Genomic DNA, 60,948 nt, shown 5'->3' on the forward strand with positions numbered 1-60,948 from the left:
CACCATCACTGTAATAGGCCATGAAAACTGAACAACATTGGAGGAATCCAGGATTTTTGTACAGCCATGACTAGACAGCATCATATTCTCCCAATTAAAAGCAGATGCCCCAAAAGTTATTCAAGTATCCTCTCTTGCTTTTAGTTAGCTCCATTTCACACAAATTCACTTTTAAGGAAAATGGGGACCTTTCAACAGTTTTACTGTCCTCTTTCTATTCTTTTTCCTGCTGTATAATACCCTTTCTGAAACTGAGCATGGCTCATGAGTTTCAACATTCAGGCATGTAGTAGATTTGGATCACTTCTTTCATCACTGGAGCAAGAGATTCCCAACCAGAATACTGTGTCCCAGAATCACTGAAAACAGGTTTTTCTCTGCCAGTATTAAATCGAATCAGTCCAAAGGTAGGCAACAATAATAGGTTGTCAAGGACAACAAAGGAGTTGTGAAAATTCCAAATGGTGTCAAGAGACTTGTCTAAATACTGTTTTGACTCTTTTATGTCTTGGGTGTGTGGATTTTCCATTGCTCTGTTTAATTATTAGAGATAATCCAAAAATATGTCCATGAAAGATTGGATAAAAATAGATATTCAGCTGAGGGGAAACAAAGGTTTGTGTGCACAGGAAACCACAAGAAACATCACAGACTTATCCAAAGATTTCCTCCCCGATATTTTTTCCATCAGAGAAGACATTTTCCCCCATACGGTGGACTTGCTGATGATGACATGCAAAAGCCCACATGTGCAAGGCACAACATACATTGAAATATTGTTGCCAAGACATTAGTCCTGTGATTAGGCAGAGAAAACCATTATCTAAGAGACTGGACAAAAATGAAAATGTAGCAATTATTCATTAATTGATCTTTTATTTTCATACTTTTGTTGTCAAGCAAAGGAGATTTTGGGAGCTTCTATCTCACATATGTTTGTGAGTAGAGAGGTAACACTGCTAACTGGATTTGGTGTGAGTAAGAAGTACCTCTTGGTTAGAAAAGGATCTTGGCCTAGCCTTGAGAGTAGGGAAGCACTGATAGAAAATGAGGATAAAAGAAGAAATAGAAATTCACAGATAACTTAGCATCAGCATGAGTCCATTTATTAAATAATGAGTTTTCATGTAAAACAAGGTGGTTGTTACTAATGAAAGATTTTCCAAAACCAATTCTCTGTAATGTTTGCTTTTCATGATCTTCTTCCCATGGCAGAACATGTCGTATTTCAAGGACAAATGTAATGGTGGTTTATATTTTCAATTTAGTAGGTTTAGGTTTAGGTTTTATTTAATTTATATACCGCCCTTCTCCCTGGGGACTCAGGGCGGTTCACAGGGCATATATAATTACGATACAAAAGTTAAAATAAGATTAAACCAATGCCCAAATAAAAACAATAATACAATAATAAAAACAACTATTTTAAAAACCCATATTCCCCCATCAGGCCAGACCAGCTAATTCGAATAAATGGGTCTTCAGGCCGCGACGGAAGGTTCGGAGGTCTGATGTCATCCGGAGCTCCACCGGCAGTTGATTCCAAAGTGCCGGAGCGCCCACAGAGAAGGCCCTCCCCCTGGGGGCCACCAGCCAGCATTCTCTGACCGGAGACACCCTGAGGAGGCCCTCTCTGTGGGAACGCACAGGGCGGAGGGGAGTTGACGCCGGCAGCAGGTGGTCCCTGAGGTAACCCGGCCCCATGCCATGTAAGGACTTGAAGATCATAACCAAGACCTTGAACCTCACCCGGAAGACAACTGGTAGCCATCTAGTAAAAGTTAACATGATGTAAAATTGAAGTGATGCTATTCTCCAAAGCACCTGAAAGCAGGACAAGAAGCAACGTATGGAAACTAGTCAAGGAGAGAAGCAACCTAGAACTAAGGAGAAATTTCCTGACAGTTAGAACAACTAACCAGTGGAACAACCTGCCTCCAGAAGTGGTGAATGCTCCAACACTGGAAGTTTTTAAGAAGAGACTGGACAGCCATTTGTCTGAAATGGTATAGGGTTTCCTGCCTGAACAGATTGGACTAGATGACCTCCAAGGTCCCTTCCAAATTATTATTATTATTATTATTATTATTATTATTATTATTATTATTATTATTATTATTATTATTAATCTAGGATTAGAAAGACTTGAATAAAGATCCAGCTCAGCCTTTAAACTCTTGGTGGCTTTTAGTGAATTGTCAGCTCTTCTAGGAGGAAAGATTGAACAAATGAATTTGTATAAATACATTTTAAAAATTAAGACAGCAATGAGAAAATTGTTAAAATATTTTGAATTTATTAGAAAAGATGCTATTGAATGAAAACAGTCATTTAAAAACAGTATATTTTTAAAAAGATATTATTTTTAATACAAACTCATATACAAAGCAGTGAATGAAAGGCACTATCCTTAAAGAACATGGCACTTTATAAAGTTGCACATTATTTTAGAAGATAAATATTCCACTCAGGTTTTGAATTTCAATATGGAAGTGGAGAAAAGTTTTTTGAATCCCAAATACACCTATTAGTTTTGAGAGGTTATGTCTATGAATATGTTGACATTTGAAGGAAATAAGTTCAGGAAGACAAATTTTAAAATTTGCACAGTTGGAAAAGTAAACATTTTTATGACTCAAACTATTTAAATGCAGCTGTTAGAGCTTATTGATATTCTAAGAATATTCTAAGAATGATGGAGAAAATTCCAGCTCATCTAAAAAGAATACTTTTTTCTTCTTGAGGATGTTGAATAAAATAATCATTTACATATGCAGAATCAGTTACATCTCATACAGTTGATTTCAAATTTATTTACAGTAATAATCAATCCACTAAAAGAAATATGAGTTAGTCACTGCTAACTTAAATCTCATTGATTTCAGTAGGCTGATGCTAAGCTTGCCTGAATCAAGATATTCAACCTAAGAGTTGTCATATCTAAAACATATCCAGAAATCAATATCTGCAGTACTAATCTTAAGTTGTTGCTTTCTGTTACAACAGCTTCTTTGATATATCAGCATATTTCAACCTTATGAACTTTATGATGTGTGGATTTTAACTCCCAGCATTCCCCAGCCAATTCCAACATGCTGGCTTGGGAATTCTGGGAGTTGAAGTCCACACACCTTAACATTCACAAGGCTTATACACAACGATATATATTAACAGCAAAGTAATTTTCCAGTTGCAGACTTTTCAAAAAGCCAAAATAACACTACTCATACTGTACATAAGCAGGTGGCGTAATGTTTTGAGAAGTCCCAAGACTCACAGAAATGCAAACAATCTGAGAGGCAAAAGCTAAGAAAGTGGAAATCACCAAAACAGCCTCATGAAGATACAAGCAGCCTGCATGAGCATGGAATACTAAGTGACTTTTAGGGAAGGAAATTGAAAATTAGGATAGGTGGAACTAATGGGACATGGAATAATGCAGGGGTGTCAAACTCAATTTCATTGAGGGCCACATCAGCATTTCGGTTGCCCTCAAGGGGCCGGATGGGTATGGCCAGGGTGGGCGTGGCCTACTGGGTGGGCGTGGCTAAAGTGCGTATGGCCTACGCATCAAGGGTGCCTATGAGGGCCTGGGCAGGAGTGGGACAGATCTGAGGGTCTCTGGCAGGAGGAGGGTCACTGGAGAAGGGCCAAGGCAGTGGGGGCCGTTCCCTCACTGTTTCCAGGATGGCTTCGCGGGCCACATGAAACCACTTCACGGGCCGGATCTGGCCCCCGGGCCTTGTGTTTGACATGTCTGGAATAATGGAAAAACTGGCTGAAATTCTAAGCAGGCAGCTCCTGCAGCACATACTGCAACACTTTGTTTTAGGACCATTGTGTAATTCCATAAGCCTAGGAGTTGGATGAGCATCTTCTGAAGCCAAATGTACTGTATATTAGGAAAACAAGGACTGTGTCTACAAATGCAAAGGTATGGTGGTGAATCATCTCATTTGTTCATAAACCTTCTAGACACATAGCTTTCAGCTTTGTACTGTATTTGAAGTTCACAGTGTTTGCTAGATTTGTAGAATATAATTAATTTACAGCTCAGCTAACTTGTTTGGAGGTTCAGACAACACATTGAATCATAAAAGTAACTTTATAACATACTAAGGTTTAAAATTAAGTTTTCTGTAAATATTGCTGTTAGGTCTTAGCTAATATTATTAAACACATATGAACCCCTTGTATATGTGATTGAACCCCTCATTTGATCTAAATATTCTATTGTTTATTTTGTGAACATAATATTTATATTGAAGAGCATCACATTGTCAGAGAAAGTGTTATTTTAGGATAGGTGAGGTCTTTAAAAATCTCCAATCAGGGAGATAACAACAGAGACTAAGGAGTAATCCTCATGACCAGAAGACCCATATCAGACTATCATTTCAACTGCACGTTGTAATTCAAATATTGCTTTTCACCTGTTGTAGCCAGAACAGCCAACAATCACAGAAAAAAGAATTCTTGAACAACAGCATCTAGGAAACTCTAGGAAATACTACTTATAAAAACATCCCAATTCTAATAGGACCCAATCATCAGCTGGAATAACAGCAGTAGAATGGTATACCACGTCCATCAAAGCTTCAAAAAGGAAAAAAAAATCTTAGCTGTATTTTCCCAATCTGACACCTTTCAGGTGAAATGGGACTAGGTGTCCTACAGCTATCATGCTGGTTAAATGATTGGGCATTGCAGCTTTAAGACATGGGGAGCTCCAGATGGTAAGCAGATATAATCAGCTAGCTGACAAAACTGGATGTGTTGCTTTTGGGTGCTGACTTTTCCAGTAGATGGCATCTTCTAGTAGATAGATCTTCTTGTTGTTGCTGAGACTGAGGACTATGAGTGCCAGCTTGAATTCCCCAAGGAGAGAGGCAGGTTGATTATCTGCATATCAGTCAGAGTTGGTCCATCCATATAGAAGTAATGTAACAGCTTTTTGACTCATATGATTTGGTCATGTCCATTCATGACTCCCTTTTGGTTTTAAGTTACAATGTAAGCTAACATGGTTGGAGGGAGGGGAAATACAGCAGTAAAGGTGCAAATGTCATTTTGAACTATATTCCTAAACTATAGAATTTTACATTTCATGATGGAATTTGTTTTTACGAAGCCCAGGCATCCACAAAGATACTGTTTTATTATTTATTTCTCAGATTTATATCCTGCAATGATCCTAATAGATTCTCAACAGTTTTTAATAACTACAAAACATACCATAGTAATTCTGAAGAATCCATAAAATAAATGCTTTTAAAAAAAAAGCATAACACTATCAGACACAATGCCACAAAAATACTTCTGGAAAAGCACTGTTTTCAGCTTTTTCAAGAAGGCAGATATTGTTGGAGACAAATAAATATTCAGTGGAAGCCAATTCCAGAGATCCAGCCCAAAATGCTCTCAAAAAATGTGGCATAAAGAAATTGATACTCCTGAAATTAAGTAATAATTAGAACATATGTATTTTTTATTTCAAATTAATGTTTGAAAAATCTTTATTTTAAAAATAAAAAATGGAGCAATATGTTTCTGTGCAGTCCAGATTTAACAGTAAGTTTTAAACATTGAATTAATTTTATGATGATATATATATTCTTCCTATTTTCATTTTTTTCTCCTTTTATGTTTACCTTAACCACTGTAAGTAAGTAAGTGGATGCTGTTAATAAAACCTGGTCTTAAAAAACAGAATTGGCCCCATACTGTGAAAGTTGTGTATATTTTAGTATCCCGGAATAAGATGGATGGTACAGCATGAATATTTTAGAAGTATTAAGCTGATCAAACATCTAGAAAAAAAATTAACATGTTTCTATTCCATAAAAATTTATATATTTTTAAATATCTAGTTATTTCCGTGTGAGGATTGGTATTTTGCTGTTTCCTATTAGAAATTATATGTTAAGGCAATATATACTGTATATATTATGGCCAGTGGTTTGTGTGTAGTTACAAAGTCCAAAAGCTATTCTTCTCCCAAAATGATTTTTAAAAACCAAAAGAATATGTGGAAGGAAAAAAATGAAGCTATTGCATAAGGTAAGTCAGTCTTTGCTCTGTTTATAGTGATCCAGGCATGGATTATATATACACTTGCTATGATTTCTCTTGTTCTCTCTGACCTTTTCTATATCCTTAAACATTTGGTCTTATTCAAAGTTCTTAACAAAACAGAAAAGCTGACATATTTTGCATCTGTAAGTTGGCTTAATTAAAGCATTGCCTTCATATAAATTTTGAATTATTAAATTTATGCTTTGCTTTAAATATATATATATATATATATATATATATATATATATATATATATATATATATATATATACATATATATATATATAAAAGGTAAAGGTTCCCCCGCACATGCGTGCTAGTCGTTTCCGACTCTAGGGGCCGGTGCTCATCTCCGTTTCATAGCCGAAGAGCCAGCGCTTGTCCGAGGACGTCTCCGTGGTCATGTGGCCGGCATGACTAGACGCCAAAGGCGCACGGAACGCTGTTACCTTCCCACCGTAGTGGTCCCTATTTTTCTACTTGCATTTTTACGTGCTTTCGAACTGCTAGGTGGGCAGAAGCTGGGACGAGTAACAGGCGCTCACTCTGCTACACGGCACTCGGGATTCGACCTGCCAAACTGCCGACCTTCCGATCGACAAGTTCAGCGTCCTAACCCACTGAGCCACCGCGTCCCATATATATATATATATATATATATATATATATATATATATATATATATATATATATATATATATATATATATATGGATCCTTGGTTTTTCGGGTTTTTCCCCGCGTAGAACTAAAGGTGTAGGCGCAACGTTTCGACGAAATCCCATCCGTCATTATATTATTTATATTTTTGTGTCCTGAAGATAAGGACCAGGTAGATGTAATCTTCCAGCTCTCCAGGTGGGATGTATCCCTACTTCTGTACCTTTATTCATTTTCTCCAAAAGCGGAAGAAGAGCAGCCCTACTGTGTAAGATAAGTTGGGTTGAGTGAAACTGACTAGCCCCAAAACACCTGTGAATCACATAGCTAAAAGTAAACTTTCACCTTGAGCCCTTCTGGTCCTAATTCAACACCTTCCTTCATCACTATAGACACCAGTTTAACTTGACTACTGATCCAACCCATTTTCTGGTTGTGTTTAATGCTGTATATCAAACTGTCCATAACTGCTCTAACAGGCTGAATCTGAACCAAAAAGTAAAGCACACAGAGATTTAAAAAGAAAGAAAAAGTGAAACATACATCTAACACAAACCAAGCTTAGTGTGTTGCACAAATAAAATAAAATAAAATAAAATAAAATAAAATAAAATAAAATAAATAAAATAAAATAAAATAAAATAATAAAATAAAATAAAATAAAATAAAATAAAATAAAATAAAATAAAATAAAATAAAATAAAATAAAATAAAATAAAATAAAATAATAAAATAAAATAAAATAAAATAATAAAATAAAATAAAATAATAAAATAAAATAAAATATTTAGATTTTTAACTGATCTAACTTGAAAGGACAAAGACTAGTTTATTTTTGATCTAGAGTACAGAACTGCATAGAGCAAAACAGAATATTAAAGTGACATCCTTGAAAGGTAAACAGTTCAGTGGAAAGAAATGCATACAAGAATGAACTTCCTCACTAAAGAATTGCTTCTACATGGAGAGACTGAACAGCTTTTATGGTGGAACTGCTCTAACTTTGGATTTCATTCACCAAGCAGAGAATAGTTTGTCCAACATGGATCCACTTCAAATTAGAATTATAAACAACTACTGAGTTGAAGAAATCCCAGTACTATGCTTTTCTCATATTATAAATTATACAGCTTGGTCGCTTTTTCATTCATTTGCAAAAACATGCAAGTGAAAGTTCTTCTGACCAAACCAGATGCATCTGACAAGCAGAGTTGAAGATCCAATCTTCCTCTTCTACTTAATCCTAGTATGTTGATCTGGGAGATAAGATAGTGGAAACCTATCATTGTGGAGACTTTTATCATTATTACTTCTTAATTTGTCTTGTCAAAAACCACAGCTATGCAAGACACCTAATAGACAGGGAGACACAAAAGCTGTAAAGTAATGGTGTCTCCATGCCAGTGTAGAAAATCCATGTGCATTAAAACAGGGATTGAAATCTAATGTGTCCAAATCCACATTTCTGAATAAGCTATGAGCACACTGATGTTAAAAGAGAGAAAGGTCAGCAAGACTCACTGAGTCGGCTTCCCCATTTACCAAACATATTGAAGCATTACATATCATCATCATGTTCAATAGAACAGACATATCTATGCAAAATTCTTCTGTGTATGAAGGATTGTGAAACGTATTGACAAAATAAGCACAAATAAATTCTGTATTATGTCATTTTCCCCACATTTATTATCTATTGTATCTTTTCCATTGCCCTACTGGCTATTTTCACAGAAGCCTAGTAAGCTGTATTAGGCTGACAAATGGTGAGTACAGGAAAAAGCATAGGAGAAGGGATCTGGATCAGACAACATCCCACAAGCTGGAGGTTATTGGTTTAGCAAGCACGTGAAGCAGTTGTTTGCTTAAATCTTATCCAACACGTCTTGCCTCCAGATGTGTTGAACTTCAACTCCCGAAAGGCCAAGCAAGCTGGGAGTTCTGGGAGTTGAAATCCAACACTTCTGGAGGGCACCGATTTGCAGAAGGCTGATCTGATGTTAACCAAGCTGAACCAACTGCAAGTAACCACTAAAAATTAAAAGCACCAGTCAGCCCATTTTGCCCCAGGGCTCAGTGGTTGGAGAAAGTGGGGTGATGGAATGTGATACAAAACTGCCAAAGGAAAGGGAGAATGAGAGATGACAACTCAATCCGTACATTCAGTGGTGGGATTCAAATATGTGTACAACTGGTTCTCTGTGTGCATGCCACTTCTGGAAGTCCATTCTTGGGCAACAAAAAATTAGCTCCCGGTTCTGTTAAAGTGCTGCGAACTGGCTGAATCCTGCCACTGAGTACATTCCTTCATAAGTAAAAAAGTTGAGAAGTTCCTGGAAGTTAAGTGAAACAATTTGCACTGTAATACAGCCCAGTGAAGGAAGAGGGGGCTATTGAAGAAAGGCACTTGGTTCAGCTTCTCAAAGTGCAAAACAGATCTGTTTCTTCCCAGTGACATCAATCAGCTTCACATAAGAAATCAATCGGAGATGGAAGAATCATTCCTGCATTCAGTCTCCCGCTGCTCCCATCACAACTTCCTTGGACAAGGGTCTGGGTACCATCCAGGCAATGGACACCAGCTGTTTCTCACCTCCTGAAGTGGCACAAGGCCAGACAAAGCCACCAGCATCCCTCTTCTTCAACTTGCAGATGCCCCCTTGCTGTGATTCCAGTGATGCCATTGTACAACCCTAGATGCTTTTTGGGGTAAGGGCTTTCTGATACGGGGTTGGACAGACCCAGAAAGCCCAGACCGCAAAAAGATCCAGAGAAGACGTGTCATTGCTTCTTCTTGCCTGAGTAGTGGGGGAAAGCTGCAGCTTCAGTTACATGCCACCCCAGGAAATATGGCACTTGGGATTTTTAGAACCCCACTCTCCCTTTGCTATTTGTTGATTGCACTTAGAAGCAGCCATGTTTCACCTCCGTCAGATAACAATTCCTATCACTTCCAGCCAGTGAGGCTTCATCAACTGAAGGCAATGGGTGTTGGGTAGGTGCAAAGTTATGGGGAGGCTGCATTAGGACTAAGAGTTTTCTAGTGGGGTCATCTGCACACCATCACACTCTGCATCCCACTTGTAGTCCTCATTTTCCAGTCTCAGCTTTGGTTGAGGGCATCAGGGTTATTTTCCTGCAGGTTTCTTATGCTCTCCTCAGTGGCTGGAAGTTTCATCACCCCAGAAAGCGATATTTTCCATTTTTTTCTTTCTGAGATATGCCCCTTCTATCCTTCTGGGAAGCTCCCTATTTCCAGCACCCATACATTCAGCCACCATCTATCTGTAGCCAGGGGAATCTCTCATCACCAAACAACACTCTCTCTCTCTCTCTCTCTCTCTCTCTCTCTCTCTCTCTCTCTCTCTCTCTCTCTCTCTCTCTCTCTCTCTCTCTCTCCCTCACTCCCTCTCCCCTCCCCCCTCCCCCCTCTCTCTCCTCTACCTCAGAAAAATACTCCCCAGCCCTTTTCTTTCCAACTGCACCACACACATAAACACAAACATATAGACAGACCATCACCACTGCTACAATACTAAAAACCTCCACAGAACTTCAGAACCAAGGCCTTTCCAAAAGGTCCAGGTTAACTCCTTCCCAATTGTCTGAAATTTTAAGACTCCCTCCTCCTAGCTCCAGGAAAAGGATGCTTGGCTCAATGATCACTCCTCACATCCTAGTCACTGTTTAGTGACATCTTATGATATAAAAGGGATCTTAGGCAGGTCAGCTAAAGGCCTAATAATAACAGTCATACAACATCCTGAGCTTGATGAATATTAAACTCAGGGTTTATATATGTTTGCTATTAGCATGTTTTGTCAAACCAGCCCATAGGATCTGATATTATATGAATATTATGGATTCAGTATGTTATCTGAATTCAGATACAGGTTAATTCATTATCCATGTTAAGTGTATAGTATGAACACAGCTAGTACTTGTTGGTAGGGAGTGTGCTAAACAGACTACAGGATCTTCTGTGTTCCATAGATATGCCTATGTTATGCCTTTGGTTATACTTTACAGACTAATAAATCTCTCTGCTGAATGGTAGCAGATGTGTATGTATGTATGTTTTAAACATGCACAGAAAGAAACCACATACCCAGAAATGAATGCACAATGTTTATATTTTGCATGGTTAGGCACTCACAAATTTGTGTGTGTGTGTGTGTGTGTGTGTGTGACAGTGAGTGAGTGAGTTTGTGTTAAATCCGCCCAATGTCTTTATCTTAGATGTATATCCTAATTTAAATCTACACTGTCTGTACATACTATCCTCATCCTCCATAAACCCAAATACACCTTTTTTCATGTACATGCCAGCTAAAGCACATATCTAGATTGGCGCACAAACTATAGACATACATAACTAACCCTCCTTCAGGAACATGGAACCACAAACAATTTCAGTGGCTCACAAGTCTTTCTAAGAGCTTCATGCCTACATGTTTTTGCAAAACAGGCTGCACACAAGTAGTATCATGTGTAAGATCTGCACACATATCTATTGCCACATACATGTAGTGGGAAACCATGACCAATAGTGTCTTTTCAGTTTGCATGCCCATAGCCCATAAAAATAACTGCAGTGAAGCCCTAACAAGAGTCATGATTAGACACAATGATCTATGGTTTGCTTTATTTCTTAACATATTCTACAAAACAGAAATCTTTCCTGTCTGAAACTGACCTGCAGAGAATGTTATAGCCCAGGCATGGTGCAATCTGTTCTGCACAAGCACAAGTCAATTATAAAAAAACCACTCTGTTATGCTTACACAGATCAAAAGCCACATATAATTCTTCACACCCCTGCCCTTCCCTCACCACCAGCATACAACCCCAAATGCAGGGGAATTATGTACACTAGTTCAATAAGGGATCAAGCCCTTTACTCCACAATAATCAGATGGAAATAACAGCAACATATACATTCCTGAAACTAAGGTCTGAAAAGGCACAAATGAGTAACTGTGGAGTAGGGCTTAATAACCATATTTAGAGAGAAATAACTGCACAGAAATAACTAACATCAGTCACATTATACCCACCCCTTCCAGAACAAGCCAGCACTTCTGTCTCTCCATATCAAACCAAAACACAACCACACACTTGATTGTCTCTGACACATAGTTTTATTTTTTTCCCCTTCTCAACTCCCTTTTTCTGAGTGGGTCATATGCACATGGAAACACACACACATGCACACACATACACACAAACACATGCAGAGAGAAATGTTTCAAGTCTTAGCCCCAGTTAGATCTATTCATGGAACTCTAATTGTCCATGTCACATCTTTATTGCCCAGTCCACTTAGAGTCTCCTCTGGGCATTTCCAGAATACCATTCTATTCCCATACCCCAGTTCTTATTCTTCCTCCTCCATTAGGACCCCTTTCTCTGATAACTTTGCCTAGAGACCTTTAGAAGGGTATTAAAGAGATCTTTGAAAGCTGCCTTTCCATTTCTTTCTTCCTATTTGTACCCGTTGGACAGAAGCTCACCTTCTCCAAAAGGGCACCTCAGTAGGTTAGGAGCACAGGAACTGTCAATTTTGGGGGGAGGGCGAGAGAAAAGGAGGGGATCCGTCCAGGCACGGAGCTGCAGAGATTGCCGAGTCCCGCCCGAGACTCCGGCAGGCGAGTCACGAATCGGGGAAGGGAACTCCGGGCCCAAGCGTGACGCATCTGCCAGGCAGTCACGAAGCACCGCTGATTGGGGAGGGAAGAGGGAGCGGGCAGGGGGGGGGGGAGACGCAAGACGCAGACAGGCGGTAGAGAAGGAAAGGCGGGCAGGTTGTGCTAAGAGAACTGTGTCTTAGGTAGCATCGATACCATGGACAACTCCCTTGTACAAAGCTACTTCAGCACTCAGGACAGCTACTTAGGTAACAAAATGCTGGACAAAATCAAGGGATCAACCCAATTAGTTTCCTTCAATTATTTCCTTCAATTGGAGGAAATTGCAGCGGGGGGGGGGGGGAGGTGAAAGCATCAAAAGGAGCTTAGAAAAATAATTAAATGGTTTGCATGACATTAGAATAACGTATATATCAATTGACAATTGATGGATATATGACCATCCTATCAGTTTTCTAAAAATGTTTCCTGTAAATTAGATACTATCATAGAAGGGAGGAAGAGAGGGAAGAAGGCTGTTTCAGAAAGAAAGAAAGAAAGAAAGAAAGAAAGAAAGAAAGAAAGAAAGAAAGAAAGAAAGAAAGATTGATTTCCACTTTCTCCTGGATTTATTTTAAATCCTGTTTTCAATTATCCAAATTCACACAACACAATAAACTCTAAACAAAGAATAACAAAACACACTCAGTGTGTCCAAATATGCTCAAGCAAGTAAACAACATAATGTCTTAACTTGATGCCTCTTTCAGGCAAACGGACCACCAGCTGTCCATCCCACTTTTTGCCTAAACTAGCTGTCTTTGCAAACCCAGTTTGTTGTCAGTGATTACAACTGAAAACATTCTTTTATTTCTAAAAACAAGACAAATACCTCAGGCTAGCAAGGGTGCAGCCCCATATATACTTTGATGTTGTTCAGTCATTTCTTGGGAAATACATTGTATCCATAGACTTACATTTCAAAAAATATGCTAACTCTAATTGAGCAAACCTGGACATGTTACTCAAAAATAGGTGGCAGAGTTCAACTGAAATTAATCCCATGTAATAAGAAATGAGGTATAAGAAGCTAAAATCTAAGTTATTCAAATATTGGTTTTTAGAAAAATATGAGAGATATTTTGGCATGTCTGCTTGGCCTTTCCCATTGATTGCAGAATTTATAACAAGATGCGAGGAATTCATTCATGAGGTGTCAGTGATATTTTTATCAATAACTAAAAGCAATCAAAACTCAGGGTATTAATGAGAAATTTGGAGAACTGTTTCTATTCAAAAACAGAAGTACTTGACAGTGCTGCTTTTGTTCTTAATGCAATCGTTGTAATAGTAATAATTCATCAGTTTTAACAAGTGTATCATGTCTTGATCTTATTCCATATGTATTTTCAGTCAAAGAAATGTGAAGAAACATTCCCATAGATAAGGAGAATGAGAAAGTCTGTCTAGACATATTAACACTATTCCAGAAGACAAGGGAAGAAACAAAAGGTTTAAAACAGAAGAAAGCAAGTTTTGGTTGACAACTGATCCTAAAGGTCAGAGCTGTTCAACAACTGATTTGCCTCAGGAGGTGATGGGTTCTCCATTGCTGGGAAGTGTTTAATGAATTGTTGTCAGGCTTCACCTCTATTCAGCACTATTGAGAAAGTTCATTAAAAAGAAACACCCAAGGACTTCAGAATAGAAAAAGTGCTCACTGAGGAAAGTGTTAAGTCACAACCAAGACCTTTAGCATATTTGGCTTTCCTTCTATCCACCCTTAGCTGCAGAATATTTGTCCTATTATTTTCAGCAGGTGGGCTCCTCTCCATCTGTGCCTTTGTTATCATCAAATTTTCTGTCATGTTGTTTCCCATTTACAGTGGGATAACTCACTTTCACACTGACCATATGTTGGGAAGGCTGTAACAGTGGAGGCTGGACTAGATAATCTCCAAGGTTCCTTCCAATGCTTCCATTTTATAACTCTATAAATAAAAGAGGGGGGGAATTGATTTTGTAGATCCTCTATTGCTAAGAAAGCACATTTGTGACAATTAGATGGCACAATGAGAGTCAGAAAGCTCTCTTATAGTGAACTATGCTATTAATTCACTGACTCCCAGGATGCACAAATTGATGCATGCAGATGCCAGTGTGCTATGGTGCTTGCCAGGACTCCTGCTCCACTGTATTTTTGATATTTTTAAAATATTGTTTTATTTTAAAAGCAAGTTGGCATGCTGCAAATCAAAGGACATATCCAGGTCATTTATTTCACAGAATGTTTTGGATTCTCCCAAGACGATGTTAAAAATTAAAAACAGTGAGAGATTGCAGCCCTGTGTTTACACAAATGTGTCTATGTAAATTTTATAAAAAAGTAAAAGGTAAACTGAGATTGATAATCGGTATTTGGAGAACTAGAGGTAAAGTAGTCTTTCCAATCCCGGTTCAAATTAATTGCTGGATTATTTTTTTGTTAGCCACACTATCATATGCACTATCTTGTGGCAATCCTGTGGCAGCCATTTTCTTTGAGTGGCCACGGCAGGCTCTTAAAATATCAAATGGGGCCACTGGTCCAGGAAGAGTGGAAATTCTTAAACCAGGATGTCCGATTCAGTGGTTCTCCAAGATTTCACATCAAAGTCTTTTTCTGCCCTGTCAGGTAATGCCAGGTAACTGGCATCTTTTAAAAGACATGCTCTAGCAGCAATCTAGAACTCCCACGGAGCATACAGAGATGCTACCTTCACCAACTTATTAACTGGCATACAATATATTTATTGGAAACAGCAATAGAAAACTCTGCTTCTGCCCCCCTCCCCTTTGGAAGTAAACTTTCATTCTAGCAACAGATGGGAGTTAAGTCAGTGGTAAAAGGTAAAGATTTCCCTGTGCTGTTGTCTCTGACTCTAGGATGTGCTGCTCATCTCCATTTCTTGGCCCAGATAGCCAGCATTCTCTGAAGACATTTTCCATGGTCACATGGCCAACATGGTTATATGCCAAAGGCATACAGAACATGGTTACCTTCCCACCAAAGTGGTACCTATTAATCTACTCACATTTCCATGCTTTCAAACTGTTAGATGGCCAGGAGCTGGAACATTGCCCAGTGCTTAGATCCCTAACCTGGACTGCCAGCTTTCCAGTTGACAAGCTCAGCCTCTTTAACTGCAGAGCCATCACACCCCCTAAGTCAGTGGTAGATAGTTAAAGCCACATCCTCTTTTTGTTACTATCTTTCCCAACAGTTCTTTTGTTATTCCCTTTTTATACTTTTCTCCACATCCAAAAATCTGCCAGGGAAGAGGCAAATGGCCCTTACAAGAGTACTGAACTGATTGTTTGCAACAAAAAAACACCTTGTGAAATTAAGCTAAATGCTGCATGGGACATCTGATTATCCATCCTTTTACAAATAGTTTTTTTTAAATTGTATCCAGTTCTTTCTCCAAATAAATCAGGATAGATATATGGGTCTTTTCACATTTTCTTCTTACAGCTCTGAAAATAGAGTAGGTTAAAGAGCAAGAAATTCAGCCAAAATCACTTAATAAGAAAATGGGCTGAACAAGAACATTTATTTCCATATTTTAACTGAACTTCCTGTCTACTACAGCATATGTAAATGTCATGGGCTGTTTACTGAGAAGTTTCAGGCAATATTTATGAATAAAATGCTAGAAACTTGTGACTATTTTCTATATTATTTCCTCATTATTTTCTAATTTCTAGTCTCCCTTAACACCAAAGAACTCATATACTCAAATTTTTCTATTAAATAATGTAACTATTAATCTGCCTAAATAAATTGGATAGATTATTATTTTGTGTTGTGTTTATTAAACAAGAGAAAGCCAGCCTGGTGTAATGATTAAGGGAGCAAACTAGAAACTCAGGAAACCGTGACTTCTAGTTCTGCCTGAAGCATGATAACTCTGGACTAGTCACTGTCTCTTAGCCCTAGGAAGGAGGCACTGGAAGTCTGAATTCTTGCCGAATTCAGGAAACTGCAGGGACTTGTCCAGGTAGTCAACAGGAGTCAATGCTGACTTTAAGGATGCCTGCACAGAAACATACATATAATTATTAAATGTAGCTTTTTATTAAGAGTAAACTAATTCTAAAATCATTCAATGAGGCATGAGCTATATGGTTAATTCAATATCTGATCCTAGATTTCCCTACCCACAGTACATGGTTACTGATTTGTCCTTGGAAAATCTACTCTTATTTTTCATTGTACTTTTGCAAGTTTAGTTGTTTTGAAATGGAAATGGAAGGTATGACTTCTTTGAGAATCAGCAATACAGTTGATTCAGTAATTTTGTAAAGAAATTCAATATTTACTACTTATTCTTGCAAAGATAAACAAAGATTTTTTTATGACCTGAGGAAACAGCACTATTGGATCCAAGTTCAGTTGATGATCTCTTTCGATATCATGAACTAATATGTTTCCATTCCTGTTTTACCAATCTTGTGTCCAATTCAGCGGAAATTTTCTTCCTACTCCTAACATATGCATAAAATGTAAAGGTGCCTGTTTAATCCTTATTTTTCTTTCTTTTCATTTTTAATCTTACTGGAATATTTCCACCATTCCAAAATGAAAGGTATAAACTCACCCAGGCCTATCTTTAACTAGTCTCTGCTTTGAGTTTTGGTAAAAAGAACATTATGATATTTTAACAAAATTGAACAATGTTTTAATCTGAAAGGTTCTAACAAATAACTTCAAACAGCAATATAAGTGTAAAGCAGATTTTGCACCTTGTTTATGCATATGAGCTCATATGTATGTGTGCCTTGATGTCAGTGTTGACTTTTGGTGACTGCCTGGACTGGTCACTACAGCTTTTTTGGCCAGATTTTCAGAAGTGGTTTGCCACTGTTTTCTTCCTAGGGCTGAGAGAAAATCACAGGCCAAGGTCACTTTATGTCTAAGGCAAGACTAAAACTCATGATCTTATTTCTAACCTAGTGCCTTAATCATTACCAAACCATACATTGTTTAACCATGATACATCACAATTGGCTGGGTTCACCCAAAACACTAAGATATTAGTACAAACCATAATATCTTAACCATGATGTTATGGCTAATCTACTTTTTTGACAATAATCATTGGCTATGTTCACTCAACTTTCTTAACTTAATTAGGCTTAAAATTTGTTTAGTGAATTAAGCCAGTTAAATAATTCACTGAGCCAGAAAAAGAAATTAAACATTAAAATTAAACTAGCTTACTATTCTGTGAAAACATAAGTCTAAGTTGCAGGAAGAGTTATCCAGTATATACTTCTGTTAACTTGTGAATCACCCACAAGAAACTATTTCAGTACTGAAATTTTCATAAGTAGGCATAATGTCACCATGGGGATAAATCTTAGAGTTCCATTTCAGGTATCCTGCAGAAGTACAGATCAACTGCATAAATCAGAAATAATGTTGTGGAAACAACCATTTCCCACAGTTCTTCCCAGAGGCCAAAGGTTTCATCAGAAAAAGAACAGAAGGAGTCCATGACAGCAATCCTAGGAGGATTGGCTAGGGAAAGGGGATCAAATCAAATTTCAATCATTTAAGATCTCAGTCTGAGATTTTGATGGAAATTGAAGGAATATCTCCACCCTTTCTCCTTGGCTTGCTCTCTCTCTCCTCTCTCTCTCTCTCTCTCTCTCTCTCTCTCTCTCTCTCTCTCTCTCTCTCTCTCTCTCTCTCTCTCTCTCTCTTTCTGTCTCCTCTGCGGTGGGTTATTAGAATGAGAGTCGGGTGCTGCTGCTAAGAGCCAGTTGCTAAAAATAGCTCAGCTGCTCCATAAGATCCCTTTTGCACCAGGCTGCAGAGAACTATATATAGCACTTGGCAACTCAAGGAATTTCCCATCCCCCTCCCCAGCATGGCCAGAGATCACTGCTCCTCTTGCTCCACCAGGTTTATGCATCTGGTCCCCTCCAACAGAGACAAAGAGTCTCCCGGGAATAACAAGAGAGGCATTCACTGTGTGGTAGCTACCATGAAATGACCCTTTGCCAGCTGTTTTACCTGGATGGCACTTTGCGCGAAGTGACTAATGAATGAAGAGCTCATTCAATCCCACATTGCCTGATGCTTAATCTGATCATGAACTGGCCCTTCAACAGGGATGGGCAGCAATTTTCCAGGAATTTTCCTAATCCTATTTTGCAAGCCAAATTCTAGAACAGCTCTCTTTCTTTTGTTCATACGAGCTTGTCCTGGAGCATACAATTTCTATTCCATTTTACTGCACATGTCTATAATCTTTGGCAACAGCAGGATGTACAAGGAAGAAACCCAAACAACAAAATGAGCATTAGGAAGGAACTGAAAGGGCTTGAAATGTGCTCAAGTCGTGGCTATTTTATTATCAAAGCAGAATCATATCAGGGGTGTGCTAGGAATAAATGTAGTAGTAAGAGCTGAGTGTTAATATAACAAGCCATATAAAAGGTAAAAGGTAAAGGTTCCCCCGCACATGCGTGCTAGTTGTTTCCAACTCTAGGGGCTGGTGCTCATCTCCATTTCAAAGCCAAAGAGCCAGCGCTTGTCCGAGGACATCTCCGTGGTCATGTGGCCGGCATGACTAGACACCAAAGGCGCACAGAACGCTGTTACCTTCCCACTGTAGTGGTCCCTATTTTTCTACTTGCATTTTTACATGCTTTCGAACTGCTAGGTGGGCAGAAGCTGGAACGAGTAACAGACGCTCACTCTGCCGACCTTCTGATCAACAAGCTCAGCATCCTAACTCAATAAGCCACCGCGTCCCTCTAACAAGCCATATACTTAATCTCTATTCTAGTTTTCACCATAGAACAGTGGTGGTAAACCTATGGCACATGTGCCAGAGGTAGCACCACCGTCACCAGCAGCAGGTCCATCAGGCCGCCACCGCCACCCGGAGCAGGAGCCCCACCCAGCACAAAGGAGGCAAAGTAGCCAACTAGCAAGCTCAAGTAGAGGTGGTAGAGCAGAGGTCACCAACCATTGTCAGTTGTTTGGACAGGAAGAAAAGGGAAGGGAAAGAATTTTACATGAGTGCATCCCCGCATGGGGCCTTGAGCATGCATGTGGTGCAAATGGGGCAGGGCTAGTCCCTGCATGATACTCACTAGCCCTGCTCCATTCTTATGTGGTGCAGCGCCTTGTATCTGCACCCCGTGGCATGGAGGGGGCCATTTTTGCGCCTTGCAGCATGGTGGCCCATTTTTGTGCCCCCAGTTTTTGCGTGCCAGAGGTGGCACTCAGAGGCGCCTCCCTGCCCCCCCCCCAAGGGCACCACAATGTTGATGCAGCCCTGGCACTTTGCGATAAATAAGTGGGTTTTTTGTTGCGGTTTGGGCACTCAGTCTCTAAACGTTTCACCATCACTGCCATAGAATGTCTTTATTTCCTAGTTGCCTCCCTTAAATAACCACTTTAAGCCTTGCTGAATTCTACATAACACATTTCCCACATCAGGTTAAAAAATTTGCAGTTGCATTTCCTTAGCATACAGTTAGCATACAGTTAAGACAGTTTTAACACTGCTAAGCATGTTGCATTAATCCATCTGCTTCTATTCATTTATGATTCCATGCACTGGGTAAAACCCGGAAAACTGCTTAATTCGATAACTAACTGAAATGTGTGTTATGAATCCAGTCAGAGAGTAACGATGCAATAAGTAAAAATTAAACATTGGGCCTGGATTAAGATTGTACTGAAGCTTTCAAATAGGAGTTCAATAATTTTTTTTTTTTATTAAATTTATTATTTAAAAACATTGGACACAGTACCAGCGAGCTGACAAACCTTTTTGTCTACAATGTTTAAATATATATATATATACATGTATATATGTACATCAAAAATACACTTAAATACACTTAGATTACAAATCGGTGAAATACCACAATATTTAAAACAGTGAGCTAGTCTGTAAAACCTAATAGAGACCTTTCTTTTTATCCATCCAAAGATACAATTTGTTCCAAATTCTATAATAGTCTGATTGATCTTTATTCTTTAATTCCAAAGTTAATCTGTCCATTTCAGCGCAATCCCAAATTTTCCTAATAACCTCTTTTTGTCCTGGGATCTCATTCTTTTTCCATTTTTGCGCAAATGATATTCTAGCTGCTGTGATAATATGGATCGTTAAGTATAGCACATCTTTAGGATATTTCTCTTTCGTGATTCCCAACAAGAAAAGTTCTGGACTAAACTCCAGATCTTGTTTCAATATTTCTTTCAGCCAAATCCAAATCATTCTCCAAAATTTTTGTGTTTTACTGCAAGACCACCACGTGTGGAAGTATGTGCCTATCTCTTCAGAACACTTCCAACATTTGGGAGATACTGTTGTGTACATTTTTGCTAAGCGGGCTGGGGGGAGATGCCATCGGTAAAACATTTTAAATAAATTTTCTTTATACGATGAGGCCAGTGTTATCCTTTTATTCCTATCCCAAATTGTTTGCCAAGTATCTAGGTCGATGTTATGTCCTAAATTGTTAGCCCAGATCAACATGGGGTCTTTCACTTGCTCTTCAAACAGCTTATATCCCAAAAGTAATTTATAAAAATTCCTTATTTGTTTAGAGTCCGGTCCCAATAATATTTTGTCCAATGCTGTTTCAGAGGTATATATCCCCCATTCATTTTTATCCTTCCTAAATCTCGATTGGATTTGTAAGTAGGCCCACCAATCGAGTTTTATACCTTGTAATTCTAGTTCATTCCTAAGTTTCAATTCCCCCTCCTCATTCAGAATATCCTTGTATGAGATTATGTTACCCAAATCAAACAGATTTGGGTAAACTATCGCTTCAAGGGTGGATAGCCAGACCGGTATTTTGGTGTAATTGTGAGATCTAATTTTTTTCCAAGTATTGAGTAGCGCTTGCCTGATCCGGTGTCTTTGAAAATGCGAGAAAAGACCTTGTTTCTCCGTCCATAGGAAAGCATGCCAGCCATATTGCAAATCGTGACCCTCTAAAGTTAATAGTCTTCTATTTCTCAAGATTACCCATTCTCTAATCCAGCTCAGGGCCGCGGCGTGGTAATATAATTCCCAGTCTGGCAATCCAAAACCCCCATTTTCCTTCGTGTCTTGTAAATATTTCAATTTAATTCTTGGTTTTTTCCCCTGCCAAATAAAATTTAGTGATAATTTATCCAAATTTCGAAAAAATTTAGAGTCGAGTTGAATTGGGATATTCTGAAACAGAAACAGGATTTTAGGCAGAATATTCATCTTAATGACAGCGATTCTTCCCAATAATGAGAGTTTTAGGTTTCCCCATCTTTCCAGGTCACCTTTTATTTGATTCACTACACTATCATAATTATCCTTTTTGAGTGAAGTGCATCTAGCCGTAATGTTAATCCCTAAATATTTTATTTTCTTGACTATTTCTATATCCGTGATTTCGGCCAGATTACCTTTTTGTTTATTGGTCATATTTTTAACAATCATCTTGGTCTTATTTCTATTTATTCGCAGTCCGGCAACCTCACCATATTTAGATAATTCTTCCAATAGCTTTGGTCCCGTCTGACATGGATCCTCCATAATAAAAACTAGATCGTCCGCGAAAGCTTGCAATTTAAAGGTTTCCTTTTTAATGGTTAATCCTTTTATCTTTGGGTCGTTTCTTATAGTTCTCGTTAATACTTCAAGAGTCAATATAAACAGCAACGGTGATAAGGGGCAGCCTTGCCGTGTTCCCTTTTGAATTTGAAACTTGCTAGATGCTTCCCCATTAATAATTATTTTTGCTTCCTGATTGTCATAAATTGCCCTAATTATATTTATAAATTTTTCACCCATATTCATAAAGCTAAGCTGTTGGCACAAAAAAGACCATTTAACATTGTCAAATGCCTTTTGGGCGTCTAAGAAAAGTAATGCCATCTGTTGTTCGCTATGTAATTCATAGTACTCCAATGTATCTAATATTATTCTAATGTTGTGCTTAGTGTGTCTCTTAGCGAGAAAACCATTTTGATCTGCGTGTATGAAATCATTCAGAAATCGTTTCAATCGTTCCGCTATAATTGATGTAAATATCTTGTAGTCCGAGTTAAGAAGTGATATGGGTCTGTAATTTTGGATTAATGTATGGTCTGTGTTATCTTTCGGAATAAGGGTTATGTTTGCCTCTAGCCAAGATTTAGGCGTCCTTGCGCCTTCTAATACTGCGTTAAATACCTCCACTAGGGGTTGAGCTAGGATATTTTGTAATTCTTTATAAATCTCTGATGGAAGACCGTCGGGTCCCGATGCTTTATTATTCTTTTGTGCATTAATAGCTTTTATCACCTCAGATAGTCGAATTTCCTCGTTTAACATATTTCTGGTATCTTCTGTGACCTTAGGTAGTTTGGCTCTTTGAAAATATTCCTCCATTTTCTCCACACTTGCCTGGCTATCTTCTTTATATAAACGTTCATAAAATTCCTGGGCTATAATTTTTTTTTTTTCCTCCTGGTGGAATATTCTCCCTTCCTCATCTCGTAGTTCGTGAATCCAGTTTTTCCCCTTTTGTTTTCCCAATTTGTATGCGAGCCACCGGCCCGGTTTATTTGCATTTTCAAAAAAATTTTGTTTCGTGTTTCTCAATTGTTGTGCCAATTTCTCTTTGTCTAGAATGTTAAGTTTGTGTTTAATCAGATCCATAGATTGCTTGATATTCTCTTTTTGTGGATCTTGTTGGAGTGTAACTTCTAAGCTCTTATATTCCTCTTCTAATCTTTCCCGTTGTTGTCTTTTCCCCTTATTTTTATATACCATATATGCCCTCGCTACCCCTCTCATCACAGCCTTAGCTGTATCCCAATTGTTTTGTACTGAGGTGTCTATAGCTTTATTTTCCTTAAAGAAAAAACTTAGTTCTCTCTCCATCTTAGATTTGAATTCGTCTTCTTTTAAAATTGCTCTTTGAAGCGTCCATCTGGATATTTTTTTGGAACCTTTCCAGATAAGTTTAATAGGATTGTGATCTGCCCAAGTACCTGTCGCTATATGTACCTCATCTATTTCTGAACTAATTTCTTTCGTCATCCACACCATGTCTATTCTAGACCATGAGTTATGTCGGTTGGAGTAATATGTATATTGTCTAGCCTTACGATTTCTTTCCCTCCAGACATCTTGGATATTTAGTTCCTCAGCCAAGTTAAGAAAAGATCTCGGTAGAGTTCTTCTCTTCTTTTTCCTAAGCGTCTTTCCCATATAATCCAAATTTATATCTAGGATAGCATTAAAATCTCCTATTAAACAAATCTCCTCATAATCAATGCTACATATCTTATTGTGAAGTGTTTTGAAAAATTGTTCTTGGTTATGGTTTGGGGCATATATCTCTACCATCATGACCTTCCTGTGATTTATTATAACCTCGACTATCAGTATTCTACCCTCTTTATCGTTATAAATTAGTTTTGCAGTCAATTTTGGGTTTACATATAGTGCCACTCCTCTCTTTTTCTTGTGTCAGTCTAAGGAAACGAATAGGTTCCCTATTCTTGGTTGTACTAACAAATATTTTTGTTGTTCCTTTATATGGACTTCTTGTATTGCCACGATATCCAATTGTTGGTGAATAAGCCTATTAAAAAATTTCCGCCTTTTCACTGGCGAATTCAATCCATTAATATTCACAGACATAATACTACACTCACCTCCCTTCATCTTACTTATTTCTGGTTTTTGTGGATCTCGTGATTCGGGGCTCTCTCTCTTCCTTGTCTCTAGTTCCATGTTTCTCTGTTAACTCACCGGATTTGTTCCTTCTATCCTCTGTAGCTAAGATCTTCCCATCCATTGCCACACGTATTGTATCTCTTTCTCTTACCTCCCTTCCATCTTGATCTTCTAAATCTACTTCCTCTTGGCTATGGAAGTGGCGTTTGTAAAAATCTTCTGCCTTCTCTATCGTGTCCAGTCTATGCCTTCTATCCTGCCACGTAACAAGAATACCCTCTGGAGTTAGCCATCTAAAGTTTACATTTTCTCTTATTAATTTGGATGTTAAGAATTGATAGCCGCGTCTCAGATCCCTCATCCTTTTAGGTATCTGTTTAAGGATGGTGATTGGTTGGCCCCGAAATTCTAATGGTTCCTCTCTAGATCTATGCAGAAGCTCATCCCGAATTGATTTTTTAACTAACCTTACATGTACTTCTTTTGGGAGGTTGTGCCTTCTCGCATAATTAGTTTGGACCCTGTATGTTTCATCAATTTCCGCCAGCATTTCCTCCTTCCCTACACCGAGTGCCTTTGCCATCAGTTCTGCCATCATGACCAACAGATCTTCCCCTCTTTTTTCTTGAACGTTCTGGAAGCGTAGATAATGAGCAGCCTTTTCTGCTTCCAGAAAAATGACTGTTGTTTCTAATTCCTTATTAGCCTGAAGGAGTGTTTCATTTAAATCATCTACTCTCTTTTCCTCTTTTTCCATTCTAGCTTCCATATCTTGAAGTCTTTGTTCATTTTTGACTAATTGCTGTTGAATCCCTTCAAATTTATCATCTATCGCTTGGATTTTCCCCTTTAATTCACCAGTGTCGTTTCTTATTTGGCCTATTTCTCTCTTCATCTCCTCGTGGTTTTTGGCCATTGCCTCGTGTAGGTTTTGCAAAAGGGCATGTAAATCTTTAAAGGAATTCGAGTTAGATCTTTCCCTTTGCAGCATATCCTCTATAGATTTCTGATTGGAGGGACTTGAGGCCATCCCCTGTCCCTGTGCTGCTGCCTTTTTGCCAGCGCTAGGCTTAGTTGCTCCCGAGATACTTGTCATGTTTCCCCAATTTTAACAGCGTTTTATCAATGTATAATACCCTGAGTCTTATATAAACCTTTTAACTTATGACAAAAGATATATAAAACAGTTACCACCAGATACTTATTACCAACTAAGCAATTTATATAATAAAATTCTATAGTATGAATATAATCAAAGTCACGTTCTTCTTCTTTCCCCCCCCCCCGTTTCCGGCGCAGAAATTGGCACCTTTTCCGTCTTCCTCTGCTGTCAAAGACCAGTAGGTGTCCCACTAAACAAACCTCCAGTTACTAAATTGCTATATCAAATGGCCGCCCGTGACAAGTAGAGTAGAATTTCAAAAGTTTCAAAAGTTCACAAATTCAAAATTTACCAGGATAGACCAGACTAGACCAAGCTGATCGCTTTCCACGCCCGACAATCCAGAGTTCAGTCTCTAAGGCTCCAAAGCTCAGACTTTGACTTGTTGTAGCTTTTTTCCAGCTAGAATACAGTCATATAGTCTTCGGCTTTCTTTCCCTTGCTGTTTTTGCCAAACGCCTCCCTCAAGACTTCTATCGCCGCTTATTCCCTCTCCGTGAGGCTCCCACTTCGAACCAGTACCTCTTTCACAAGCGCTTCCTATTTAATATTCGGATACACTCTCCGTCAGCTCCGCTCTACCGTTGTCCCGCTGCTTACGTGCTAGCTCCGTCCCTCTGTCAGATCTTCATGTCGGCCATTACTGGCCTCCTTCTCCCCGGTTCGCTCGCATCAGACTTTCTCCGGATCTTCAACACGAACTGCCGCTCATGAAGGTTCTCCGGGCTGCCTGCAACTTCGGATGTCCCTACAGGACCTCCTGAAGCTCCGAAAAGCCCCCGCGAACACTGGGTGAGAGGTTGTGCGAGGAGGGAGCTCCGTTCACACAGCCGCCCGCTCTGACAGTTGGCTCCGCCCCCCAGGAGTTCAATAATTATTATCACATTACTGGTATGGGGTGAAGAAGAACAGAGTTTAAAACAGTTTTAGCAATTAACTATAAGGTCCATTTTAGGATAAGAAAAGAACATGGGGTGGGGCCAATCATCCATCTCAGCCTAGTCTAGACTATTTTCTTATTTTAGCTCAGAACAAATAATTAAGCAATGTCAGTATTGTCTATTATGAACTCCTAAGCCATCTCTTGAATTATTTCAAGCTTCACTTATACAGTATGACCTATTATAAATCTCTCCTGTCATCTTAGATAATCAAAAGAGAAGCACAATTTTGCTAAACTTAGCAGTCCTGGGAGTAATTAAGGATTTGTTTCCCCCTCTGCCACTTAAATTTATAGAATGAACTTTTGTACTTTCTCTGACCTTTCTAATCTCCTGTCAAGAATATCCTCTAAACAAATCTTCTTCAGCCTCACAATTCCCCAAACATTTTGGGGCTTTTCAGCTGGAAGTACATCTGCAACAAATCTAAGAGTGCCAGATTAGGAAAATTGCTCTAAAGTTATTCTCCCACTAGAAAATGTCCAATGTGTAGCATATTTTACAACAATAAAGAAAGCACAAAACAGCCAAAGAGTTCCATTTCTTTGCAAATCCAAAGATGGATTCTTTGTTTCTAACATAAGCAGAAAGGATATCTGTAGCCTTTTTTTTAAAAGATTCAATGACTAGGTTGGGGAAACAAAGTCAGGATTAAGTCTGACAATAATTCACAATGTGGACAAACTTTCAAACTACATCCTGCATACAATCACCCTTGTTGAAGAGCTCTCCACCGATCCTTGAATCAGTAGAGAATTAAGATTATCTGCCAACAAGTCATTTTTGATTCCTAATGGCCACATAGACAGACAGACAGACAGACAGATAGTCTCCATGGCAATCTATCCTTGATTTGGTCTTCCAGTTGTGCACTGTAACTGAGGACTTTCACTTGCTCCTGGTCATCTTCTCCTCTTTTCTTCCACCTTTCCCAGCAATACAGCCTTTTCCAGAGAAATGAATCCTCACGTAATATGCCCAATGTAAAATCATTTCAGCCTGACCATTTGTGCCTCAAGTGAGGACTCTGGGTTGATTTGTTCAATGATCAACTGATTTGCTTTCTTGCCTGTCTACAGTATTCTCAGTAGTCTCCTCCAATGCCAAAGTCCAAAGGTATCAATATTCTTCATGTCCAGTTTCTTCAAAGTTGAACTATCACTTATCAGGTGATACCAGTGGCTTGCACAATTGTGATCTTTGTGGCTATAGACAGATTGCATTATTTGAATATATTTTCAAGGCCTTCACAGCTGCTCTATACCAGCATGATATTTGCTATCTCCATGGCTGATTTCTACTTTATTTCCCTGCTTCTGTGCTAACTCACTGCTGAAAAATGGTGCTTGATTATGGACTTGAGACACAGTTGGGCAGTTTTTAGGAGTAAAGGCAGCTGGTGCTTATTGGCCACTCTAAGCACTCTTGTGTGCCACCACTGCTTTATTTTTCTCATATAGGGAAATGGGCACAGATGCTGGCACTACGGCCCCAGAAAACTCTCTGCCCTGTACAATAGCCAATTCACAGCTGGGGAAGCAGTACAGCATCATTGAAGAATTAAATATTTTCAAACTATGGTTGGTTATGAATTTATATCCCACAGAGATCTCAAAGAGGACATGCCTTAGCGCATGCATTTTGCAACCTTCCCCCACAAGAAGTCTTATGAGAGATATTCTCATGCAGAGTGATTCCTCCAGATTCGTGGTGAGCTTCCATGAGTCTCCAAAATCTACTATTGGCTGTTAGAGAACCTTCCATAGCATCAGATCCACAGTCCTACAAGTTATGTCAAAGACAATCCAGGAGGAAGCAAAAAAAAAAAAAGGAAGCTATGAAAACAATTGGCTGGAAAGAACTGGAATGAAAAAATTAGAGACTGCAACCAAAGAAGAGTAGAAATGATGGAAATCAAATCCCCCCCTTACAGGAATAAAGAAACTATTTAGGATCCAAATCACTAATGGGGTAGAAGAGGGAGAAAGGTGGGGCGAGGGGGGAAGAAAAAGGGAGGAAGAGAAACAGAGAGAAGAGGGAAGAGAGAGAGAGAGAGAGAAAGAGAACTAAAATAACAAAAAATAAATGTGTCCGTAGGTACAAACTCTGTAAAAATTAAATGCATGCAAACCATTGAAAAATGCAACCATGTTTAATTAGAAATATTTATATGACCTTCCTTCCTTTTCCTTCTTTCTCTTTCTTTCCTTCCTTTCTTTCTCTTTCTCTTCTTCCTTCCTTCCTTCTTTCCTGTTTCCTAACTAAAATCTCAAAACAATAGAGCTGAGGCTTTAAGTCTTTCATCCAGACATACTTGCTTAGTGCATGATGCTCCAAGTGACTTCAAAGCTTATTTAGAAACATTTATTTTTTAGTTTTTGTGTCTTCAAATTAGTTTTTGACTCCTGTCAAATGCCTGGACTAGTCCGTGCAGTTCTCTTGAAGGTTTTTTTGAACTGATTCGCCATTGGTTCCTATCTAGGGCTGAAAGAAAGTGACTGGCTCAAGATCAGCCAGCTAACTTCATGCCTAAGGCAGGACTATTGTTAAGGAATTTGTTGTGCAGGGTCTCCTTGTGCTACCAAAGAGTTGCACAGACAAGGAAGGGTACTGAGAGTAGTAAAAGTCACACACAGAAATACACTGAGTTCTAAAAACAAAAAGTATTTTACTTTTGAGGTGGTGTAAAGACAAAAATGCACAGTCAAAAAATAAACAGTCCAGGTCATAAACAATAGCAACAGTCCAAGCTACAAAGTCTTCTTACCAGTCCAGAGGTCAATACACAGTTCAGGTTACAACAGTAGTAAACTAACAGCAGAGCAAAAACAGTAATAGTAGAGATCAGTGAAATCAGAGAGAGAGAGAAGCTACGTTCCTAGCTTCCTCTTATGGCCATGAGAACACTTACACACCCATTGGCCAATTAACAACTTAAAGACATAGCATTATGGTTAATATATTTTCAACCCAACATTGTAGGCTAACACCATATGCCTAACATTCTCCCCTTTGGGTAGAATAATATATAACTCTTACAATCTTATGCACATTCTTTCACAATTAGCATTGTGTTTCACAGCACTTTGTACCTTCGTAAAATGGTCTGCAATATTTACATCAGATGGGCAATACTCTAGCTGTATTAATTTATCCTTGACACATTGTCTGACATTTAAATAACGAAGATCAGTATGTTTAGATCTTGTTCTTACTGCAGCATTATTAGCCATCTTTATCGCAGCTTGATTGTCCTCATACACAATAAATGGATCATTTACATTTAAACCCATATCTAACAATAATTGTTTGTAAACTAGCAGTTCTGTACATAACACTGATAAACATGAAAATTCAGCCTCCATTGTAGATAAGCTTATGTGCTTTTGTCTAATGGACTTCCATCCAATTAAAGAATCACCCAACATTATAGCCAACCCTGTGAGGTAGATTTACGAGTGTTTGTATCAGAGGCAAAACTCGCATCTGCATATGCTGTGAGGATTAACTCACGATTTGGCTCTAAATATAACAAGTAGTGAATAGTTTGCTTCAAATACCTTAATACTCGTTTAGCTGATTGCCAGTGTCTAACAATTGGATTATTGTTGTACCTAGCTAATTGGTTTACACAGTAAGAAATATCAGGTCTAGTCCAATTACTCAAATACATAAGACTTCTTATCAAAGATTGGTACATAGTCTTATCAAATACAGGACTCTCAACATTAGTGTCCTTAAAATCCATAGCCATCGGAGTTTTTGCTGGTTTACACATTTCCATATTGTATCTCTTTAATAATTGAGATATTTTACTGGCTTGCAACACCTTAAAACCCCTATTTGTTTTCACAATATCTAACCCCAAATAGTGGCTTATTTTCCCAAGATTTCTAATTGTGAATTTAGTTTGCAATCTTGAAATGATAGTTTGTGCTTCTAACTCAGTTTTTGTTATTATTGCAATATCATCTGTGAATAATAAAAGAAACGATAACACTCCATTGTGTTCTCTTCTAAACAAACAAGGATCAGCATTACTGGCTACAAAACCTAATGCACTTAACTCATTAACTATACATTTGTTCCACTCATAGCCTGATTGTTTCAATCCATAGAGGCTTTTCTTTAACTCCCAACAATCATGGTTTCTATCACTGGTCAATCCTGGTGGTATTCTTAAATAAATAGTATGTTGCAATGGAGCATGTAGATATGCAGTTTCAACATCTACATGGGTAACCATATATTGGTGTTTAGCTGCCCATACTAAAGCTGCTCTTAAAGTAGTTGCCCTCAGACTGGGTGCAAACACTTCGTCATAATCCTCAGTAGTTTGGGCAAAACCTTGTGCAACCAAACGTGCCTTATGGGTTACGGTTCCATCTACACCCTTCTTTATTTTATATATCCATTTGCAACCTATAGCTTGCTCACCAGGTGGCAGTTTTGCTTCCACATAAACTTTAAGATCCTGCAAAGACTTCAACTCCCTGTTCATTGCAGCTTTCCATGATGCCTGTTCCTTTTCAGGATACATCCTGATCTCATCATAGTTAGAAGGTACTGAACTAACTTGACATACTATACTTGCTTCATAGCGATCAGGTGGATGTCTGATGCGCGTTGAACGCCAAGGAATTACAGGGCTTTGAATTTCTGACTCCTTTCCTCCCTCTGTTTCATCTTTTATCTCCCCTATCTCCTCTTCATCTTTTATATTTACAGGAGATGTATTATCATTACTAGTTACGTTATCAGAGGAGTCCTCAAACACTAGAGGATCAGTATTAACAGTTACTTGCTCTAACCTATCCCAGCCAACGTGCTCAAGGAACTTTGCACTCGCACTGTTATATACATTAGTTGTGCCTCGTTCCCAGAAACGATAGGATCTATGGTTAGCTTCGTAACCTACGAAGTATAATTGCCTAGCCCTATGTTGGCCTTTACTCCTGAGTTGTGCAGGAATGTGGACCCAAGCTGGGGTGCCAAACGTGTGCAGGTAATCAAGGTTTGGTTTTCTACCATGCCATATAGTATATGGTATTTTACCAGTAGAAGTATTCACAACTATATTCAGAACATGGTTTGCACATTTTGCTGCCTCCCCCCACAGTCTATCTGTTAAGCCAGAATCTCTTAACATGGTTCTCATCATGGCTTGTAACGTTTGCCCACGTCTCTCAACAAATGCATTATGTTGAGGCCTATAAGGTGCTGAACGTTTATGCTCAATGCCAGCTGATTCTAGCATATCAACAAAGCGCTTGTTTGTAAATTCAGTACCATTATCAGTAATTATGCACTGAACCTTTCTCTTTGTTTTTCTCTCCACAAACTTCAGCCAGTTTGCAAATTGTTGGAAAGTGTCTGCCTTTGACTTAAGCAGATAACAAAATCCATAACGAGAGTAGTGGTCCAATATACTTAAAATATAGCAAGATCCTCCTAAACTTGGTTTCATGGGTCCAATTAAATCAGTAAACACAACTTCCAAAGGAACAATTGTTTTGAAGCTGTTTATCCTGTTTGCAGGAGTTGCCTTGCTCTTTTCCTGATTACAGGCATTGCAATTCAAATACTTACTACATGGTTTCAGTGTAATTCCTTCTACTAACTCAACTGTTTTACGTAGTGAGTTAAAGTTTACATGCCCTAACCGCCTATGCAATAAATGTATACATTCATCATGTGGCTTCTTGTTCTCACATATTGAGTTAGCTTTAACTGTACTAACCTGGTTACTTGTGAGAAAGAATAAACCATTTTTCAAATTAGCAGTTACACAGGTTCCATTCCTCTCAATAGTGCATTGCTCCCCTCTGAATGTTACCACAAACCCAACCTTAACCAATTCCCTTACAGATAACAGGTTGAATCTTAGTTTAGGTATATACAACATAGGTAACTGTTCATCAATGCATGGACAATAGGAATTACCTTCACCAGAGGCTTTCATCCTCCAACCGTTTGCCAGTGAAACATATTGGTTGCTGTTTTTCATATTAATAAACCTCTTTTTCTCTTTAGTAATGCATTGTGAAGCCCCACTATCAACAACCCACAATTCATTATTTCTGGATGTTGGTTTACCAGAAATAGCCAAACCAATGCCCTTCTTAGCCTTCCCACTGCTATTCACATTCTGTTTTTTACCCTTTCTACAGAATTTGGCTATATGCCCTTTAGCCCCACAAGAAAAACATTTCTTGACGTTGTAAACAGTGGTAAATGGCTGCTCCTCTCGTGGTTGTGTCTCTCTCAGCTGGTCTCTGTCACACCTTCTTCTGGACTCTTCCAGCAGTCTCCCAGTAATGTTAGTCAATGTCAGTTCCTCTCTGGTCAGGACTTCCAAAGAAGAAACATACTCATCATAACTCTCATCCAAAGATGACAGAATAATGTAGACCTGATGCAACTCTGAAAAAATCAGCTCCTTTTCATGAAGCTCTTGAAAAGTTGACTTCATGTAATTTAAATGGGTCAGCATATCTCCATTCTTCTGCAGACGAGCCCTAAACAGCTTACGTGTAAGGTGTATATGTGCACCCACACTGTCTCGAACATAAAGCCTTCGCAAAATATCCCAACACCTAGCAGCAGACTCCTCACCACGAATATGGACAAGCTGCTGGTCATTCAGTGTTAGTCCAATAATGCAAAGAGCTTTCTCATTGCTACGTTTAAAGTCGTCTAACTTTTTTGCATCCTCTTCATCATCTGGATCCCAAGCAGTAGTATCTGGTGGGTTATTTACAACAGACCATAGTCCTTCCTTGCGCAAAAGCAAACAGCATTTCGTGGACCAGGAAACATAGTTTGTCCCATCCAACCGGGTTATCCAGGAGATGCCTGACAATAGTTCTTGTGCCATTTTACACCAAAATAGCTAACACAAACTCAGCTAGGAATACTGTGTGTACTAACTCTCAGTACAGGCCTGGGCCCATAACCAGTGTTAAGGAATTTGTTGTGCAGGGTCTCCTTGTGCTACCAAAGAGTTGCACAGACAAGGAAGGGTACTGAGAGTAGTAAAAGTCACACACAGAAATACACTGAGTTCTAAAAACAAAAAGTATTTTACTTTTGAGGTGGTGTAAAGACAAAAATGCACAGTCAAAAAATAAACAGTCCAGGTCATAAACAATAGCAACAGTCCAAGCTACAAAGTCTTCTTACCAGTCCAGAGGTCAATACACAGTTCAGGTTACAACAGTAGTAAACTAACAGCAGAGCAAAAACAGTAATAGTAGAGATCAGTGAAATCAGAGAGAGAGAGAAGCTACGTTCCTAGCTTCCTCTTATGGCCATGAGAACACTTACACACCCATTGGCCAATTAACAACTTAAAGACATAGCATTATGGTTAATATATTTTCAACCCAACATTGTAGGCTAACACCATATGCCTAACAACTATAATTCATGGTCTCTCAGTTTCTAGCCTGGTACCTTAACCACTGGGTTTAAGTATTTATGACCACTTTATGTAGGCAGCCAAAGCATCTGGTTGCATGCTGATGCAATAACTTGGGTCACATCAAATTCCAAGGGGAAGACCACTCTTTTGCATGTTCTTCAGCTCTGAAAACTTTCTGCAATGAAAACTAACATCAGCACAAGGCATATCTCTTCAACCACCACCACATTTTTAATGATGTTAATAATTTGTATTTCCATTGGTGTGGCAACTGTGGCTTGCAACATGGATGTGCAAATAATAAGGGCATCTGTTGGATACTGCTGGCCATATGATTACAGTGCAATCCTATCAAGCTATGGTAATAAATTCTACAAGTCATGGGTCTGACATATAATTCCTATGTGAAGATAACATTTATTGGTTTGATAGATTTCTGTCTTAGCATTTTTCCAATGCTACATTGTTCTCCACTTTTATCTATTTGACAATAAGGTAGACTTGGCTAAAATAGAGTGGGCAAGTTCACATTTCCCCAACCCCAAGTGTGTTTCCTTGGCTGAAAGGGAAGTGAATTCAGCCCACATCTAAATTACTGCACTATACCAGCTTATTACAACTAGGGATATGCAAAATTTGGCAATCTTGAGGACAGAATATTTAGAACCTCTTCTTGAACCACACTGCTCCATCAAACCACCTCCAGAATGGCAAAATCCAGAAAAAGAATAAGCAAATTCTGGAGGAAAATAAAACATTCCAGAGTTCTTCAGAATTGTTCATTCCCAGATCAACACCTCCTGCACATTCTTAATTGTATTCTTTTTACTGGTTGCTTGATCAACTTTTTATTAAGATTTCTGAAATGGAGGCAACTGGCTCTAATATCTGTTGATTGTTATTGACATATTTAATTTTAGGATGAAAAGAAGAGCTCTGGTATCTGACACCAAAAGTCCATCTAATTCAGTGTCTTGTTTCCACAGAAGACAAGCAGAAGCTTCAAAAAAGGTCAAAAATGAGGCATGAAGATAATAACCACATCCCTCTGTTTTCCTCCATCAAATAATATTGCCTGGGAAATTGTCACACAACATGGAATCAGTCTTCTAAGATAGTGTCTCTTGCATTTTACTCCATCAACATTCAGAAATATGTTAACTGTTAATTCCTTAGTTGATTGTCTTTAATATACGCAGATGTTATGAGCATCAGTCAGTTGAATTTGCTCACAATTTAACTGGATAATAGTTGAAAGTCACTTTTCATTCTAAATAATCGGAATTTGTAACCTAAACACAACATGCTTTGTTTCAGTGAATTTTTTATTTGTCCTCTGAAGCTCAGTCAGCATGGGGTAAAGAGAATGAATTTTTGCAGGTGGTCATTTTTCTTAAAGAAAGGGCGAAGAGATAAAAAAATGGAACAGTTTTGCCACTTGGTGGAAGAATGGTAAACTGCACTTCCACAATCAAACACAATTATTCACATTGAATATTGTGTATGTGTGTGCATGTGTGAGTGCGCGTTTATACGTTCCAATAGAAGAGAAATGTGTACACAATGCAAGATAAAGATAATGGAGACCCCAGCCTTTTGAGTTAGTAGCGTTCTCACAAAATGACTTGGTAGATATAGCCAGTCCCAAGAAACTCACTTAGAAGACCATAAATTGCTAAGTCTGTTCTTTAACACCTAATTACATTTCCAGAATGTTTCTATCTCCTTTATTTATTTTTGGGGCTGATGAATATACTTCAATCAAAACACCAAAATACATTTATTCTTAAAGATAACACAAAAGCTGCCACTACTTTGTAGTGTGTCATTTTCTGATTTTTAATAAAAAAAATGGAGTTTCGAGTAAGTGAGGACAAGCAAGCAAAGGAGAAAGAGGAGAAAACCACTTGGTCTGTTGCCTTCCTTAACTCCATTTTCCCAAAGTTGGTTGCTTCACCTTTTCTATATTCTTGGTTTCAGTGCTAGAAAACAACAGTCTTGAATAAATAAACAATAAAATATTGGTTAGGTGGCCCTGATAAGGTAGCCTTAAGATTTTTTTCTTTGCATGCTTTTTACATGTTAATCTCAGTTACTATAAAGGAGGATATCACAAAGGTTTTCTATCTTCCCAAAGTGCTCATTCAAACTGTTTCAATCTGATCTAGCCACATTATCCTTTCTTGATAGAGCCTATCATTCAGTTCAGCATTTTCACTTTCTCCAAGCCAAAAGTAAGTTTTTAGATTTGTGCTGAGGTAGTATTGCAAACATAAAATCATTTATTTGGAATTTAACCATACAATCCTTTGGAATAAACAAGCAAGGGTTAGCATTCAGTCACATTTTTCTAAATTAAACTGTCAAATTAGCCTTGCAGCCTCCACTAAAGATGGAATCACTTTGCAGCAAAATGGGTGATAAATACTCCCATAATATAAACAGTAATCTACACAACTCACCTAGACATCATCCAGTTGAATATTATTCTGAATACTTTACATCTTTTTTCATGTGCAAAGTGTGATTATAGATAGAAATGCAGATGTCATTACAACATAATATTTGAAGTTAAGTGCGCACCTCATCCAGTTTTAAAAATGTATGGTGTATTTGCACAATCTATATGGTGCAGTAGTGTGTTCCAGCTGTATGCTGCAGTGGCCAAAAAAGCCAAAGCAGGCCAAAAAAGCCAAAGTAGCATCAACTGGATAGTATTAAGATCATGAGAAGTGTTAGTTCTGCTTTATATTGCATTGGTAAGACCATACTTAGAATATTGTACCCAGTTCTGGTCACCATGATAAAAAAAAGAGGTTGAGACTCGAGAAAGAGTGCAATCAGGGGAGGGGAGGCTAAACTGTACAATAAACAGTTGTAGGAACTAGGTATGTCTAGTCCAGGGGCAGACAAATAATTTTCCCAAGGGGCCACATGAAAAACTGAGACTATTGTGGAGGGCATTCAATGCCCTGCCTCCTGACAATGCCAGCCTGCACTCCTGCTGACACTGACCCAATGCCCCACCTCCACACCAATGTAGTCTATAGGGAATAAAATGCCTAGGTCTAATGTAAAGAAGAGAAGAATTAAGGGTGATATGATAAGTGACCTGTACTTGAGGAGCTGTCATAGAAAAGAGGGGGGTCAACCTATTCTCCAAAGCACCTGAGAGCCAGACAAGAAATTGCAGATGGAAGATTATCAAGGAGAGGGGCAACTAAAGTTAAGGAGAAATGTCCTGTCAATGAGAACAATTACAGGTGGTTCTCAAATTACGGGTGTAATGGAGCTTGCCCATTCCACTCATAACTCTAAAAACTCGTAGAGTGAATCTCGTACCTTGAACGAGATCACTCCCTTGCTCGTTAAAATGCATGCAGCTCATTAAGCGAACCTGTGATATCTCAGGGTGGGGAAGGCCACGAAGGACCTAGTGATGGAACATGCCCCCAAGGATCCCCTACCCACTAAGATACTGCATGCTTCCCCTTCCCTTTTCCAGCTGCCGGACTCATATGCCGCGGTTCCTGCTGCCACCCGAATCGAAGGTGACGGAATGCTTTTGCGTCCCCTGCGGCCCAATAAAGGCTCTGGAGGCCTTTTCCAGGCTGCTGTTGCCCAGATCTGAGACCAATGAATGCTTCTGCAGCCCCCCGAGGTCCAATATGGGCTTCGGAGGCCTTTTCCAGACTGCTGCTGCCAGGATCTGAGGCTGAGGAATGCTTCCGTGCCCCCCATGGCCCAATCCAGGCTCCGGAGGTTTTTCCAGGCCTCTGCCACCTGGATCTGATACCACCGAAAGCTTCCATGTCCCCCCCCCATGGCCCAATCCAGGCTCCAGATGCCTTTTCCAGGCCGCTGTGGCCCACATCTGAGGCCAGGGAATGATTCCACAACCTTCCCACGGCCCGATACAGGTTCCAGAGGCCTTTTCCAGGCTGCTGCTACTGCCTGAATCTGAGGCCAATGAAAGGTTCCATGCCCCCTCCCCATGCCCCATACCAGAAGCCCTTTCCAGGCTACTGCTGCCGGGATCTGAGGCCAGCGAATGCTTCTGCGCCTCCCCCGCAGCCCGATCCAGGCTCCGGAGGCCTCTGTTCTCTGCAACAGAGAATGGAATTGAAGTTGGGGGACACTTCCATGTGCCTCTGGAGGCTGGATCGGGCCTCCCCTGCGGCCCAATCCAGGCTCCAGAGGCCTTTTCCCAGCTGCTGCCACCCAGATCTGAGGCCAGGAAAAAAGCCTCTGATGGGGCCTAGAACACCTCTGGAGTCCAGATCAAGGGGGATGGAAGCATTTCCCAGCCACATTTCCAGGCGGCAGCAGCCTGGAAAATACCTCCAGAGTCCGTATCTAGCCTCCAGAGGCACAGGGAAGCATCCCCCCCCCCGGCTTCAGTTCCATTCTCTGTTGCAGAGAACAGAGAGCAAAAGTACTCTGAAATCATGGAAGATCAGTAGCATGAGATCTTGCATTACTTTAGGCCTCCATTCCCTGCGAATGCACTGAAGGCCTGGAGCAGCGAAGAAAGCAAAGGATCTTGATCTTCGCAGGGTGGGTATTGAAGGCCAGGCCTGGGGAGATCCTGGGTGGGGGCGGGGAGGGAGGGAATAACCAGGGTGAATGTTGCAGAGCCACTGCAGTCACTCGTAAGGGCGAACGACTGCCGTGGTGCTGCAATATTCATAATTTTGGGATTTGCTCGTAAGCACTAGGGGACGTAACTTTGAACAAGCGTTAAGTAACTTGGAGATTACCTGTAATCACTGGAACAGTTTCCTCCAGCAATAATGGGTGCTTCTTCACTAGAGGTTTTTAAAAAGAGATTGGATAGCCATTTGTCCATAATGCTATGTCTCGAGCAGGGGTTGGACTAGAAGACCTCCAAGGTCCTTTCCAACTCTGTAATTCTGTATCTATTCTGTATTCAGTCTCATCTTGTCAAATGAATTGCTTCATTGTTTTTTCAGCAGGAGACAACAGTATGTCCATTTGTCCACTAGATGTCAGAGTTATCCCATCTTTTCAGCTTTAATATAGCCTATGGCTTTGGGTCTGTGATTTCATAATTCTTGTGAAGAAGAATTACATTATTAATTTTAAAAAACAAAGTTTCTAATTAAGCTTCTTTTTTTCTGCTTTCTTCACCAAATTTGCAGACACTGTTGAGAAGACACACCCCGACACCTCTTGCGCCACCGCCAGAGTTCTTCTGCAGCTGCTTGTGCCGCATGCCACATTGTGCAGTGCCGTTGCTTGTGGCAAGATACCATGTGGCTCTTTGCACCACTCATCCAGTGCCACCACTTGCTGCAGGAGGCTGTGAGGCTCATCGTGCAGTGCAGTCTGTGCGAAGAGCCATGCGGTATCTTGCCATGAGCAGCGGCAGCAGCACAATCATTGTGACAAGCCTCGAGGCTTACAGCTAGAGGAAGAGGAAAAGATGGACAGAGGAAGCATGGAAAAATTTCCTGGGCTGCAGCCGTACCTAGACCTACAAGGAATGGCACCCAGCCCACAGCATCTGGAGGATCCTCCGGCAATCCTTTTCCCCCCCAGCCCAACAGGAGGTGTCTCCAGCCACGCCACTGCCCTACAGCAGCCTGCATCCGGAACCTATGGAAACCCCAGGAGGAGCCTAGCAGCAGCTTGTCCGTGCATTTCTTGACCCAGCTTGGAGCCAGGGCGCTTCTGACAGTCAGCAAGGCAGCCTAGGCAAGATTGGTGCCGCCCAAGCTGGCCTGATGCCTAGCAAGAAGGCAAAGTTGGTGGAGGAGGAAGGCGAGCAGCAGCCCCAGCGGCAAGAAGGGCCCGTTCCGAGCTTGGCCCAAATCCTGCAGGACTAGTCTCTAGCTTGATCCTCCAGCCTCCGTTGGCCAAAGGCGCCGAGGAGCCCAAAGTAAAATGCAGGCAAGGTGACGGCATGCTGAGCATAATAGTGAGGGTCGTGGTAGCTTTATAAAGCGCCCCCGCCAGGGACTTGTAGCTGCAAACTTCTTCCTGCAGAGAAGCAGAACCTGCAGAAGTCCCTGTCTGGGCAGGGGAACTCAGTACCACCTGTCTCCTCAGGACTTTGGAGGTTAGGACGGCAGGAGACTGATTGTCATAATCCATTTATATCACATTCATAAATGTATGTTTAAAACATTATCCCCCCCCCATATGGATTCTGCCATCTCCCGAGGAAGGAGGAGCATATGTGGATTCAACCTGCCTTAGGTTATTTCAAAGACCAAGGAAACCTTTTGAACAGGGAGGATCAAAAGGGAGGAAGGTATCTGGCTTGTGTTTTCTTTTAATTCTGGAGAGGAAGAAGGCAATAACCATAAAGATTCGAAGTTCCTTTTTTCCCCTTTCCCACGAAAGGGATGACACGAAGTAGAAGGATGGGGGCTGACCAAATGGGGTTGAGGGAAGGGGGGTTGAACCGGGTACCCTTTATAAAATTTCAGTTTGTAAAACAATACTAAGTCCTGTCTTGTATTCTCACAACCAAGCATGTCCTAGTAAAGATTCCTTTTGGACTAGAAATGACTCCAAGAGTTTTTGTCTTCCTAAGACGTGGTTTGGGGTGGGTCCTGACACTGATAGTGCATGGGAAGCCCAAGTGAGGCTTTTCCCCTGCATGTTTAGGCGAGAGATGCTCTGGTGACTCAGGAAAAAGGTGAGACAAAGGCCGAGTGATGGCTGGCCGTAGTGAGCGCTCACTGGGACACGGTGGCTGCATGCTGAAAGAAGAACTGGTCACGCCAACACGAACATCGCGGTTCCTGAAAGAGAGGCTAGGAATTTGGGATTGGTGGGGGGAGAAATGAAGTCATTTCCAAGAAAGGGGGAAAGACTTACAAACCAGTCAGGCCTTTCAAACCAATTCGCTGAACTCAACAACAAAAAATTAGGTAACAATTCTGCTGAACTGGTGCGAACCAGCTTATAACAGTTTGAAAGTTGGGAAGAGGAGAAATAATATTAAATGATTTTTTAGACATCTTCCACCCTTGCTACAGTTTTTTAGGATAAGATAGGAAAAAGATAAGGCAACTAAGTCAGAGGCCACTTTTTTATACCACCTACTATGGGAACTTTTTTACTTAAAAAGAACAGTTTGCTTCCCCAAGGAATTTCATATGGCTACACCTAACTGATTTCACATGCTCTCAAATGTGACTATTGCAACTAACATTAAACATTTTAAAGAAAACTAGACATATGTATATGGCTATCAATGGTTACTAATCTTGATGCCTGTTTAGCTCTAGAAGTAAGCACACATTAAGTACCAGACTGCTAGTTCTGTTATACTTCCTCATTTTGGCTGGGAAGAGGGGGTGCTTCTGGGAGAGATGAGCAAAGGACACGGGGAATGTGGAATATATAATATCAGCATGGCCATCCAACTGCCCAGCTAAAGCAAGCAGGTACCTTTATTGGGTACAGCAACATAGGAAGATACTGGAGGCAGATGATCATTACTTACGGGAGCACCTGCTGCCGGCATCAACTTCCCTTTGTCCAGTGCGCTCCCACAAAGAGGGCCTCCTCAGGGTGCCATCGGTCAGAGAGTGTCGACTGGCGGCCCCCAGGGGGAGGGCGTTCTCTGTGGGAGCGCCAGACCTTTGGAACCGTTTACCAGTTGAGCTCCGGATGGCTCCTGACCTTCGCTCTTTCCGCCGTGACCTAAAAACTTACTTATTTGAACAAGCCGGCCTGGTCTCATGGGTTTGGGGTATTTTAATATTAATTTTATTATTTTCACTGTAATTGGGCTACAATGTTTAATTCTTTTTTAACTTTTGTACATTGTATTTTTATTGTATTTATTGCCCTGTACACCGCCCTGAGTCCTTCGGGAGAAGGGCGGTATAGAAATTAAATTATTATTATTATTATTATTATTATTATTATTATTATTATTATTATTATTATTGTTGTTGTTGTTGTTGTTGTTGTTGTTGTTGTTGTTATTGTTATTACTACTACTACTACTACTAAAGAAAGAAAATCACTTCTTATTTACATATTGCTAAAAAGGAAAAGAAAAAAAATTTTTTTTTTTACTCCAGAGCACCTTCACACAAGGTCTCAGCTCTGGTTTGAGTCAGAGGCCTATGTAGTTCTTTAGTCCCAATTTTGAGAGCTAAATCATTTCCCCCTCCCTCTCAGTTTATTTGAAACCAGAACAAAGCAGAGTTTGATCTGGTACTCTGCAGAATCTGGTCCATAATTCCATTTGTAGGAAATCTCAAATCCTCTTGTTTTTTGGCTCCTAGACTCCCTCTCCTGTGCCACTTCCCCATCACCACCAATATGGTGCACCTTCTGAAGCCTTCATTTCCAAATTCAAGGTAATCCTCACTTAAGAACAGTCCAATTAGTGATTGTTCAGAGTTATGACAGCACTGAAAAAGGAGACTTACAACTGGGCCTTGCACTACGTCTACTGCAGCGTCCTCTAGGTCATTATCCAGATTCAGTGGACATTTACCACTGTTGCAGTGTCACATGGTCATGACTCATGACTGCTATCTGCATGCTTCACAACAGGCTTCTGACAAGCCAATGTCAGAGTCAATGTTGAAGCCAGCAGTAAAATTGCAAGTCATGGTCACGTGATGTCTTGCTTACAGCCTGTGGATGATTGGCTTAATGACCACAGCAGAAGTGGTTGTAAGTCTGTTGCAGTCGCATGTTTCACTTAACAGCCATACTGCTTAGTGATGGATTTCCTAGTCCCAACCAGGATTATTAAGCGAAGACAGCAGCGGAATGGAAGCAAGATAATTTTTCTTTCCATCTCATAGCAACATCTGAGTACAGCCTAATCAGGAATTTTGTTTTTATGTGAGGTGCAGACAAATGGATTGTTGTTAGCCCTAGGGCAGGAGTAGACAACCTTGGCTCTTTTATGACTTGTGGACTTCAACTCCCAGAATTCCTGAGCCAGCATAGTCTGAGTTGATTAGCATATTGTGCAAACATAGGCAAACGTTTGACAAACCTGTTCTCTCTAGCCAAGCCCCTGAGATGCTATTATTAACTTATCTTTAACAGCAACCCAGTTCTGCTCTACATGGAAAATACAGAACTGCGTTGCTGTTGCTTTCTTTAACATTCCTGTGATTTCAGGGCTGTCCTTCCAAATGTACCGTAACTGATCAGCTTTGATCTGATTAGCTTCTGAACTCAAACAACGTCGCCGGAGTAGCGCCACCTACTGTTTAACAAAAAGCTCTTTCCTACTAAAAGGTAAAGGTTCCCCCGCACATGCGTGTTAGTTGTTTCCAACTCTAAAAAGCTCCGCCCCTTTATCGCCTCTTGTCTCCCATTGGTCCCAACGCTTCTATGTGCTCCTTCCAGAGAAACAATGCTCTACCATTCCCCCTTATTAAAGCTTAGTGAATCCATTGGATGCAACTCAAACACCCGCCTTGCCAGGGCCGATCTTGGTATCGATAAAGTACCACATTGGCCGAACAAAAAAACTCCGGTGAGCCTCTCATTGGATACACCCGCGCTCAAGCGAGTTTTGATTGGCGAGGCTGAGCTGTCACAGAAGGAAAGTGGTGGCACCCTGGCTTCCAACGATCGGCTGTTGACGCTGATCCGCTGTCGCGCAGAGGACAGGTTCGCTGGATGGAACGGGGAGGGAGGAGAACGGCGCGGGGGGGGGGTCGCCTTGGCTTCCACCCCCCCTCTTCGGAGTGCGCGTGCGCGTCCCCTATCCACCGGTACGCCGCGATCCTTTCCACGAGGACGTCCGCCGGGAGGAGCTGCCGCATCGACATCGATCCAGCTCCGCCCAAACCGGGCAAGAAGAGCCATACGCCGCAATTTGTTGGAGTTTTTTTTTCTATTCGGATACGGGGAAGGAGCTGGGTGGCGAGGAGGCCTGTTCTTTGATGTTGCGGGTGGGAGAGGAGTGGTAACAGCTGCCTGCCTTGGGGTGGGGAGACCCTTGTTGCTTGCTTTGCTTGCTTGATGTTGCGGGTGCTGCACGTAAAGTAGAGAGAGCAACTGTCTCCAGCTCTGTGCATGTGGAGTACAAACCCCATCATCCCCTTCTAGCATGGGCAGGAGTGATGAGACATCTGAGAACAGCAGTTTGGGGATAAAGACTAGGATTTTGCATGCTGGGGAGGAGGCAGGGGAAGAGAAAGGTAGCATTTGAGAAGCGGTTAGAATTGGATGGCAGAGGAGATGTGGGACTGTGCCTATTGATCTCAGCAGGTGTCTGGCAATGACCAATCCTGGCCCTAATCTTTGATAAGTAACTTAGCTTTTTTGGAGAAATGAGTTACTGATATGGCTAATTTGGGGAGTCAATTTTCTCTTAGTAAAAAGTGCAGACGGGGTGGTGTGTTGCTGTTTGGGTGTATGATCTAATATGGTGGATTTGTATCTGGGTGGGAGATGCAGTAGACTTTGAAAAGTAGAAAAGTTAAGAGATTAGAATATGATGTAGGGTGGCTTAGCTGGCATTGCCATCATGCTGGATGACAGTGTTGGGAACTATAATCCTATATATCTGGGGAATTTCAGGGTTAGATAAAATAGGTGAGAAGGGAAGGATTAGCAATGATAGTAGTTGTGCCAAAGAAATAGAGCAGGAAGAAGGGAAGGTAGGATAAATGTCATTTTAGAAGGAGGGGAGGGTTGCAGCTCCAAGAAAAAGGAAAGCCTGATCAGTTGACAGAGATATTGGATTGGGTCTAATTGGGTTACTTTTGTGGAGAAGAACAAGCTGTAAGTGCTTGGCCAGGAAAAATAGCTTTCGAGATATCTGAATGATTTAGGAATGCAGTAAGGATATCTTAGTGTTTTGTTCAAGACACTGCTCAATAAGGAAAGAAATGGGGAAAATATATATCATTATTTTGCAGAGTCCCCAGTCCTTCACACCATGCAAGTGGCTGAGGATGCCTGCACCCATTTGGAGGATGAACTGCTCTGTGAGTTATATGTAAAATTATTTTCAACACATTCAGAGTAGCCGCAGCATATTTCTTTTAACAGAGAAATCCACAGCATTTACTAGAGTACTGCATTTATTCACTAGTGTCTCAGTGATATTGATAACTGGCTATTTCCCACAAATCACCAAATTACCCACTCTGTTTCTAGCCATATCGTATCTGGGGAGGGAATGAAAACAAGAACAATCAAGTTTTGAAAACCTTCTCTGACTTATGATAGTCTGAGTTTTAGGTGAGTGGCTGCACACTTGCTAATTCTGCTTTTGCATCATCTCTAGGTAATGATTGGAGGTGGGGAATACTTGGGCTGTTGTAGACTTTGAAAATAATGTGGAAAAAATACCACAAACTTCATGTTGTTAAAGCAGCATGACATTTTGCAAGCCTGAAAACAAAATGCAGCTTTATTAACAGCACATTAACAAATGAATTGACTTTAAAGCAGTTATTTTTTCAAACTCACATTAGAATTCTGAGAAAAGATGGGTTGTTTAAATGACTAGAAGAGAGATGCTGTTCTTGCCCTTGTATGAGACCTGAGTCATTTCTTTTGGTTCTTTTTATGAACAAAAAGTTCACAACTTTATAGATACACATATGCTGGCACACATATACAGATGGTTGGTTGTTTGCCCTATATAAGAGAAAGAGGGTAACAAGTGACAATGCTCCCCCATCTCAGTAAATGGGATGTACAAAAGACATAGGACCTAAACCCCGTATTTCTATATCCTTTAGATATGCCAGGAATTCTGAGAATAGAGAAGGCTCACAGATGGAGAATGGCAGCAGAGAATGAGGGAGTAGAGCATAATGAGTTTAGAACATCCTTCAAGCACCATCTTGTATGGTTATAAGCAGGAAGCTATCCCTAAACAGCCTCAAGTTGGTGCAGGCAGAGACTCATCACAAGATATATTCTCCCTCTCAGGATTTTCTAAGGATAAGTTTGGTTTAGATCCAGGGTGTCAAACTGCCGGCCCACGGGCCAGATGCATCATAGCAAAACTGCGCCTACCCTATTGCCAGCAATGGCAGAAAAGTTGCGATACGTCACTTCATGTCATGTGAGGTTGCAAGATTGACACCCCTGGTTTAGGCCATTTCCAAGTCTTCTCTAAAATCAGACATCATGACAGAATCCTCTTGAAATCTTGTGAGAATTGCATTTGTTTGTTTCCTAAATCAGGCATAGTCTCTCGTCTGTTCAGCATTTAATTTAAAATGGTCAGCTGAAAGTTGTGATGAACAAAACAGCAATTAAGTGCTAAATCTTGGAAGACTGAAGCATTTTGTTACTTGTTTTGTGCAAGAAAATGAGAAATCCTAACTCAGCATTCAGTAGGGGAGGGTCTCAAAAAACACAGACTCAGGGTCACATATAGGCCATGGATTGCTGACCCACGATTTGAAGGAGAAACACCCAGAAAAAAAGGTGTAATATAGGTATTGTAAATATATACTGTAATAGCCTTATTCATTGATAACTGATTTCCTGAGATTATACTGTATGGCAGGTGTGTCAAACTGCCAGCCCACGGGCCAGTTGCATCATACGGAGGCTGTGCCTACCCCAGCTCCGGCAATGCAAAAAAAGTCGTGACACATCACGTAATGCAGCGAATTTGACACCCATGTTGTATGGTATATGGCAGGGGTGTCAAACTCAATTTCATTGAGGGCCGCATCAGCATTGCGGTTGCCCTCGGGGGGCCAGGTGGGTATGGCCAGGGTGGGTGCGGCCTACTGGGTGGGTGTGGCTAGAGTGCGTATGGCCTACTGGGTGGGCGTGGCCAGCTCTACATCGTTCGCATCAAGGGTGCCTATGGGGGCCTGGGCAGGAGTGGGACAGATCTGAGGGTCTCTGGCAGGAGGAGGGTCTCTGGGCCAGGGCGAAGGCAGTGGGGGCCGTTCCCTCACTGTTTCCAGGATGGCTTCACGGGCCGCATGAAACCACTTCGTGGGCCGGATCCGGCTCCCGGGCCTTGTGTTTGACATGTCTGGTATATGGTCTTTGTCCCAGCACACAGAACTCCCTCAAGACCCAATTTTTAAATTTATTTTTTCCCTTACAGTCTGTGAAGACTGTCGTCTTTATTTCCACGACTCCTGCCCACAACATGGACCCCCCACCTTTGTGGCTGACACACCTGTTCCAGAAAGAGCTCCATCACGGGCGCTGCTGTCCCTGCCTGAGGGACTTCTGGTCAAGGAACGTTCCCAAGGAGGCTTTGGAGTGTGGAGTGCACTCCCAGCCCTACCTCGTGGCTGCATCTTTGGGCCCTATGAGGGGGAAATGGTCCGAGAACATAGTGACTGCACCCGTTATTCTTGGGCGGTAAGGCACAACACATCAACCACCACAGTACACTGCTCTTGGTGTCTTTGTTATATCACAACTTCAGCTGAAATTTCTTCTGGATTTTGGAATTGTTGGCTATTGAGAGAGATTTGTCCATTTTTTTTCTTGTGTTTGTTTGTCTCAGTACAGGTGACACTCAGTTTATGACCTGGCCATTTGATATTATAAAACACACAGGCCAAAAAAAGTTGCTTACAACCCATTTCCAGTGGCTGCCCACTGTGGTCACATGAACACGTTTCAAGCACATTTATGACTGTTTGCAACATCATTTATAATGTTTTTGCCAAAAATTAGCTTCTGGTCTTCAGCAAAAACACAACATGTGTTAATAACTCTGGCATTCATTAACAACTGTAGATTCACCTAATGACCAGAGTGTGTCACTTAACAACTACCAGAAAAAATGTAATATTGAGTCAGTCATATGATGACATGTTTTACGACTGTCATGTTTTACGACTGTCCTGGGCAGGCTCCAACATGGTTATAAATTTATTTTATTTATTTTATTACATTTATATACCGCCCTTTCCCAAAGGACTCAGGGCGGTTTACAGGGTGATTAGAAACAAAAATACAAAAGTTAAAAACAGATTAAAAAAATTATATTTGTCCCTGCATAAGTAAAACCCCAGTTAAAATTAAAATTAAAATTCTCAGCCTGGGCCAGAGAGCTCGAAGAGCCAGGTCTTCAGGTCCCGGCGGAATGAACGGAGGTCGGGGGCAGTCCTAAGCTCCACTGGCAGCTGGTTCCAAAGGGCAGGCGCCCCCACTGAGAAGGCCCTATCCCTGGGTGTCGTCCGCTGGCAAGATTACCTGAGTAAAAACAAATGGGAAATGAGTGGATTGGTTTTTGCTTCCAGGCAAATGAATTGACTTTAGCTGTAGTAGCAGTAAATAATTTCCTAAAGGGATAGGGAACAGTTGTTTCAGGCATCCTTGATTTAGTTAACTGTGGGCACTTCTTGACAAGGACTTTATAGTATTGTTCAGCTTCTCTTCATTGTTCTCAGAATAGTTCCAGGAGTTTCAAGTATCACTGATGTCAACTTAATCTATGTTTATGTCACACATTTTTGGCTTCAGTTTTACCTCAGCAAAACCTTTAAGGAAAAGATAAATAATCACATAATGTTTCACGATCAAAGTCATCTGGTAGAACTTTGTAAAGCCTTTTACTTGGAAAAAAAATGTCCTTGGATAAAATGTGAGTAAAAAAGTATATAGGAGTATTGAAAATTAAAACATAATACTGCCATTCTGGCAATTGCATAGATGCTGGGATGTGTCACTAATTTGGGTCCCCTTCCCTTTCCCAATTTACCACACACACACACACACACACACACACACACACACTAGCCTTATTTTCTGCAGCAGGTGACTTCAATCAGCTTTTAACTTCAGTTTCCCACAACTTTAATTGAGACATTGGAATGGAAAACGAGGTTTACATGTGTCTCATAAAGAGTCTATCTAACTTACTGCCAACAAAAGTGAGCTACTGGTTTGTAACAGGAAATAGGAGTTAAAGGGTCGGCATATATTTCCAGACCCCCTCTCAACCCCAGGTTTGGCCATGAGATACAACAAATAGGATAATGTACAAGTTGAAGATAACGTGTGCATTTACAAAGATTAATCTTAAGGATATGCATTAAAGTTGAGATGTCTTCAAGGAGATCACTATACAAACTGCCCTAAATCATAGTTGATCAGTTCTTAACTGCAAACCAGTATATTATCCACTACAAAAGAGACCTGGTATTATTTATTTATTTTATTTTATTTATTTTATTTTTATTACATTTATATCCCGCCCTTCTCCGAAGACTCAGGGCGGCTTACAAGCTTAGCAGTAGCCTTCATCCTATGTATATGCCTGCTTATTAGGGCTTTCACACACACCCCAAGCGGCATTATTACAAAGTCAGCTTAATTGCCCCCAACAATCTGGGTCCTCATTTTACCTACCTCGGAAGAATGGAAGGCTGAGTCAACCTTGAGCCTGGTGGGATGCGAACCTGCACTAATTGCAGGCAGCTGGTGTTACTTAAGGAGGCATTAGCCCACTGCTCCACCAAGGCTGTTTATTTGGGGTAGAATGGAAACAAGATATTTTCTCCTTCCAGGTTAGATTTTGTGTGCAACCCATTGTGTTTACTCTGTAGCTCTGCATCATCACCAATAAAAGCCAGTGATTCTGAAACCTTTGGGCTACAAAGGGTGGACTATCCATCCTCCCTGGATATCAAAACTATGTAACTTTCTTTAGGTCAAGAACTACATCACTGTTGAATTCATATTGCAAAAGAGACAGCCTATACTGGACTATTTAAAAATGAAGATAAAAATGAAAGTTTATTTTTTTATTTATATTCCACCTCTTTTTATTTTTACAAATAATTAAAGATGGCAAACATATCCGGCACATCTTCCTCATCCTTTTTTCCCCACAATAGCAACCCTGTGAAGCGAGTTGGAGTAAGCGAGAGAGACTGACCTAAGGTCACCCAGCTGGCTTTCATGGCTACGGTGGGACTTGAAGTCACAGACTCTTGCTTTCTAGTGCCTTAACCATTACTAGTTAATGGTTGCTAGTTCCATGTTACTATTTTAAGTTACTTAGTTCATACATTTTAAAATATGCACACAATCTTTTATAATAATCCCTCTTCTTTTACATGGCCGAAATTCCTGATTTAAAATAATACACATACAAAACCTCTACTACTACTACGACTACTATTCTCATATTTACATCAATCCCATAGTCGTAGATACAGATTAAGACGGTGAACACAGAGAGCTTATTGGCGGTGGGCAGCAGATTCTAAGAGAGGATAAAGGCCACATTTAACTTCTTGGTGAGGTGTATGAAGTCCTTATGCTATACACCCAAAACAATGCCTCCTACAAACCATTCCAGCTCCTTTTTTGTCTGCTCAGAGTACATCCTGAAGGGAGTAAACATTAGGGCCTCAAGGGATAAAATAGATCTTTTAAGCCTCAAAGCCCTCTGAAAAAGGCTGGTGGGCAGCTCAAAGTATCCATTTTGCCTGAAAATGTTAATGGCATCCATTCCAATGATATCACTAGGCTATCATCTTGTAGAGGCCATCAAAAAAGGTCATCAGCCTGGCCTCCCGACGTGTCTTGCTTTCCGATCCTCTCCTCAGCTTAGATTCTCAAGAACGGGTGTCAAACTCGCAATGTCACGTGATGTGTCATGACATATTGCAACCTTTTTTTCCATTGCCAGCAATGGGGTGGGTGCGGTTTCAGCATGACGCATCCAGCCCGCAGGCCAGCAGTTTGACAGCCCTGCTCAAGAATCTCAGAAGATAGGATGTTTCTGGGAAAGAGCAGAATTTAACAGAGGAATCCTGCAAATCAAAGCACTTTCTACATATATTTCTCGTATCTTTTTCTTTCGCTGTTTTATTTTTTCCCCTTACCCTTTATGGAATGAAAGAGACAATAGTTGCTCAGTGTCTTCTGCTTGGTTGTACTGAGGTCTCCTGAGAATATATACAGCTTATGCTGGAAAAGAGTGAAAGAAGCTTGGGGATTTGAATCTGGGATTCCCAGTCCAAAGCTCACAGCTTTTCCCTTACACCACACTGCCACATTCAGTTTTTCAGAGAAGACCCTCCTTGCTCCCTGCCTTTTAACTTAAAAATGAGCATTCCAAGGATGTTTTTATAAGATGAAGAAGAAAATAAAACGCATCCAAACGAATATTTGGAAGCCCTGTTGTGCTGTCTTGCAGTTGCCTTTTGAAGAGGAAGCTTGAAAAAGTATGCCTGCAGGATCTTAAGAGTTGTATTGTCTGCAGGTCCACACCCTTTCCCTGAAAATACTGCAAGTGTTCATGACAGTTCAGAAGGGGGGAGTGGATGCTGACAGGTGCCAGCAATCTCTTATTCCCAGATAGAAAACAATGGACTCTGATCACTTGTGATTTATGGCATTCCTTTCAAAGAAGTACAGCTGTGCAGAAGGATTCAGGGATTGTGACAAATACAAAATCAATTTCCCCAATAAGCTGTGTGAGTAGACAAAAGCTCATAATGAAGCAAGGGGAGAGCTGAAACTGCTGGGTTCTAGTAATTGGTAGAGGATAATTTACAAAGGGTTCAGTGTTGTAATTGATTATCAATCGCAAGAACAAAATCTTCTCTTCCTCAAATCCCACTACTGAGAATCTCCCATCTGTGCTAGATGTTCATTTGTATCTAGGTATGCTATGAGGACTTGGAGTGGTATAGTTTGCTAAAAAATACTTGCAAGCTGGCATTTCAGATCTACCTTTGCCTCTCTTGGCCACTACTCTGTGCATAGCTTTGTTGATGAACCTTTGTGTTGTAGTAAATAACACTAGAGTTTCTCCCAACAGTCTGATTTCCCTATTTCTGCCTTAAGATGGAGTTTTTCAGATTTTATTTATTTATTTATTTGTTTGTTTGTTTATTTATTTATTTATTTATTTATTTATTTAATACTATTTCTATACCGCCCTTCTCCCGAAGGACTCAGGGCGGTGAACAGGGCAAGAATAAAAATACAGATTACAAAAGTTAAAACAAGATTAAATAAATGCCCACATACTAAAATACATCTTTAAAACTCAATAAAATAACCATAACAAACCCCCCCCCCCAATCCCTTCATCAGGCCAGGCCAGCTTGTTCAAAAAAGTATGTTTTTAGCTCGCGGCGAAAGGAGCGAAGGTCGGGCGCCGTCCGGAGCTCAACCGGTAGCTGGTTCCATAGCTCCGGGGCGCCCACAGAGAAGGATCTCCCCCTGGGGGCCACCAGTCGACATTCTCTGACCGGTGGCACCCTGAGGAGGCCCTCTCTGTGGGATCCACTGCAGGTGGTGCTCTTTACCTCATGAGCCCTTTTTTTTTTTTACCTTGGCTGTAGGTTGTCTACAGCCAGCTTAAAATCCCAAACAAATTCTAAAATAAAGGTAGAATTTGTGGGTTTGATTGGATCTTACTATTCCTTCCCTTCTCTCTGCAGGTCCGGGACAATGGGTCCTATTTTTTCATTGATGCTTCTGATGATTCCAAATCTAACTGGATGAGGTGAGCATCTTACGAGAGAAACCCAGTAACAACTGAAGGGGAAATTATCACTGTTTCATTTTTTATGACGTCTGCAGAAATTGGGATCCATGGAACTTCTGACACCATCAGATAGCAGCACAGAGAGAAAGCAAATAATTGCCAAATTGTCTTAAGTTATTGCATACGATCTCACTTGAATCTTGTGAGGTGTTGGTGATCTATGAGAGGACATAGAGGGAAGAATAGGGATAAACAACATTTTGATTTTTTTAATTCTCTACTAAAGGAGAACTGGGCAAGGACATCCAAGGAAATATGAATGCTTAACTCATTTTGTTATACTGTATTCTTATGGCACAATTGTGGCATAAAACTACATATTTGCCTTGTGGCTTTAATCCAAACACTACCACATTTGTTCCTTGGGGACTCCAAATGAGCCTAACCCTTTTTTTTAAAGCAGTTGCTTCCTTAAGTCATAGGAGAGTCCTTAAATCCACTAGGCCTGTAGTTCCCTGGAGACATAATCTGCAATTACTGTTCATATAAAAACCAAGAAGGAAAAGACGTTGCCTCCCCCAATTCTAGTGACTCATCATCCCTTTTTCTCCATGCAGATATGTGGCATGTGCCTCCACTGAGGATGAGCAGAACCTAACTGTATTCCAATATCGTGGTTACATCTACTACCGGGTCTGCCAAATTATACCTGCTGATACAGAGCTGCTGGTCTGGATAGGAGAGGAATATGCTCGCACTCTAGGACTGCGTTTAGGTAAGTGAAAGAGAAGAGGGGAAGAGGACTAATGGCCAGGTCCCTTGCTTCCTTCATTTTTAGCAGCCACTTAGGATTTCTAAAAGAATCTGCCGTGTGGGTTAAACCGCTGAGGCCATGGGCACAGCACATTTTTCTACATCCCGAAAAGCAATGCTAAACATTAAAATAAAGGTTATGTTGTTATATTTAACTGGAGTTTTTTTGTTATTGCTTTCCAGATGTGTGCTTTGATAAGTTTCCCTATCATGTTAAAAGTCGCAATTTGGGTTTCAATTTTGCCCCATCCTTGTGGGTTACAAATTCTGTACTGCACTTATCTCAACCTTGGCAAATTAAAGTTGTGTGGAGTTCAAGTCCCAGAATTCCCCATATTGGCTTGGGAATTCTGGGAGCTGAAGTCTACACATTTTCAAGTTGCCAAGGTTGCGATAAGTGCAGTACAGTGGTTAAGGCACCAGGCTAGCAACCAAGAGACAGTGAGTTTAGTCCCACTTTAGGCATGAAAACTGGGCAACAAATCTGTTCGTCAGTTCCTGTCACAACCAATGGATTAACATTTGGTTGATCCAGAAAAAAAAGTAGGCCTTGCACTTATGAGTACTAGCAGCAGCTAAGATGTTGCACAGAACCCTCAAACCCCCTCTAGTAGAGGATCTGAGATTAAGAAAAATACATACCACCCATAGGAGTGAGTAAGGAGATATCTGTCTGTCTATATATCTATAGCTATTATCATACTAAACAGAACTTTGGACTCATATACTGCATGCCAAGTATTAGCATATACAGTTTACCACTGTTAGTGATATCTGCTATTAGAGATTGGTAACCATCAGAGCTATTTATTCTTAGGATTTCTTTTGTACCCTGGACTGTGTAAAGCTTCCCAGGGATCAGAGGCCCTAAGCTACTTCTTTTCAGCCATTTATGATTTTTCTAAGGCAATAATATTGTAATGGTTTTCTATTGCTTTCTGCAGTGAATTTTCTTAGCAATAGAAAAAAACACACCAGGAACTTTTCACATTGTAATATTATTTCTCTACTAGTAATTGTGTTCAAATATATCCAATGGCCCCACAGTTTAGCCAAGAGTATATTTAATATAGAAATGGACAAACTGCTTAACTTGCAAGCTTTCGGAAGAGATCGGCTAAGGTCTCTGAAAAAGGTTGTCCCTTCCTTGCTGCTTGTTATGGAAGAGGGAAAAATTAAGTTGTTAAGAAATTAATGACCTTGTTCACATGACATGAATGATCCAATTATTTATTCTCCAAATTAAGTGATTCATCTTTGTGTACCTGGTACTCACAATCCTTAATTATTCCAATAGTGATTTGACAGCCTCTTTTTAGCCTTCTCAGCTGCCAAAAAGGAGCTAAGGGAATTGTCACTTTCCTCTCCCTGTAAATTTTTTCCCCCTCTGGGGATGAAAAAATAGTACAGCTGGATTGGACCAGTGCAACTAGTGCAATAAAGTAATCTTCCCAACCATTTCTGTCCCTTTTTTATTTGCAATATCTTAGTCAGTCATGGAGGGTAAAAGGCAAAAATAAGACACCTCTAGGCTTCATCTCAATCATGTACATCAGAATTTTAAGGAGAAGAGCACTCTTATATTTCAGATATTAGGAGACTTACTTGTGTAGTAAATAGTTCACATAACACAAGTTAAGTTACTTGACCAGGAAGGTTAGTTTAGCTTCAAACAATGCCAACTTTGTCAATTAATGCAGGGTTGTTTTTTTTAAGTTTGTGTCCTGTTATCCAAATAGGGCTATTGAGTCTCACCATGTGCACCCTAAGATATACCTTGAAAAAATGTAATCTTCTCTTAGTAGAAGCTTTCATATCCCTGGTTTAACAAGCTTACTAAATGACTGTATTCACACAACATTTATCCATGGATTGTTTCTCAATCTTAGTACTGTTAAGATACATGGACTTCAACTTCCAGAATTTCCCCAATCAGCATGCTGAGGTTAAAAATTATTGTTTTACTCAACATTAATTTACTCAGTTATCTGAATTTCAGGACACATTGGGGAAAATGTAGATTGATTTGGATAATGGCACCCCTGAACAAAAATGTAACCAACTTTATAACAAAGCCCAAGCTAATGGAAGCTTTGCTGCTTCATTTCTTCCCCTTTAAATTGATAGACTTGGCATCCTAATTCTATATAGCAGTGGTCCCCAGCCTTTTTAGCACCAGGGACCGGTTTCATGGAAGTCAGTTTTTCCATGAACCAGGGTGAGGGCGATGGTTTCGGTATCATTGAGCCTTGGTGGAGCAGTGGACTAATGCCTCCTTAAGTAACACCAGCTGCCTGCAATTAGTACAGGTTCGCATCCCACCAGGCTCAAGGTTGACTCAGCCTTCCATCCTTCCGAGGTAGGTAAAATGAGGACCCAGATTGTTGGGGGCAATTAAGCTGACTTTGTAATAATGCCGCTTGGGGTGTGTGTGAAAGCCCTAATAAGCAGGCATATACATAGAATGAAGGCTACTGCTAAGCTTGTAAGCCGCCCTGAGTCTTTGGAGAAGGGCGGGATATAAATGGAATTAAAATAAAAAAAATAATAAATTTGCTTGCCTGCTGCTCATGGCCATCTGGACAGCCCTGTTCCCAATGGGCCACAGGCCAGTATTGTTCCATGGCCTAGGGGTTGGGAACCCCTAATATATAGCAAGATGAAGAACTTTAATTCTTGTGGGGGGGTCACATTTTATTGGGCTAAGTATCTGCTATGTTTACAGGCAATGAACATTACTCAATATAACTGTTGCTGGACACCAAAAACCCTCCTCCTTCTTTTTTAAGCTGACACATAATCTTCAGACTGAGTTGCCTTATTCCTCTACAATGCACCCCCTCCTCTTGGGAATCCATCTCCTTACTATCACATCTCCTCTAGCCAGGTGTCTGCTCTGCTTGCTCAGCAAAGAGTTTTGCAATTGAAAAATTGTACATATTTCCAGATCTATAAAAACGAGGAGGGAAATTCAATCTGTGAAATTTGTTATGGGAGGAAGGACAGATATGTCTGTCAGAACTGGTACTGCTCTTTAGTGCTCAGGAAAAGAAACCTACCTTCAATTATAGGGGCAAGGGGTCTTGTCCCTGTGATGCAATTTGTTCCATTCCCCCACAGGTGAGCATTTCAAATACGAATTTGGCGAGAAAGAATTACTGATGAAACTCTTCCAAGAGCTGCATGTCAAGACTCAGTCACCACCTCCAGCTCCCCATGCTCTTTCTTCTTGTACCCAGTATTTGTGTGGAGATGCCACTGCCTCATCTTTCCTGCCCCTCCACAAGCCAGGCTTTCCTGTGGGAGGAATCTCATTTCCCCTGCTGGAAGGGACACAAAATCTGGTGGGTTTGGGCCGGGCTCAGAGCCGCTACTGGACTTTTTTTGGCTTCCAGGGGGATGCCTATGGCCGCATCCTCGACAAGAGCAAGATCATCTGCAAGTTGTGTGGAATCCGGCTGAGCTACAGCGGAAACACCACCAACTTACGCCAACATCTCATCTACAAACATCGTTGTGAGTACAACCAGCTTGTTGGGACACAGGTGGCCACCCTTGACAAAGGAATGGCTGGTACAGGCGAGTTTGGAACTCCCCGACCTCCAATCCCTGGCCAGACAACACGGGCAGTGGCTGACTTTATTGTGTTGGACCTGATGCCAGTGGAGGTGGTAGAAGGTGAGGGGTTTGGGCAGATGCTAGCTGTCCTGGACCCCAACTACAAACTCCCTGAAGCTGCTGCACTCGCCCACACGGTGCTGAAGGACATGTATACCCAGGTGAAAGGGAAAATCTGGGAACTGGTGCGGGGCCTGTCCCAGTGTTCCCTCAGTCTGGATGTATGGCACCACAGCAGCACTCTAACCTACCTCACACTAACTGTCCACTATGTGGATGACTGCTTTGAACCCAGGGCCAGGGTCCTTTCGAGCCGCCCTATTCCTGAGAACCCCAGCCCCGAGAGCCTGGTGGAGGCACTGGCTGAGGCCACCAAAGAATGGGGAGTACGTGAGAGCACTTTGTACACTGTGGGAGGCCTTGGTCCTGCCATCCAGCAAGCAGCTGCTGCCCTGGGGTGGACAGCCCTGCCTTGCATTGGGCAGGCCTTGCGGGCAGCAATGGAAGCAGTGCTGGGCCAGCCGGTGGCCCAGAGTGCCTTGGAGCGCCTCTGTTCTTTGGCTTCTTGGGCACTGACAGGGGCAGGTCGTAATGAAAAACTGTGGTTCCAGGAGCCCCTCTTGCAAGCCCACCTCAGCCGCTTCCTGAGAGATGGGAGCAAGTGGCACAGTGTCTACACAATTCTGCAGGATTTGCTAGAGTATAGCAAGTCTCTGTCAGGGCTCGGTCCTGATGGAAAGGCAGCCCTGCACCCACAGGACTGGGCAGCCCTTCAGGACATAGTCCAAGTTCTCAAGCCCATGGCAATTGCTACCTCTACATTTACCAAAGATCCCTTTTCCAGTCTCGCCCTAGTCAAACCCGTGTTAACTAGCCTCCTCTACAAGCACTTGGTGGCCGGTGAGTGGGACTCTGCTCTGACCCTTGAAGCCAAAGCAGCAGCTCAGAAAGAACTGAACCACCATTTCTCCAGCCCTGAAGTTAACCAGGCCCTCAATCTAGCCTGTGCTCTCGACCCCCGGTTTCGTGGTCTGGACTTCCTGAGCCATTCTGACCGGGTGGAAACTTTACACTTGCTCAAGGCCGAAGTGTCACACTTGGCCAAGGTCCCTGCTTTCTTAACCTCCAGCCTGCCTGATGTGGCTTCCTCATCGCCCCCTTCCAAGCTGCCAAAGCAAGATGCAGGCATTGAATTCCTGCTGGGAGATCTTTGCAGCATGCGTGGTGGCCCAGGCATCAGCTCTGCCCATCAGCAAGCCGAGCAGGAGACAGCCAGCTTCCAGACCAGCAAAGCATCTGCCCTCGCTCAGGAACCCCTGCAATGGTGGAAGATCCACCACACCCAGTACCCATTATTGTCCCGGGCAGCCCGCAAGCTCCTAGGAGTGCCTGCTACTTCAGTACCTGCTGGCTGGCTCTTCAGCAGCACTGGAGATGCCATCCACACTAAGCGCCAAGCCCTGACACCAGAGCATGTCGATATGCTTGTGTTCCTCCATGGCAACCGTGCAATGCTCTATTAGAGTACACAAAGCAGGCTTGGGTGAGCACCTGCAGGAACCTATAGCATTCCACCACAAAAGGTTGAAATTGGAGGAGAGTTCTCATGTGTCCTGTATCTATTTCCCTCTGCTGGACTGGCCAAAAGGCCTAGAGGGCAACTGCAGTCTGCTGTGTTTTGGAGGAAGGGGAATAGAACAAACCATTTGAGTGGTTTTGTGGGGTGGGCCAAACTAGGGCAGACCTGGAATTGCATCAATCAGGGATCAAAATACAATTTCCCTCTACTCCCACCAGCTGATTGGGAGCTATGAAAATATTAGTTCAGTGAAGTTGTAGACTACTGGCTAAGAAGGCTGATCTGGAATAAAAGAAACAGCTGTGGTTTTTAGTAGGCTTTGTTTGGAGGAAGGGAGGGGAGGAGGCCAAATTAGATCATGTTGAATCTTCCAAAGAAGTAGGAGGGCTGATGTGCTGGAATATTCCATAAATGTAAGGGAAATGAATGTTTTTGAGAGTGTATGGCTGTAGTCCTCGCCTCTCATAGATATACCGGGGGGGGGGGGGGGGGGGAACGACACAAACTATGTATGGGTCAGAAGGAGAGATCATTTGAGGACAAAGATGATGTATGAAGAGTAAGTGGGAACATAAAAAGAGGAATAGGAGTGGACTAGCCCATACTTACTGTAGGGAAACAGATTTGTTACAGGGAGAAGATAAGGGGGTAGAAATATGCTGAATGGCATAGAGAGCTGAAAATAATGACAGCACCAATTCAGGGAAACAGAAGGAGGGCATGGAATATTTCAAGAAGTTTAGGTTCAGACACAAATCAAGCAGGCATGTGGTTGATGTCAATGTGTTTTTGCTTTACAAGGAGCCCTGGAGTATCTAAACAAAAGCTACATTAACCAAGCCTTTTCTCTTACTACCTAATGGAATGATGATGGACAACATAATTGATGGAGGACTCCCTAGTAGTGAGATATCGTACTTGCACTATGGATACAGTGAATATAGGCAGCATTCCCTCTTCTCCTCACCCTTCCCCCAAAATCAAGATACACAGCCAAAAGAAGAACGGATACTAGAAAAGTACTGTGATTCCTCTGGCCTTCCTTCCATTTGGGGGGCATTGATCTTTAAATCAAAGAAAGCACTTACCATTTCTCTATTTTATTTATAAAAAGGTAAAGGTTCCCCCCCGCACATGCATGCTAGTCATTTTCAACTCCAGGGGCCGGTGCTCATCTCCGTTTCAAAGCCAAAGAGCCAGCGCTTGTCCGAGGACGTCTCCATGGTCATGTGGCCGGCATGAGTAGACGCCAAAGGCGCACGGAACGCTGTTACCTTCCCACCGGAGTGGTCCCTATTTTTCTACTTGCATTTTTACGTGCTTTTGAACTGCTAGGTTGGCAGAAGCTGGGATGAGTAACAGGCGCTCACTCTGTTACGCGGCACTCGGGATTTGACCCGCCAAACTGCCGACCATCTGATCGACAAGCTCAGTGTCCTAACCCACTGAGCCACCGCGTCCCTTCTATTTTATTTATACCCAGCCTTTATTATTTTTTTACAGATAACTCAAGGTGGCAAATTCATTCCCCGCCAAAATAAAAACCCAGTGAGATTGACTATCCCAGGGTCACCCAGCTGGCTTTCATGGCTAAGACAGGATTAGAAGTCACAGCCTCCCACTTTATAGCTTGGTGCCTTAGCCACTAGACTTTTCATTGCCTCTTGATCGGGCCCTTCCCTACGTAATGCCTTTCTAATTCTCTCCTATCCTAAACCCCATGCTTTTTGCACACCTTAAAAAGTTCAGGGTTATCAAATGAAAGAGGAACAGCTGAAGACAGGTTTATACAGCCAGGACCCTCTTCACTTTAAAATGAGTTTTATTTAGGGGTTTTTTGGGGGGGGGTTAATTCAAAGAGCAACAAAAAAAATAAAACCTTTTATTTTTAAAAAGATGGTGCTGCTTGTACTAAGATGGGGGTGGGGGAAAACTGAAGAATTTATTTTTTCCAGATGGTGATTCTTTAGGGCACCAACACCCAAAGGATGCAGTAGAACTAAAAATTATAGCAAACATCCCCCTCTGGCCTTGTTCAACGTGAATAAGACATTACCTTCTAACTTTATAATCCAGTTCTGTTGGCTTTAGTTCCTAGCCTCATCCAACAGTTCTTCAAATTGGCTAGGAATAATAGAAATTATGGAGCTGCCTCATAGCAGTTCCAAAAATAGACTGTCTGCAGATCACATCTGGTGAATTGTTCATGGCTATCCTTTATGAATCTGAGAGTATTTAGTAGCCATTGTTTTTTTTATTAGTGCCAAAAGGTAAGTCAGTCTGCCCTATAGAAGCCAATGCCATAACAAAGTTAAGCCAGGACAAATATTATTCCTAATGCGGGGGAGGGGGGGAGGTTAGTGGTAGTACATAAGGCTTTTTACAAGTTAATCATAATCATAATAGTAAAGTTGGAAGGGACCTTGCAGGTCATCTAGTCCAACCCGCTGCTCAGGCAGGAAACCCTATATCATTTCAGAGAAATGGCTGTCCAGTCTCTTCTTAAAAACTTCCAATGTTGGAGCGTTCACAGCTTCTGGAGGTAGGTTGTTCCACTGGTTAATTGTTCTAACTGTCAGGAAGTTTCTCCTTAGCTCTAGGTTGCTTCTCCTTGATTAATTTCCATCCATTGCTTCTTGTCCTGCCTTCGGGCACTTTGGAGAATAGCTTGAATCCCTATTCTTTGTGGCAGTGCCTGAGATATTGGAACACTGCTATCATGTCATCCCTAGTCCTTCTCTTCATTAAACTAGACATACCCAATTCCAGCAGCCGTTCCTTATATGTTTTAGCCTCCAGTCCCCTAATCATCTTTGTTGTTCTCTGTACCCTTTCTGGAGTCTCGACATCTTTTCTACATCGTGGTGACCAAAACTGGATGCAGTATTCCAGGTGTGGCTTTACGAAAGC

At 41.0% G+C, this 60,948-nt stretch overlaps 1 protein-coding gene and 1 pseudogene across 8 annotated transcripts; both read left to right on the top strand.

Moving 5' to 3' along the window:
• Positions 1-38,887: 38,887 nt before the first annotated feature.
• On the top strand, positions 38,888-39,578 carry LOC310649261 (immediate early response gene 2 protein-like; annotated as a pseudogene). Its single transcript has 2 exons — positions 38,888-38,938; positions 39,000-39,578. The product of its transcript is annotated as an immediate early response gene 2 protein-like (transcript).
• Positions 39,579-43,177: 3,599 nt separating this feature from the next.
• Positions 43,178-59,891, top strand: LOC310650318 (E3 SUMO-protein ligase ZBED1-like). 7 transcript variants are annotated; one of them, XM_083379205.1, is made up of 7 exons: positions 43,246-43,344; positions 44,497-44,565; positions 44,738-44,821; positions 46,665-46,927; positions 51,982-52,046; positions 52,646-52,803; positions 55,962-59,891. In XM_083379205.1, the coding sequence occupies exons 4-7, from the start codon at positions 46,886-46,888 to the stop codon at positions 57,980-57,982; spliced, it is 2,286 nt and encodes a 761-aa protein (XP_083235331.1). In that variant the 5' UTR covers positions 43,246-43,344; positions 44,497-44,565; positions 44,738-44,821; positions 46,665-46,885; the 3' UTR covers positions 57,983-59,891. The 7 variants fall into 7 exon arrangements, with proteins under 7 accessions (XP_083235327.1, XP_083235331.1, XP_083235326.1 ...); XM_083379204.1 differs by lacking the exon at positions 43,246-43,344 and adding an exon at positions 43,442-43,524; XM_083379201.1 differs by lacking the exon at positions 44,738-44,821 and having other exon boundaries at positions 43,178-43,344.
• Positions 59,892-60,948: the final 1,057 nt, after the last annotated feature.

The sequence above is a fragment of the Vipera ursinii genome (assembly GCF_947247035.1).
Source record: "Vipera ursinii genome assembly, chromosome: Z".
Lineage (NCBI taxonomy): Eukaryota > Metazoa > Chordata > Lepidosauria > Squamata > Viperidae > Vipera > Vipera ursinii.

What these genes read in the sequence shown, in the direction of transcription:
- LOC310650318 (XM_083379201.1), top strand. Translation starts at nt 44,517, where the DNA reads ATGCAAGTGGCTGAGGATGCCTGCACCCATTTGGAGGATGAACTGCTC. An exon ending in GCACCCGTTATTCTTGGGCG is followed by an intron (nt 46,928 to 51,981) that starts GTAAGGCACAAC and finishes TTCTCTCTGCAG; the next exon opens with GTCCGGGACAATGGGTCCTA. An exon ending in CACTCTAGGACTGCGTTTAG is followed by an intron (nt 52,804 to 55,961) that starts GTAAGTGAAAGA and finishes ATTCCCCCACAG; the next exon opens with GTGAGCATTTCAAATACGAA.